The 70,919-nt window shown below is 40.0% G+C and overlaps 7 protein-coding genes across 8 annotated transcripts in view; 4 read left to right on the forward strand and 3 right to left on the reverse strand.

The window, feature by feature from the left end:
- The window catches only part of tgfb1a (transforming growth factor, beta 1a), a 10,483-nt gene extending 228 nt beyond the window's left edge, over nt 1-10,255 (forward strand). The window contains exons 1-6 of the mRNA XM_051399565.1: nt 1-1,847; nt 6,154-6,432; nt 6,562-6,799; nt 7,414-7,564; nt 8,748-8,858; nt 8,975-10,255. The exon at nt 1-1,847 is cut by the window's left edge and continues 228 nt beyond it. Of these exons, the coding sequence (XP_051255525.1) occupies nt 1,517-1,847; nt 6,154-6,432; nt 6,562-6,799; nt 7,414-7,564; nt 8,748-8,858; nt 8,975-9,022 (1,158 nt within the window). The 5' untranslated portion in view covers nt 1-1,516 and the 3' untranslated portion in view covers nt 9,023-10,255. The remainder of the gene's footprint in view (nt 1,848-6,153; nt 6,433-6,561; nt 6,800-7,413; nt 7,565-8,747; nt 8,859-8,974) is intronic.
- A 13,165-nt stretch (nt 10,256-23,420) lies between these two features.
- ppp5c (protein phosphatase 5, catalytic subunit) lies at nt 23,421-30,450 on the forward strand. Its single transcript, XM_051397704.1, has 13 exons — nt 23,421-23,530; nt 24,898-25,139; nt 25,764-25,911; nt 26,084-26,205; nt 26,285-26,350; nt 26,508-26,606; nt 26,763-26,868; nt 27,143-27,285; nt 27,783-27,870; nt 27,978-28,018; nt 28,151-28,329; nt 28,427-28,508; nt 29,259-30,450. Exons 1-13 carry the CDS (start codon nt 23,434-23,436, stop codon nt 29,319-29,321), a joined length of 1,476 nt encoding a protein of 491 aa, XP_051253664.1. The 5' UTR covers nt 23,421-23,433; the 3' UTR covers nt 29,322-30,450.
- Nucleotides 30,451-30,666: 216 nt separating this feature from the next.
- LOC127362237 (THAP domain-containing protein 5) lies at nt 30,667-34,571 on the forward strand. The gene is made up of 5 exons (XM_051397705.1): nt 30,667-30,876; nt 31,986-32,169; nt 32,552-33,363; nt 33,641-33,827; nt 34,103-34,571. Exons 1-5 carry the CDS (start codon nt 30,803-30,805, stop codon nt 34,220-34,222), a joined length of 1,377 nt encoding a protein of 458 aa, XP_051253665.1. The 5' UTR covers nt 30,667-30,802; the 3' UTR covers nt 34,223-34,571.
- Nucleotides 34,572-35,049: 478 nt separating this feature from the next.
- On the reverse strand, nt 35,050-47,160 carry gipr (gastric inhibitory polypeptide receptor). Of its 2 annotated transcripts, none has more exons than XM_051397703.1 (15): nt 47,079-47,160; nt 42,470-42,565; nt 42,217-42,313; nt 41,595-41,702; nt 41,367-41,488; nt 41,122-41,228; nt 40,714-40,861; nt 40,155-40,308; nt 39,866-39,926; nt 39,583-39,652; nt 38,957-39,045; nt 38,230-38,368; nt 38,051-38,092; nt 37,105-37,197; nt 35,050-36,656 (listed from the first exon to the last, which is right to left on the reverse strand). In XM_051397703.1, the coding sequence occupies exons 2-15, from the start codon at nt 42,518-42,520 to the stop codon at nt 36,384-36,386; spliced, it is 1,554 nt and encodes a 517-aa protein (XP_051253663.1). In that variant the 5' UTR covers nt 42,521-42,565; nt 47,079-47,160; the 3' UTR covers nt 35,050-36,383. The 2 variants fall into 2 exon arrangements, with proteins under 2 accessions (XP_051253663.1, XP_051253662.1); XM_051397702.1 differs by having other exon boundaries at nt 42,470-42,588.
- Nucleotides 47,161-57,968: 10,808 nt separating this feature from the next.
- Nucleotides 57,969-62,120, reverse strand: LOC127362683 (claudin-3-like). The gene is made up of 2 exons (XM_051398731.1): nt 61,524-62,120; nt 57,969-59,358 (listed from the first exon to the last, which is right to left on the reverse strand). The coding sequence occupies exons 1-2, from the start codon at nt 61,982-61,984 to the stop codon at nt 58,686-58,688; spliced, it is 1,134 nt and encodes a 377-aa protein (XP_051254691.1). The 5' UTR covers nt 61,985-62,120; the 3' UTR covers nt 57,969-58,685.
- Nucleotides 62,121-65,614: 3,494 nt separating this feature from the next.
- Nucleotides 65,615-70,919, reverse strand: part of LOC127361710 (claudin-4) — a 9,217-nt gene continuing 3,912 nt past the window's right edge. Inside the window, exon 2 of the mRNA XM_051396528.1 lies at nt 65,615-66,736. Coding sequence (XP_051252488.1) covers nt 65,934-66,602 — 669 coding nt within the window. The 5' untranslated portion in view covers nt 66,603-66,736 and the 3' untranslated portion in view covers nt 65,615-65,933. The remainder of the gene's footprint in view (nt 66,737-70,919) is intronic.
- Nucleotides 67,843-70,919, forward strand: part of cldnj (claudin j) — a 23,023-nt gene continuing 19,946 nt past the window's right edge. Inside the window, exon 1 of the mRNA XM_051396530.1 lies at nt 67,843-68,206. The gene's annotated coding sequence lies outside the window, so the exon portion shown is untranslated. The remainder of the gene's footprint in view (nt 68,207-70,919) is intronic.

Here is a 70,919-nt window from a genome sequence, read left to right on the forward strand (position 1 = left end):
CGATGGATGAATAGAGGGAAGAGAGGACAGAGACCAGACTGCAATCTGATTCCCAAAACAGGAACGAAAAGAGGAACTGTTGCTCCTGCTACTGCTGTCGTTACTGCTGCTGTGTCTGGATGGTACACTCATTTAAAGAGAAGGTGTGTCCAACTTTAACATTTTGGTTACATGAGGACAGTGTTTGTGATTGACAGAAGGCGATTATTGTGTATAAGAATGAAGAAACAGTTACAAAGACAGTTGATCTTTGTGTGAAGTAGGCACGAGTCGGAGGTGTTGAAAGCATTTTCTGGTGAACTGCAGCTGTACTCAGATCACATGCTGTTATTTCTAAAGAAAGAGGTAGTCAGAGCGGATAGCGATACAAGTTTATCAGATGTTTTTCTGTAGGGACGTTTATTGATGGCTTGACTGCATAAGTGACTGGAGTAAGGGATAAGTTAGTGAAAGTGAGACTTTTATATACTACATTATCTTATCTTCCCCTGCACTGTGGGTATTTGATTAGCTCCGGGCTGACTCAAAGCCCCTGAGAGTTTTATCTGGGCTGTAAAGGAAGCAAGAGGTCATCTGATCAAACTTCAAAAAACAGAAAACAGAGAAATAGGAGGGCCTCTTTTCCACTTTAAGCACAGGACGTATCATTGCTATTTTCTCTTCCTTAAACACATTTAGAGAGGGCCTATTTGACATCACATACGTGTTCAATAGCCCTGAATGATCTGGGGAGAGACCTTGTGGGACAGGAAGCTGTGTCAGCTGAAAAGATAGTAAGTAAGTTGAGCTCTTCCAACACCGCTCTTCATTTTGCTGAGTGTTATACAGCTGCCTTCACATTCGCTCGGCTGATCTCCGGGGACATGTAAAGAGAGACTGCCTGGTGAGCAAGACAGCAGTGAGCTGACACGTGGAAGTGTATACAGTATACTTGCTTCGAGTAAGACAGGATTCAAATTCAGTAGTGCAGGTGGAGGCTTGAAACCAGTTGATCTGTGAGTTCAGAGCCAGATCTGTTGAGTATTTGAGTGTTGGTGGATTATTTTTGGACTGATGGGTGCTGGAGAGGTCTTCTGAGCCTTGGGGGTGCTGGCTATGTGCATGTTTTGGCTGGACTCTGTTAGCATTTGACAGCTCAACTCTGGAATCACTTCAGTGTCTTAGACGTCATTGTGTTACCTGTGTGGCTGAGTCAGAGGCTGGCTCATCACTCGATGTCTGTCTGCCCACTGGGATTCTCTCCACCTGTTTCTATGCAAAGAAGACACAAGTGTTAGGTGGTTTTCACAGCAGCAGCGACAGCTGTGGCACCAGTAACCCTGAACTTTCAGGACTCTCCACAGTGCTTTAATTGTTCTGCTGTGTGTAAACACCTTGCGTCAGTCACACCTCTCCACGGAGTGATTCACTGTTCCCTGAGCATCCCCGGTTGGAGGCAGGCAGTGAAAGAAAAGGTGAGAGAGGATTTGCTAAGAACCAAAGAGCATAAGTAGCTGCAAACACTCCAGTTGGCACCATGAAGCTGGCGCTCTTGATGCTCATGGTTGTGTACACAGTGGGCAACGTAAGTGGTATGTCTACATGTAAGACGCTGGACCTGGAGATGGTTAAGAAAAAGCGCATTGAAGCCATTAGGAGCCAGATCCTTAGCAAACTGCGTTTGCCCAAAGAGCCTGAGCCGGATCAGGCTGGAGACGAGGAGGAGATCCCTACCCCCCTGTTGTCCCTCTACAACAGCACCAAGGAGATGCTGAAGGAGCAGCAGACTGAGGTCCAGACAGACATCTCCACAGAACAGGAGGAGGAGGAGTACTTCGCCAAGGTGCTGCACAAGTTCAACATGACCAGTGAGTACCAAATGATAGCAATACATCAGCGGTGTACTGTGCGCTTATGGACACCCATTGGCAAGAACTGAGACAATCATTGATGGTTTAACTACGTGACTGAGAATGTAAAGAAAACAGTATGACTGTTATTTATACTCCTACATTTACAGGCAAAAAGTGGTTCATTTTTCAGATCTTATATTAACAGTTATTAAAGTAGAAGGAAATCAACAGGTGCTCTTTGGATGAAACTGTACATAAATGTACCAAATACCAAAGAAAAAATCTGCAAGTGTAACCCCTATATCGGTATTACAATTATCTACATGTCTTGCAATGTTAATGAAAGTGAAAAATCATTTTGAATAAGTTCTTCCTTGGCCTATGCTACACCCTTCCACCAAGTTTCATGAAAATTGGGCCTGTAGTTTTTTCTGTAAACCAAAAACATAACCTCCATGGTGGAGGTAATAAGCTTTAAGCACTCACTGGGGTAGAAATTTAGCGGCTACAGCCCAAATTAACCAACATTTGCCCGATGGCTGGTGTCAGTTCCAATCCTGTCCATAAATTCCCTCAACATGAGTACACCTTCTGATCTCCGTCCAACATCTTCAGGCAGCTTGAGGAGTTCAGGGATCACAGGCGTTACAAGTTAGCAGCATTGTGTTGCATCTGGTATGATGCTCTGTGTTGCTTTCGTGGTATCCATGGCATTTTTACAGCTTTATTAGCATTGTTTGGCTACCCTGCATATGCTGTTTGTTCAGCCAAATGGTTTTTGGCTGTAATTGTGCAATGACTCCCAAACTATTATGATAAACAGATTTTTTTTTAAAGATTTGTTTCTTTGCTCCATTGTTCTCTGCATGCCTATACTCCTCACCCTATCAGGCAGGCATCCACACTATCCCCTCTTTTATCCACCACTTCAAAAGACAGACTTGAGTGGATGGACCATGCTCAGGAGTGTGCAGACCAAAGAGAGAACAAAGGAACTTTCAAAACGAAGGGCATGATTTTGTTCTGGTTAGATGAAAACCAAAGAACAGGAGGGAAAATTGAAAAAATTAAATGAGAGAGGACATGAATTGCACTCTTTCACCCTCACCCTGTCTCATTCTTTCTTTCATTTTCTCTCTCTCTCTCTCTCTCTCTCTCCTCTCTCTCTGTCCCTCAGGGATTGGGGGTTTCCTGTAACTTGAGTACTGGGTTCTCCCTTGCTTATCCTGTCACTTGTTCTCCATCACATCTCTTTCTCTTTCTCCCTGACCATTTAATATTTTGTTTTCATGTCTCTCTGCCAATGAGTACCCGTCTCTTGTCTGTCTGTCTCTCTCTCCCTCCCTCACGTTTCTCTCTCTGCTGGGTTTCCTGAGCTTATTATCAGAGTGTTTGCAGCATGTTTTTGACAGGGCAGCTTGGCAGGAAGGAAGGCAGGCTGATGGCCACTGAGATCTTGAGTGACTCAGGTCCGGTGCAAGCGGTGCCCATGGGGAGCATGTGTTTCCTACCTCAGTGGAATGCCAGAGAACACCCATCCACTGTCTTAACCCTCAGCACAACTCCTTAACAAACTCAACCTCCACACACTGGGAAAGGGTGAACGCCAAGTGTATGAGTGTACATGTGTAGCCTAGCAAGAAATGTTTTGCAATTATTAAAAAAAACCACACATAAGGGGTGTGGAAGGCAATCCAGCTTCTGCTCTTCTGGGAGAAGTAAAACACAGAGGACTGCTGTGTTTAAACAAAGCAATTAAAATAGAATCCAACTGGAGAACTAATTTTTTTTTATATTCATTAACAATCCTATTCGTCATTTTCAATTTGTGGTGTTTTTTATTGGACGACTCACACTTTCCTGATACCCCAAAACAGCCTGCAGGGAAGCATATTTATGTGCAAAGCATTTTAGAACTCTACGTTTTAGTCTCCATTATGGTAATTGTATTGTGGATTAGGCAAAATACCTTCAGCTAGTTAGCAGTCACATCCGTCCCATTTAACATGGTATTGGTCCAAATGTAATTCAGCTCGTTTGCGGAGGGAACTCTTTTCTCCTTTGGAAACCAGCCACTTTGTGTCATTAGGGAGTGAAATGTGTTCAGTGCTCTTGAGTAATTATTGTATTTAAGAGTATATTAAGGTGCTGCCTCCCTAGGACGAGGAAGGAGCAACAGGGGTCAGACAGTATATATAAAACAGGGTGAGTGGGGCAACAAGACATCGACGAGTGGGCTGTGCGAGGGTGGAGCCAAGTGTATGAAAGAGGCAGGTATTTAGGCTGTTGCTGGAATCTGGTTCCTCCCACTGGTAATTACATAGCTGTCTCCCTACCTGTCACAACAGCTGTCCCCGGCTTACCTGTGGATAGGCCCTGATTCAACACACAAATCCCCCCCACACCCATGTTAGTACGCAGGCCAGGGCGCTATCTTTATCTGGTCCCTATCTGGAAGATAGGGATAAAGATACACACCCATGTTAGTGAGCAGGCTAGATTGCTATCTTTATCTTTATCTGGATCTCTACCACTACCAATTTTACAAATTGTCTATATTTTGATTTTTAGAACGGTTAGGCACGGAGACGATGCAAGCTGTGTTCATTAAAAAGTAGAAGTGGATAAAGCTTTACTGTAATTATGGTACTGCATGGTACAATATGCTTCTAAGGAGAAGTGACGTAATTTCCTGTTTCGTAAACACTTCTCTTACCCTGTAACACATCTATCTCAGTTTACTCAAACTAGCTGGAGACGAAGACTTTCCGTGCTTGGTGTTGCTTGGTACATCATTGCCAGTTCACTGCTCTCAACATACTGTACACTGTTGTGACGCTCTGTGTTTCCATTCCTGCACTTACAACCAAATATTTGACTCTGCTCTGGGTGGGACCAGTAAAATGTCATCTCATTTCCCTTTACACGCCACACCAGCTCTTTTCAGTTTCAGTTTGGCTTCACTACAAGGGGGTGAAACACTACCTATGCAACGACACAGATGGTGATACTGGTAAATGATACACAAGCAGCCGTGACATGGAGGATCTTGGTACAGCCTGGATCGACTAAGCAGCTCAAGTATGCGAGACTGGGTTGTAGCTGCTGTCAAAGAGTAATTCCGGGATTTGAGAGCAGAGAATCCTGGCTTTGGCAGACTGAGGCAGAGTAGAAGTTTTGGGTCTGGGCCAGACTCGGGCTCCACTGATACACATCTCCAATTTCTCTGCACCCCCACTCACACCCTCACAACTGTGAGCTATATTCATGAGTGCATTCTTCACTTTGCTGTTTTCTTTGCATGTACCCTGTTAAAAACCCCTCCCACATCTTCTCTCACTCTCTCTTTCTACATGGTGTTTCACTCTCGATCATCTGCCTTCCTGCGCTTATCTTTGCACGTCTCCAACTTAATCCTTTGTAATGTAAAGCTGCTAGATTTATGGTGTTAAAGCCTTCAGTAGCTTGGCTCTGTTTTGTATCAGGCTCTGCATGGGGAATGTTCCTGCTGTCATGATATGGGCAGGCACAGGAATAAATGTTGTAAATATGGGCAGGGATACTGTAAGAAAACAAAACACTCTCTATGGTCAACTTTACAGCAGCTGGAATAGATGAATGTTTGGCTGCAGTTAAGATTATTGAGTAACACTTTGAATTTATTAATGTGTGTATAGACATACAACATTTATAAAAAAACTTTTCATGAGATTTATTAATTAAAATAATGAACATCTAACCATAACATTATGTAGTAAATTGCACTGTTGTATGTACACGTGTGCAAATATAATACATACGTGTATGATAATGATGAATTTTGAATATAGTGTAATGCAGGAAAACATTTGATAGCTAAAATAACCTGAACTTGTAAGTTTAAGGACCTGACTCTTTGAACCTCGTGTACATTAATTGCTCCCTTAGAGCACCCATTTGTCTCATTCTCATGTTTTATTAGTTTAAAAATCAGACGTTCTTGTGCCAAGAGATATAAAGCGTACAGTACTTACAGTGTTATAGACCGTAACTGTGGTCTGCCAACTATCAAAAACACACCAGAGCTCCACCACTGCGATGATGGTCGATTATATACTATGTGTCCCTGTTTTTTACTTTTTATAAAATTACAAATTCTATAAGACAAAGACACCCAAAAGTTCGAACTCTTAAAGGTCCTGTGTGTAATGGAGGATCTTTTAGGATAAATGGAATATTATATAAAGTTTTCTCATTAGTGTATCACCTGGAACATGTCTTCTTGTGCAAAAAAGTTTTATTAAAATATCCTAATAAGCAATTCCATTTTTACATCACACAGGAAAAAATAACTCAGATACCACCAAGAAAATCATTCAAATGTACTTCAACATCTCGGAGATACGGGCAAGTGTGGGGGATTACCGCCTGCTGACCAGTGCGGAGCTACGCATGCTCATAAAGAAAACCATGATACCTAATGAGCAGCGTGTCGAGCTGTACAGCGGTCTTGGTGACTCACCTCGCTACCTCACTTCCCGCTTTATCACTAACCAGTGGAAAGGCAAATGGCTGTCCTTTGATGTCACAGAGACCCTGCAGAACTGGCTCAAAGGGACTGGTGAGATAAAACAAGCTTTATTCAATTATCTGGTGCTACTATGACCATTTTCAAATGATATTTAACCTCACAGATAAAGTAACCAACTAGTTTCCAGTTGTTAAATGTTGAAAATTTCTGTCTTACCAGATGATGAGCAGCGTTTCCAACTTCGGCTGTTCTGTGAATGCAACCAAGTAACTGCTGGTGAGACTGTCTTCAAATTTTCCATCTCTGGGACTGACCCTGGTAGGGGAGACACAGAGACGATACAGAAGATGACACAGCAACCACCCTACATCCTGACCATGTCCATCCCTCAAAACATCAGCAGCCCAAACACCTCACGCAAAAAACGCTCCACGGAGACGAAGGATGTCTGTACAGCGTAAGCAATCCTGCACATATCACACAGTTCTTTTGTATTTTACTTCAAGCCCAAATAAGAGTTCTTAATTAGACATTTTTTAAGCTGGACTAAGCAACCTAACCCACTGGCAGTTTCAAAAGTCAGTGACAGTGAAAAACACTATTACTACTCCTGTTTAAGCCTCTTGACAAATAATTTTAATAGCTATATGGTTAATGGACAGCATTTGTGCAGTGCTGTTCGACCTTAGTAGGAGCGGGTGTCAAACCCACAACCCACTCCTTCTGGGCCTCGGCCGCACTGGAGAACTAGTTCAGTGCTGTAAGGAGACAACTTGTATTTTACCTTATTATTGTATCTTACACATTTTACACAGTTTTGATTTGTCACTATGATGTTTCTTCAGACATTTAGGTAAATAGAGTTAATCTTAAGGGTTTTTTAATCTAAGGAGTTGTCAATCTACACAGCTATACACTGGTTGGTGTGTCATCTTACATTAAAACCCTTTAGTGCAGCTAAAACTGACTAATTTTGAAAGTGAGCCTTGTACAGCAACTATGCTCCAAAAATCTCCTATGCCGTGTCATCACACACTTAAAAAAAGATGTTTCCTGTTTCTGCTCATGCAGCCAGACAGAGACCTGCTGCGTGCGGAGCTTGTACATCGACTTCAGGAAAGATCTGGGATGGAAGTGGATACATAAGCCAACGGGCTACCATGCCAACTACTGCATGGGGTCCTGCACCTACATCTGGAACGCTGAAAACAAATATTCTCAGGTATAATGCAACATCTCGCCGTACTTTGCAGTCCACACCTGACTGCATGACTGAATAAGATACAGTCATAGAAGGTTTGGCAGCTCAAAACAACGCTTTCTCACAACTTGATGGGTTGCTGAAATGATAATCAGTTAGTTGGTTGACAGAAAATTAACAATTCTTATAAATGATCAATCATTTGAGTCATTTCTTGAGAAAAAAAAGCCAAACATTCACTCATTTCTCAAACGTGAGATTAGAAAATGATTACTCTTTTAAATAATGTTATACTAAATGAATCGCCAACTACATTGATTGATTAATTGGTCTGAGCAATTGTCTAAGGAACAAAAAGTTATGACAGTCAGACAGATAGTAAGCTGAATATCTTTGGATTGTGGACAAAACTCAACGTTTGAAGACGTCCAAATAGCTGGAAAACTAATTACGTATTTCCCATCAGCCTCAGCTGTGCTTTGCATTTAGCAATAATTACTTAACTTAAAAAAATAACTTAAATGGTGAACAAGGTAAACATCATACTTGCTAAAATTCAGCATCATAGCTGGTGCCGAAATACAGTGTCTCTGAGCATTTTCATACTCTAAAACAACACTTATTGAAACTATTTACTGCACCTTAAAGCAAAACCTTTAATAAATAAATAATTAGGGAATGCTTTAAAGGTCCAGTGTGTAACATGCAATATTCATAGGTATGTTTTCATTAGGGAATAATCACATGAACATAAGAATCGTCGCCTTTTCGTTATCTACAGGCACCTTGGGTTGCCTTCCACGGACGCCACCATGTTGAACCGCCATGTTTCTACAGTAGCCCAGAATGGACCAAAAACTGCCTCTAGATAGAGCCATTTGTGTTTCGCTGCCACCGTAGTTTCTCCCTCGCGCTTGGAAAGGGAGGGTGAAACAAATCAGTTGCAATCTGTAATTACACCGCAAGATGCCTCTAAATCCTACACACTGGTTGTTTAATATACAAACATTTTAACAATAAATTTAAATGCAATCACTGTTCAAGATGCAACACTTTGTAGCTCGGTTTTAACGAAAGCACCCTCGTTACTCAAACTCATAAATCCATTGTCTTTTACAGTCGCTTTAGCACATGTAATTTCGGTGATGAAATTCTGAGCCGAGTTCTCTGTTTTCATGTCTTTCCCTCATATAATTGTTAACAGATTCTGGCCTTGTATAAGCATCACAACCCAGGAGCCTCTGCCCAGCCCTGCTGTGTTCCCCAGACACTGGAGCCACTGCCAATCCTCTACTATGTGGGCAGGCAACACAAGGTATCTATACCGCAGCCAAGTCACTTTCATTCTGAGGTGAAATGTTTACAGAACATTTTATGTGAAAGCAACACTTAACGATGATTTATCACATTACTGTTGATTTTCACTTTCAGGTGGAGCAGCTGTCCAATATGATTGTGAAGTCCTGCAAGTGTAGCTAAAAATACAGCGTGGCACACTGCTCTGCCTCTCCTCAAACACATACAGAGATGGACCACAGAGAGGAGCATGAGACGGAAATAAAGAGGACAAGAATAATGTGGACAAGGGGAACAGAATACTTCAAGTCATCAGGATCTTTGTAATCCACCTTTCCTCCATTGTCATGTTGAACGCACATCAGTCCATGGACTTCTTTATATCTATAATATTTTCTATGTGTATATACTTTTTACCTTGCAGTAGTAAAAAATATCTGTCTTGAAATGAATTAATTTATTTGTTGGAGGGACAGATGTATAAAAGTGTGTCAGTTTGACGTGGAAAAGGATTAAAATGATTTGTTATTATCAAAAAAAGGTGGATACCAAAGAACATATGGACCAAAATGACCTTGATGGAAGAACACTCTTGTTTTCACAATGATTGTCTGGGACATTTAAATTTGCCATATCATCGTGTTAAAGAGGCCACAGTTAAAGGTGCTAAATCCCAGGTATGGAAAAGTGGTTGTTGGGGTTTTCCTGGAAGACAATGCCACAGGTGTTTTTGGAGAGCGTTGCACCGTAAAGGACATCAGACAACCACAGGGACAGTCCGACCTGGGGAAACTCCCTCTGACTGAGAGGCTGAAATTGTCAGCCAACCGAGCAACGTTTCCCAGGAACCGTCCATCAGTTTTTTCTTGCTTTGTTTGTCTTTCAACCCACGTGATTTATACAATGCTTTTGTCACTATGTCTGTGTTCATAATTGAATGCCAGCTTGTCCTTATGAAGCTTCCTGTGCTGTCACAGCCGTGAGTAAAAGTTAGAGTGGTTATGAAAGTGGTGACATCATGTTTCTATCCCTCTCAGGATTCATAGCCAACTTGTTGTCTTTAGATGGTGAGGGTCAGGGGATGTGGTTGTGGTGTTGGTTTTAGGAAAGAAATTCAAAATTAAGACATAGATTTGCTGTTTGTTTTCTTAATGTTTTAAAATCACCATAGAAAATTAGATTTTCAGATTAAATTTATTGCTTTTTATTTCAGGACAGGTTTTTACTTTCATCTTAAGTGTATGGCTATTTGCACAACTCAATAATTATTTCAACGTCTATCATTTGTTTTAGGAATAAAACCAACACATTTTATTTTTTTCAGTTTACCATATTTTTATAGTGCACTTAACATTTGAAATTTGCATTTGTAAATATAAAAAAAAATACAAAAAATAAACATTGATGTTAAATTATCATGTCAGAGTGGGAGATTTTTATAATCAAAATAAAACCACACGCAATGTTTCCACTTGTCAGAGAGCTGTGTTGTGTAGGTGTGTGTGTGTATTTCCCTTTACACGTCAGCGCATGAATGTGTATTTGTGTGTTTTTAATTACGGCAAGGGGAAAGAACATTTGACAAACTGAAACACACCTAGTGTGTTGTGTTGTAAGTGTAGGGCATGTTTTGGTCTATGACGTTAAGGGTATGGTTTAGGTAAAACACCTTTGGTTAAAACTGTAACTTTGTATAAAACTGTAACTGTGTAAGTTGGATAATTAGAGCAGTCTGATTGAGTTTAAGGCTGTAGTTCAACACTGATATACAGGATATACACACCTCCTATTTCTCCTACACTGTTTTAGTGTAGGGCTACTCTTCTAGGTAAACCTCTCTCATGTAATCCTTTGCTGATGGGATATACCTCATGCAGAGAGTGCACATCATGCTTCTTTCAGCAAATTTTTATAAAACCAGGTTATGCACTTAGCAATGACTGTCCAATGTCAGGAGAGAGATCTGCCAGTGGAAAAGCATGCCATATGCCAGGTGTGTGGTCTACTTCTAGGCAAGCACAGGATGCCTGTTTACTCTGGACGAGTATGGACTGACTGAAGAAGAGCAGCAAGCCCTGCTGGGCTTCACCGAAGGCTAAGCCAACACTAGAATTCCCGGACACACAGTCCGTTATTGGCACTGCCTTTACCTGTAGGGATGCACACCATATTTTTTTTACTATCTCCTTGCACCTCGTCCATCCCCACCCCCACCCCCACCCTGCCAGCCCCACCCCTCTCCCTCAGTACTCAAGGGATTACTGGCAGCCCATGAGGCTGAATTGGAAGTGAGGAGAGCAGGTCCAGACCCGTTGGTAAGTCCCAGACTTTAGGGCAGTGACTACATGGAAAATTAAACACACATACTGTACACATGCACATGAAAACACTGAACCCACTGACACACAGCCACGGCTCAGGCACATCAACGTCAAATGCCTTACATAAGCTTTGTGCTAGTGAGTGGTATGGGGGATGCTTGTGCTGCTAACACAGTGACAGTGATCGGTGCTATCTTGTTCCAAAGCTGGTCATGTTACCTAGGGTTCCTCTGGAAAGCGCAGGAATTTTCCTCCCGTGAGCCAACACAGAGAGTGCTTGTTTGGAAAGAGCTCTCCGAAGGCAGATAAACAAAGTAAAATGAAACATGATCAACATAATTTAATCCCCTTTTATCTCACCTCTCAAAATGATTCAGACACATCTGTTGCCAGGTCTTGAGTTTTAATGGTGCCGTGGCACAATATGCACTGTTTTATCTTGGCAGGGAAAATGTAATTGGAATTTTAAAAGGTTTGTTCTTTGAGAAAACAGGATCATTACCAAAACCAAACAAGCAAGACATGAGTTTTGTTGGAGGAGACAAGATCATTAAAAGTTGTTTCTAAAATGCCTGCACATCCACCTGTTTTACTTTCCCTAAAATGACCAAACAAAGGGTATGGATGTCAAGAGGCTCATAAATCTATCATGGTGTTAATGGAACAGTCCCAGAGGGAAGTCGAACTCAAGTAGGCTTATCCTTCTAACCAATGTTCATTTCTCAGCAGCTGCTTCCTCTTGAGGCCTCAGGCTTTTTTTTCACGGGACTGAAACAAACTGCTGACACCTTCTGCCAGTGACTAAAGCACATCCCAGAAAATGCTCCATCCATAGAGAGAAAAAAAGGTGGTACAAGTGTTACACAAGAGAAACGGGTGAAGACGGATGCCTACAGCATTTCAAGGTCAAGCAGGTGTTCTTTTACCGCTAACGCAATCCACGTGCCGAGATTATACGACTGCATGAGTAACCAGAAAATTGTTCCTTTGCAATTGCACTTCATCAGAGTGGATAAGTCATTCAGTTTTGACATAATTGGCCCTTTAATTGCATCCATGTGCTGTATTTTGTTTTCTTTAATCTGTAAAAAAGGAAAGGCTCTGTTTTATGTAATGCTGCCTGAAATAGTTTCTCCTTGTGGCACTTTTACAAGTTCACAATGAAAACTGATCATGCTAAATGTAAGATGATTTGCCACACCGCTGGTCTTGAAATGCTATTTTGAGTTCTGTCTTATTACAACTATGTCTATGACATTTGCAATTATATGTCCACTGATCTTTTGCCACAACTGGTCATTAAAAGTGGAGCAGTAGAGCGGCCTGGTGTAATTCTTGTGGACTCAGACGGAGCTGACTGTGACCTTAATAACACACTGTGGTGTCCTGCTGCTGCTCAGCTCTACTTCACAATCATACAGCTGCTCAAAGCCATTGTTGTTCCAGGTGCTGAATCTGTGTGCATACACACACAAATACACACACATCAACAAACATGTCTTCCTACTTAGTTGTAAATGTTTTTTGATAAATACCCCAAAATTTATTTGAATTTTGATAGCAGGCTGTTTCATTTTAAGACTGTGTAATAATTTAACTTTTGACATATTTTGTTTCACTTTATATAAAATATTTGTGGTAGTTGTAAATTACATTTGCAAAAGTGTACTTTATATCTTAATTGCATAAACATCCTCCCATGTTTGACATATTAACATATAAATATTGATCTCAAAGATTTTTGTTTTGTGTTTGTTTGTGTGAAAGCAGCAGCAAGCTATAAGCGGTGAGTTGACAGGTCTTCCCCTCTCCACCTGTCTTCTGCCGTCCCTCTCACTTCACACCTGCAGTTTAAACCAAGATGTTTATCACAGTCTGAGTCAGCCAACCATATCTCTTGCTCCCTCTTTTATTTTCTCTCCTTTCCTCTCTCATCTTTTTGTTAACCCCTGCCAGCTCTTTGAAGAGTCCCAGACCATTTTGAGTTATCACCTGAACTAAACAAGGCAAGTGATAGGGGAAGAGAACAGATGGAGGTAAGTGAATGAATGGGGGGGAGATAGAATAAAAGACCACACAAGTCAGCTTGCTATACATTAAGCTAAAATATTTTAGAGCATATATCTACAAAATAAACTGGGGAAAAAATAACATGTTCACAAATGAGGATCTCTCATTTCCTTTTCACCAGATGGTGGCTGTGCTCTTTTGTCATGCACATAACCAGTAGCTAACATCATAGCTTAACACATGGAGGATCAAAGAGAAAGGAGAAACTCAAACCCTCTTCAAAGTGAAAACTACAAAGAGACAGTATGATAAACCATGTGAGTGTCTGAGTGTTGTTATAAAGCATACTGCGCCCTGACTCATTTGCTGGACCTCTGTAAGTAAGAAATGTTTTCTAAAAAAGGAAAGGTACCAATTACATCTCTGGACTGGCTCCTTCTCACGGTACCGCCCCTCTGTTTCCTTCCTTCTCAGAGTCTCTCTCTCTCTCTCTCTCTCTCTCTCTCTCTCTCTCTCTCTTTGTCCCTGGACACAGAGGGATCTGCCCCTATATAAACAGCTACCATCTCCCTGGGTAATAAACAGAGGAGCAGATCTGACTCTGGGGTCTGAAAAGACATCATTGGCCATATAGATACTACACCCAGAGGAGAGGCAGCCCCTAAATAGCAGTTTATTCTAACAACCACGACTAGGGAACATACCCCATGAGTGATGGTGATGGTGGGAGGAGAGGAGAACTGGTAAGGGTTGAGGGTCCCATAAGCAGCCCTATCTTGCTTCTAGTGCACTAGCATTTAGAGCCAGTATTTGGTTTGTCTTTTCTGGGCTGCTGTAGAAACACTGTGGTTCAATATGGTGGCCTCTGTGGAAGGCGACCTGTGGGTGATTTTACACTAATAAAAACATAGTTATGTGTATTCCATTGCTGCCAAAAGATCCTCCGAAATGTTACTCACTGGACCGTTATTGGAAGGTTTCTTTCAACAGCCTTTTCTGGAAAACATATTCATGGGGTTTTCTGTCCATTTTAAAAACTAAAAGCAAATCCATTATTGTACTATCCTGTAAAATCAGTATACAACAACAAACTTTTGAAATGTGCATTAATTGTTTTTTGTATAAAGTCTTTATGCTCGGATTTGTTCTCTGACTAGTCTGCTGAAACAGCTACCTGCTGCTGCTGGAAACGGGGTTGGTAAAACTAAAACAATGAGCTAAGAGAGGTTAAGGGTTGATTATTGTCAGTGGGTTTGTCACTGTGAGTGAGCTCCTTTCACCTGACATTACAGCTAAAACGATTGATAGTTTGTGCCCTCTATACAGGATGTAATAATTCTAACTACACATTTGGACAACACTAATTACACACTATGTAGTGCACTATATTGAATACTGAATGATTTTTAACACAGCCATATAGTTACAGAAGCCAATGCAACAGAGGCATCATGGGAGAGGAGGTGGGGCTTCAAGTCTGCGTAAACCCCTCAGTGAGCTTGGCTGAACTGAGGTTGTGACCCTCACCAGTGGGAGCAAACATAAGTTCAATGACACTTTATTACTCATTCCACTGCCTCCTTCGTCCACTTACACACACACACACACACACACACAACATAGACTAATGCACATGCACAGACATGCTGCACACAAGGCTGGGGGGGTGGGGGGCTGCTCACTCCAATTGAGAGAGGTGTGACTAAAGTCACAAATCACACACACTGGGGTTAAACTGACACAGTTGACAGGATAAAATATTATCTTCCCTCTCTCTCTCATACACACACACACACACACTTACACACACACTTACACACACACACACACACACACACACACAACTTACACACATACATGTACATGCACATATATTGTCTGTTTCACATAGTAACCTGACTCTTCTTACTGGATAAATGGGAGGTTAGGGAGGTGTAAGGTTTGTGAGGATAGCTTGGTAGAGGGGCTGTTTTAGATTAGTCAGCCTGATCTGCGGCCTCCTGTGTCGGTGGGGCTCTCCACTGTATTGATGGGTGTACAAGGGTTATGACAGCAGAGAGAAAAGCTCGGCAGCCTGTTCCTCCATTGCCTGCACTCAGAGGGACATTAGGTCAGCATGCCCCCACCCCTCCTTCCTCTCCCCACTGGCTCTGAATTCCCCAGTGAACAACACATTCCTCCTTCCCAGTCCCTCTGTTTATGACACGCCATCCTTTGAAGCAGCATGTGAGTGTTTGTGTACGTGTATGTGCATGGGTGCACGAATGTGTGTTTGTATGTTAGCCTTGAGCAACTGAGCCTTGGCGAATACATAAACGTTTCAGCATGACACTATCGAAGTTGGACTTTGACCATGTTGTGAGTATTCTGCAAATTAGACGCACCTGAGCAGGTATGATAAGGGCATACATCTGCATGACAGCTGTTTTTTACATCGCTGCACCGAAGGCGGAATCTAGGCCAATTGAATTACACAGAGAGAGGGAGAGTGCATGAGAGCGATGGGTGGAGGAGAAAGCTATGAGTCATCACCAAACTTGGGATGCGCTCGTTTTAAAAGGCAGAGATTGAGAGGGGCAGATTGGGTGTTGAGACGAAGAAAAACAAACGAGTGGCTTTGCTAATTAAAGCAGCCCTGAAGGAGAGGGTGGAGGTGTTAGGGAGTTGGGGGATGGCGGAGGTCAAAGCAAGCTGAGTCATTCCTTTACACCCATTTCCTGTGATCAGGGCACTTTGGGAGCGGGCAGCAGGTTGAAATTATGTGTTTGGTTTATGCAATCCTTACTAATTTCTCCTCCCATTCAATGCATTCTCACACGCAACCATATTATGCATGTACACCCATGAGAACAAATTCAAACACAAGTGCCAGTCCTTCCTTACATAGCCTATGTATATATGCACACATGCTCACACATATACATGAACGTATACCTATTTGGACAGTGGCATACACAATACAGTAGATTTTTGCCATATCTGTACTGAGTGAAAAACAAATCCTCCTGTGACCGAGCATCATCCAAGGCATCGGCCAAAAGTGACGCACACAACACTGGAAGAGACATTACAATCATATTTAGAATAAGGTTACAATTTGCAATGTTGCTGTATTTTTATGGTAACAAATCAACCCATCACACCACAAACCAACCAATACTCACGCCGCACAGCCAAGCCACAGCCAGCTGGTCAACCCCAGTTGAGATTAGGCTACATAGTTGGATGTCCCAGTCTTGCCTTATACCAACCTTCATCACTACGTAGAAATGCATATAAATCAGTCCATAGGCAACCAAGAACAGTATCAAGTACAGTATCTTTATTATTTTCCCACCACTGCTTTTGGTCATCAGTTTTGATGTTGGTCTCTGCTGACACCCCCTCCCGTCTCCATTTTAAAGTACCAAAAAACTAAATAAAACACCGCTTGGCATAGCCTACATATAAACACATGTGCACAACACACTGGGAAAAAAGGAACAGGGGTGGGCAGGTATAACAGAACCCAGACATCAAAAGGGGGCACTAATTCCAGTGAGTCTATCTTAGCATCAACACCACAGTCCAGCCCCTTGGCCCTGCTGAATCATAAAGTCAGTTTAATACACTAGATCGCTGAGAGCTCCACACACAGCACGCCTTCCCTATTGGCATCTGAGCAATCTTTGACAAAATTAATTTAGGGTGATTAGCTTTTTGCCCACAGTGATGATAAAGAAGGAGATCATAAAGTCTACTACATTCCACTGCGGTCCAGTGAGAGTTTGGAAGATGGTATCTGTGGTTGATTTTTGGTTTACACCACCTGATGAACACATGTGAATGTGCTGCTGAGAGCGGTCCTCCTTTTCTTTAAGATATACCCGCTGGTCTCTGAACTGCAAAAAGCTTCAAAGAGGCCGTCTGCTCCAGAGAGCACCTACAGTTGATGCTGCCTCCCGTGCCTGGCCACCCAAGTGTACAGGATGTGAACTAATACTTTACAGTAAGGAATCGTGCTCCCTAGAGATAAAAAAAGGCTCAGGGATGAGTCTGGAAGGCACCCAAAGGCCTGCCAGTAGTTAATGCTAACTGACAGGAAAGTCCAACAGAAAGAGCAACAGGAAGAGGAAACTCTCCCCCACAACATCCTGGATGGCCTGCGTATGTGTGAATGGATATTTTCAGACACTGCGCAGGGTTTCTGAGTCTGTATTTGTGCTTCACAGCTGGTATTGACATGGCAACGTTTTACTGTGTCATTAGTGACTTAAAAAGCATCTGTGTTCCAGTTTGTGTGTGTCCACTATTATGCAGTGGTTGGGAAAGTAATCTTGTTCTACTGACAGATATTTACAGATTGTCTTAAATACTTGTGACATGGTAGTCTGTCTGCTGCGCTGCTTGTTTGTTATTGCTGTCTCACCACATCAGATCCCAGCTATTCACTTGAGACAATTCAGCCACGCTAGGAGAGGCTGGGGTGGTTTTCTCGATAATCTGTCTCTCTTTCCACCTTGTTTGCGGAGCCCTGTGGAAGTCTTCCTTTCCTTTTAAGTCACATAGTCATCTAATGGTCAGAGTATGCGCACCCAGACATCCTGAGTCACTTATGATGCGGGTTCCTTTCTGTGGGAAAGCTTGACCATGTGTGCTGTGCTCGATCGTATATTGCTCATAAACAGTAGGAGCAGAGCCTGAGATGTAAAATAAACTAGCCGCCACAACATGTCGTCGCTACCGTTAACTAGCGTGAAAACAACCACCGCACTGCCAGATGAAAGGGCTGCAGAGGGGCACACAACTGCCTTCGCGCCACTGTCGCTTTGATAGATCATCCTCGGGCTCTTTCTTGTTTTATGAGCTCAACTGCTAGAGGGTTGTCGTCTGGCACATTAGTACAACTGCGGGATGTGGGTGTGATGCAGAGCTTGTCACTGGAGTTACCACCAGGTTAAATGAGCAAGCAAATACTGCAATGTCTAGCTCTAAGTGAGCTTCTCCACAGCCTGGAATGAGCACTGAAAAGGTGTCGTTGAGATTGAGAAAAATAAGGTGAACAGTGACAGGGTGAGCTGTCACCCTCGATGGGTTCAGTAGGATGGTTGATGTCATAGGGCGACGTAGAGCAGTGTCTGGGGTGGTCACTGTCTATAAATATCATACACGGGGTGTTCCTCCTCTCCCTTTCCTCATGCTCACACACAGTATGTACAACCTTTTCACCTCAAGCTTTTACAGCCTCTTGATTCATTGTGTCTATTGCACATCCTCCACTGTCTGCCCTGCTCTATCTATCTGCATTCCTCCCTGCAAGTTTCTTCTCTCCGACTCACATAGACATGGGTCTATTTGCTTGAATTTCTCATTTCCTGTTTGGGGTGTGTATCCGATCCCTTGTTCTCGTGCCCAGCACACATCAAACACTCATGCTGCTCAAAATGAGAAAAGGAGACAGTAAGGAAGATACACAGAACGCATATAAATTAGGGAATGATGGCAAAAAGTAGATGTGAATCAGGAGGAACATGTGAGGACAGTGGAAGAGAAAACCCTGACTGCTGACACAGACACAATGAAAGCCAAAGGAAAATGAAAAAGGAGTAACACTACTAAGTGCTTCATTATCATAATATCCACAGATATGGCCAAATAAGGCCAGACTCATGCCAAACGCTGAGTTCATTCCGCAAAATCGTTTTTCATCCTAATCTAATTTTTAAGGAATCTGGGCAGCTTTCACTTCCCAGAGCAATTTGTTTTTATTTATTCTAATTATCTGTTTAGTCGGTCATTTTCTAAATTTCCTTTAACAGGGTTGTGGTGCCAGTCGATCGGGGGGGTGCTGCTGGGTATGAGCCATAAAAAAGGAAGAAAAAGAACAACCTCCCATAGTCTGCTTCACATTTCCACCATCATAAACAGATTCCATTCAGGCTGTGTGTGGGCTTACACAGGTATGGAGCCGTGGTTTTGGTGGTTAATGGAACTACCCTTATTGTATTAGTGTAAAGAAAAAAATTTACTTGACTTGACTTGTATTAGTTTGCAAGTCTAAACTGTTTGATGGGAAAATTATTCTTAAAATGAGCCACATATGATATAAAACCAAACACTGGACAAATTTCAGACAGTCAATTGAAAAAGTTCCTTTTTGTTCTTGTTTCAGTTGCCAGAATGGTTTTCATGAATGGAAACAGTTTTTTCTTTGAGGAAAGAAGTATTAGTTTTTCCTGTTTTTTTCAAAATGTCAACAGAAACAATCAAACTGTGCCATTTTTTAATCAAACTATGCATATAGACCAGGATAACTTGTACTTAATCAATATAAGCATTGAAAATAAGTGAACTGTCATTTCAGGTTGTTATTTGTTATACTTAATAACTTTTAGTAGAGCAAGGAGCATTGGCACTGCCTTTTAACTACAGCCATCTTGAACAGCTCCATGGTTGTGTTAAATGTGTGTAAATACAAAAGTTAGAAAATAATTCTACAAAACAAACAACAAATACTTCGTCCTAACTGCAGAAATAAAATCATATCTGCTCACCGGGACTTAAACTGCAGCTGATTTCATTGCAGGCACTGAAAGTAACAAGATTACTTTATACTTAAAGCAGCCCTGAAGAAATGTAAACAGTCCCTCAACAAAATATAAACACAATTGCTTTCTATACCCTCCTCCAGTCCCCACCCCTAACTACCCTGGCTACAAGTCCAAGAAACACAGGAGAAAACAGAAGCGGTTTTAATGTGGAAAGGTAAAGCCAACAGAAGACTTTTTTCAGGCAGGTATGCACCACGTTTATTTTCCAAATACATGAAATTTCCAACTCCTCACTCCCCTGTAGCGCAAATAACTTGAGTGAACATGCAATGTGTCATTTCAGGATGTTGATTTACACACTGACTGATGGCCACACTGAACAACAGGAGGTTCCACTTGGACTTTACAATGCTGACGTATAATCTGAGCAATCCCTGCAATTCGTAGATGACTCAAAAAGACTATCAGCAAAAAAAATAATCCTTTGGTTTACAGAGGAACCAAATCTCTAAACCAAGCAAAAGCAAGATAGAGGGAAATACAAAATAGGAGGAAGGGTGGAGCTCAAGAGGATGGGTTTTTTTCCCCAAATGTATCTTTAATTTTGCTTGAAGTCCTTTGCCCTGCCCACTAGAAAAACATATGGTTCAAATAAGTGCGACCCCCCACAGACCCCCTGAAGTCATGCTCTCATTAGTGAATTATTTGGACTGGAGTGGAGCAGAGAAGGGGAAACGAGACTTTTTCAGCTTCTACAAAGTACTGGCAAAGTCTGACATGACGGTTAAAGGGGTGGCGTAAACACTCACTATGCTGTGGTCTTACATGCTACAGGATAATAAATAGTAAGAATGTAATGATCAGGCCCATGTAACATATACTCCACTCACTCTGAGGGCCTCATCATTCATTGGCTCGCGACCCTGGAATGTCACTCACATTCCTCCTGACCTTCATCTGTCTCTTTTCTCTGGTTGCTCGTATATCTCGCTCCTCCATTTGTGTTTGTTTTAACTTTCTCAGGACCCCTGAAAAGCCCGTGCTCATGCATCGTACACCCAAGAGGACAGCAATTTCCCTCCTCCGTCCTCCGAGCGAGCCAGATTTTCTCTACCTCTCTCCCTCCCACACTGTCTCTCCCACTCACTGTCTGCGTTTATTCTCATGTGGGGCTGAGGCTGTAACGTCGTCAGCTCGTTCTCAGTCAATCTCGTAGTGGGCTTTTTTTTTTATTTTTTCCCTCCCTCGAGGCACTACTAGTAAAACCATCACAGAACTAGACACGTTGAGAGAAAAAGACGACTCATAGATTATCTCGCAAAGAGAAAGTGAAGTCACATTCTAGAGTTAGTAAGCGTTCGGCAGGGGTCATGGTGAGTCACCCAACTGTTTGGCCTCTTACTCTTCACTGCGGGATGTCGCCTGTGAGTCAGAGCAGCAGACTGGACTGGGCCGTATCCTCTGTGTCACAAGCTGCTATTGAACGTCTCTTATTGTGCTGAACTTCTAACCCTAACCATCTAAAACCCAAACATACCAAATCACAAACCTACATCTCAAATGGTTGACTTTTCCTTTCTGGTACACAAGACAGATGTCCCTCTTCTGACTCCACTGACCCACGGTGTAGAGTTTCTGGCAAAGAAAAGGTGTTTCAGCTTGGATGTGTTTTTGTTTAAGGTTGCGTGATGTTTTTGCCAACCAGTTATTTGAGGCTGGGGTGCGTCAGATACCATGTGTGAGTGAGTAAAGTTGTGGAGATGTGCACCTGTGCCATGTTTGTCCCCTTATTGCCACAACTGTGGTCACCCCGAGGCGGGCATTGCTGCGTTCAGATGGCAGGGAACTTCCACTGTGACATCCTCAAGCCTGGAAGCATCTGGAAGAAGACCAAAAGCAATTGGGACTGAGGCTGTTGTGTTAAAGGAACCTGCATATTAATTAGTTTGGAATATTATTGCAGTTCAGCCAGAGAGGTATTGACTTAAGGACAAGCTATTGCTCTAAATTAAGGTAATTATTCCAGACAAGCCCAGGAAAACTTGCTCCCACATGAATCATTTACCTAATCTTTACTTAATGACTCTACAGTAACACATTACTCACAATCAACATATTTCTGGTGAACCTCACATGAATGTAGTTCATCAACAGTCTTATGGTTGCCTACTAATTTCATGAGTAGCCTAGTTCATAGGTGTTTCAGTGAAGGGCTACACTGACCCCTGCTGGTTACTAAACCAAACTAAAAATGGTAATATTATTGACATTTTACCTTTTATCTGGCTGGGAAATGTCATTGTCATTGCCTCGGTCCCATTTGTATCCACCCACACACACACACACACACACACACACACACACAAACTAATGGGACACCAAGGAGTTATTATTAGACATGGAAACAATCAATACGGAAAACCCTCCCAAAGACACGCAGTCTCCTTGGCAGGCATAAAAACATCAACACAAACTGCACGTATGAATGAACCACGGCAGGCTGGTTTAACCTGAATCTGTGTATTGTAGTTTTGCATTAAGCTTAATTATACAGACCAAATTATTTATAGTTTCCTCTCTTGTGTTTGTACTAATAGTTGGTCTGTTTTCACTACAGTGCATGTTGTATTTTTCAGGTCATAAAGTAAAGTCTGTTAAAGGTTAAACGTTAAAGAAATAGTACTTATATAGGCTACAATATCTAACACGATATATAGGATATAAATGAATGTAAAGGTATATAGTAAAAGTAAAAATAAAAATTTCAATATATTTATAAAAATAACCTAAGAGATAATAAAATAATATGTATGTATACACAATAAATGTCCTAAAGGCAGAAAATTATTCTAGTTTTTTCCATAAATTTAGACGTAAAATAACTAACTTTAGTTGTACTTTTTGTATTATTTAAGCTCACATTAAAAACATGTAAATAGACATATAATAGGAGAAGATAATAAGATAATAAGTAAGTACAAAAAGTAAATAAACTAAACATAATAAACTTTAAAATTAAAATATTCTAAAGGCAGAAATTTTTTTTTCTCCATAAATTTAGACGTAAAATAATCTAACTTTAGTCGTAATTTTTTGTATTATTTAAGCTCACATTAAAAACATGTAAATAGACATATAATAAGAGCCTAATAGATAATAAGATAATAAGTAAGTACACAAAGTAAATGTAAATCTAAACATAATAAACTTTAAAATTAAAATATTCTAAAGGCAGAAATTTTTTTTCTCCATAAATTTAGACGTAAAATAATCTAACTTTAGTCGTAATTTTTTGTATTATTTAAGCTCACATTAAAAACATGTAAATAGACATATAATAAGATAATAAGTAAGAACAAAAAACATAATAAACTTTAAAATTAAAATATTCTAAAGGCAGAATTTTTTTCTCCATAAATTTAGACGTAAAATAATCTAACTTTAGTTGTACTTTTTTGTATTATTTAAGCTCACATTAAAAACATGTAAATAGACATATAATAAGAGCCTAATAGATAATAAGATAATAAGTAAGAACAAAAAACATAATAAACTTTAAAATTAAAATATTCTAAAGGCAGAAAATTACAGTTTTTTCCCCCATAAATTTAGACGTAAAATAATCTAACTTTAGTCGTAATTTTTTGTATCATTTAAGCTCACATTAAAAAAATAATAATAAATTAATTAATTAATAAAAAAATACTTTGCGACCTTTGCGACGGTCCAGTCAATGGCGCACGACTCGGAAACCGGCAGCGAGAAGAAGATGGCGGAGGGAGGCAACGATGCGGAGCTACTGAAGGAGAAGGCGAATAAGTACTTTAAAGGTAAACTCACACACCTGTCACGTCGGTTGCTTTTTCACCAGAAGCTCACAACAGACAAACAGAGTGACCACTAAAAGAAAAACAACAACAACAACAACAACAACAAAGCTCCAGCGTGAGCCGGCGGCTAACGATTTACGCTAAGCTAACGAGCGTGCTAACCGTAAAACCCCATTCATTGGATTAGGCTAACGCTAGCTCGCTGGCTAGCTCATTAACGGTTAACCCTCATGCCGTCACGCGTGTCACAGTCGTATCCAGATTTTATACCTCTCTTTTTTTTGGGGGGGGGGTTTAACCCTCATAGCCACCTTGTGTGTATGTGTGTGTATTATTTATGTGTGTGTGTTTTTTTTTTAGATGCAACTAGAATTTTCTTGTGAGTCAGGAAACGCGTGTGAGCAGCCGGCCACCCCTAAATGTTCCCACTCTGTGTCCCTCTTTGTAGCTGTCTTTACTCTGTGGTTGCATTTTAAAAAATTAGACAGACTTGGCTCGTTTTATTTTGAAAGGGAGCTACGTTTTGCATGCAAGAGATTGTTCAGTTTTGACAGATAAGGAGGAGAATCGCTCGCTAAAGTCCAGTTGTGTGTGGTTGCCTCTCTGTAATCTGGTTGCTTGTTAGTGCAGGTACATTTCTTGCTATAATACTCCTAGAGGATTTTTTTTTTTTTTTTTTACTGACATCGTGTTATTGAGTGCACCACCCTGATGAGTCAGAGCAGATGTATGGGAAAGGTTTGCTCTTCGTCTGATGTATACTGCATTAAATATAAATAAGTAAGCAACAAGCACATGGATAGATATTTACTCATAATAACTCATAATCAATTGTGTCACCTTTAGGATAGAGATATTATATTGTCAAACTTACTGTGGCACTAAGGTGTTCCTTACTTATTGGTAATAATACATAAACTGTAAAACATCATTTATTTTATTATCTACGGGTCTTGTTTTGTATATTTTTAGTGTGTTGTGGGTTGATTTTAACTTATGTAAAGTGTCTTTGAGTATCACAAAAAACACTCTTTAAATAAAATGTATTAGTATAATTTTACGTCTATAAACGGTGTGTTATTTGTAACTGATTGTCCCTTCAAGTAGACCTTAGTGGATAGAAACAAGCATTAAAAATTCATTTCAAACACTGACATTTTACTGAGATTGATACGGTAACATGAGCCTAAATGCCCTCATAATTGTTTCAGCACTGTCATTTTATTTTGGTGTTATTGTCCAGCTGTGCTATCAGCCCAATAGGAAATGAATACAAGATATGTACAGCTTGCAGTCCGTCTGACATTTCCATAGGAACTTTGTAGAACCACCAACTTTCCAGTGAAGATGTGACGTTTGTTTTTCAGACAAAGACTATGAAAATGCAATCAAGTACTACTCAGAGGCCCTGGAGCTCAATTCATCCAATGCCATCTACTACAGCAACCGAAGCCTGGCATACCTACGCACAGAGTGCTATGGGTATGCCCTGGCTGATGCTACGAAGGCCCTGGAGATAGACAAAAACTACATTAAGGGATATTACCGCCGTGCCACCTCCAACATGGCACTGGGCAAGTTTAAGGCTGCACTTAAGGACTACGAGACGGTAAGAAATGTGGCATCTTTGGCTCTTAGTAGCTGCACACTTTGATTTTCTCAAAAGAAAGCAGTCGGTCGCCAATTCCATCTGTTGATCTGTCACCACGAGTTAGGCTCTGTTGCCTTAACAGCCTGGAATAGGGATCATCCTTTAATCCAGTCATGATGCCAGTCAGATCCAGTGTGAAGGCACTCATACCACAGCTAATTTGGTGCCTGTTGTTGTTCGTGCTGTTCTCATAATAAGCAATATAAATATACCAAGGCTGTGGCAACAAAGACCTCTAAAGCTCCGCCATTGTCATAGCAATTTATTGCACAAACTTGACTAAGCACCATGACAACAGAAAATGAGAGTTAATCCTTATGAAGCCATGAGAGGATGGAGCTAGACTTATCTATGTATTTATAGATGTGTATTGAAATGCATATGGGCATAACAGTGACTGACAGGTGTGTTAAATGTTGTCAATTCACAGTACCACTCATCCAGTATAACCCTTAATATACTTTTATTACCATTTACATCCTGTACTTGACTCTGCGTCAATTTCCCCGTGTCTGCCTTTGATGCCAGTTGATGATTAACCAGTGTGCTTAAGTCTTGTCATTTCCTTGTTCTGATGAATAGGTAGTGAGGGTTCGACCAAATGACAAGGACGCAAGGATGAAGTATCAGGAATGTAACAAGATCGTGAAACAGAAGGCTTTTGAAAGAGCCATTGCCAGCGATGAGATAAAAAAATCTGTTGTTGACTCTCTGGACATTGAAAACATGAGTAAGTCTCCTCTGTTATTGGACAAATATAAAAAAAATATATATATCTCTATTCATAATGTGCATAATGTGAATAAAACATTGTAAAACAGAAACTAATGATAAAGAAATACACTGGTGAGAACCATTTGATTCTCTACCCTACTTGAAATTAAAAGGATCTTGTTTTGCAGCGATTGAGGATGACTACGACGGCCCCAAACTCGAAGATGGGAAAGTCACATTGACGTTCATGAAGGAGATGATGGACTGGTTCAAAGACCAGAAGAAACTGCACAGAAAGTGTGCTTATCAGGTACAACATGTCCGTTCATATCAAATACAGTCACTGAAGGAAACCTGTACGTGCAATTAAACTGTTTTTCTATTTTCAGATTTTGGTGCAAGTTAAAGATGTTCTTTCGAAACTACCAAGTCTTGTTGAAATCACATTAAAAGAGGTGAGGACTTTGCTGTTATACAATGAGTGCAACAGTAGGATTGTTTTTGACAAGTCCATAATAGGACTACAGGGGTTAAAGTATAAGATGATATTTTTTCGTGGTTGCTTTCTGCAGTTTGTTGATGTTTTTAAGACTCTATTTCTCTTTTCCACAGGCAGAAAAAATAACAATTTGTGGTGACACCCATGGGCAATACTACGATCTCCTCAACATCTTCAAGTTGAACGGCTTACCCTCAGAGACCAACCCTTATGTATCCTTTCTTTTTTCCAGACAGCCACCTCAGCTTTTTAATATGTGTTCACTGCATTCGTCTTCTTTGTTTCTACTATTCTGTGTCTAAAAAGAAAACAACCAAAAGCCTCACATCCAGAACTTGTGCGTCATAATGCTTAACCACAGAATTCAGCTGTTCAACGGTGACTTTGTGGATCGCGGCTCTTTCTCTCTCGAGGTCATTCTTACCCTCTTCGGCTTCAAGCTGCTCTACCCTGACAACTTCCACTTGCTTAGGGGTGAGAGCGCTCAGCTCACATTGTGCCTGTGCATGAGTCTATTGATGCATGTCTAGTATCTGCAGATGTGTGCTCTAACATGTACGATTAATGTGTCACACTTAAGACATTGTGATTGCGAGTGTGTTGTCATAAAGTTCACAACACTGAAATTCATTTGTTTGCCTTTTTCAGCTAAAATTTTCATTTGGTTTCTTGTGATATATTAAAGACTTTGTGTTAAGGTAATAAAGTTGTTTAAATAAGATCGTTTAACCAAGATTTTTACCTGCAGGTAACCATGAGACAGACAACATGAACCAGATGTATGGATTTGAAGGGGAGGTTAAAGCCAAGTACACAGCCCAGATGTTCCAGCTGTTCAGCGAGGTCTTCCAGTGGCTGCCTCTTGCACAGTGTATCAACAGCAAAGTACTGGTAAGCAGTGGCATTGTGTGCTCACAGCAGTCACGTGGTGATGCAACTTATTTTGTTGTTGTTTACCAGGTCCTGTCTTAGATACCAAAATTCTGTTTTTAGAGAAGATTTTGGTATAGAGTAGAACTTGGAAAAGGGTTTGGTGTAGTAAAGATACAAGACTAACAAGAATTATCTTTGCATGTCTGTTTATTTGGAAAAATACATTTTAGGGGAGATAAAAATAGTAGACCCCCACAAACTCTTCATTTACAGTCAATGCGTTTTCTCTAAGAGACCTTTACCATGCACTTATGATAGATTATTCAAATTATTTTAAAATATAGTGACTGTTAGTAAAGAGGGTGTGTGGGTTTACTTTTTGTATAATGGACGAGCAGCCATCATTTACCGCAATCATTCTGATGACTTTTGTTCTTATTAATGATTTACGCAACCCTTAATAATGCTCTGGTTTGCTATATTGTACACAGTCCTAATAAGATTCTCCATCTCAGGTAATGCACGGTGGACTGTTCAGTGAAGATGGTGTCACATTGGAAGACCTCAGGAAGATTGAAAGGAACAGACAGCCTCCAGACTCAGGTAGGGTCAGACTCCAACTGCATCATCGGTATAAAACTGGCTCTAAGAAAACGATTTCTAGAAAGAAAAACGGGTACATTTCAACACCTTCCTCCGCTTTTTCACAGGTCCCATGTGTGACCTCCTCTGGTCAGATCCCCAGCCTCAGGTCAGTTCCCATCCATTCAATGCCTCATTTGGTCTATTTGGTCGGGAGTAGTCGCTGATTTTTGTTAGAGCAACATTCAGTCCACTTTTATTTTGAAGTAAGAATTAATTTATCTCTCTCTCTGTTGTACAGAATGGCCGGTCAGTCAGCAAGCGAGGAGTGAGTTGCCAGTTTGGGCCAGATGTGACAGAGCGCTTCCTGGACCAGAACAAGCTGGACTACATTGTGCGTAGTCATGAGGTCAAAGCTGAGGGCTACGAGGTCACTCACTCAGGGAAGTGCATCACCGTGTTCTCAGCACCCAACTACTGGTACGTCGCCGTGCTGGCAGGTTAAGAGTGTTTGAGTCAGCTGTTACTAAGACTGTTCATTTTAACTGTTGTGTGTTTGTATTCTGCCATCCTCCAGTGATCAGATGGGAAACAAAGGAGCTTATATCCACCTCAGGGGATCAGACCTCAAGCCAGAATTTCACCAGTTCACTGCTGTGGTCAGTATCCTGTACTCTAAATCGTTATATTTGTTAGGATTGTCATCATGTGTCGTCTCGCCCATTTGGTTGTGGTAATAATTCACTGAAAAGCTCCATTGTACAGATGTTGATCATAGGATTAGCTCTGTGCACAATGTTACAGTGACATCTACTGGAGCATCAGGTGTAAACTGGTCCTGTTCAGCCCAACTGTCTAAACTGCTTATTTATAAGTAAAATTAAGTAAAAAGTCAACCAACCAACTGGGCTGAAGACAAAAACGACTAAGATATCTACTAAAAACAAACACAGATTGGACTAGTAGTTGGTAGGGCTGCACAAATAATCAAAATATTATTTAAATTGCAATATAAACAAGTGCAATGTGTAATAAAACAGCTTTATAATAAAGTACTGTAGTTCTGGAGAGATGCTCTGGCCTACAAATGTTCTCCAGATGTAACATAAATATTATAAATATATTTTTGTTTGGTACAGACCTCAACAAATGTCACATCATCATGATTTTAATAGTTTTATTTTCAATAGCAGTGGAAGTTGGGATTTCCGAGTGAAATTTCAAGTAATTGTAATCGAAACAATCACAATAAGATCTTTCTTTTTTTTTTTTACCATATTGTGCATTTCGGTAAGTTAACTTTGCATCAGGCTATTAATGATTCATTTGGAAGCCCAGCTAGAACAGCTTTTAAAACAACTTGCTGTAGCTTGATTTAATATTTGTCTTCCTCTCATTCTTCTCCACAGCCTCATCCGAATGTCAAACCCATGGCATATGCCAACACGCTAATGCAGTTGGGGATGATGTAGAGGCCACGCAAATCTGTCTGTGACACTGACGACCTCCCATCTGACCTGAACCATCCCAGCCACCACACTCCCTCCAGTGCTCGGACATGCTCTCGTTCATGCTTAGCCTAAGGGATCCCTCTCCCCGACAAACTTCCGCTAGTTGTACGCAGAAAGCACGTGGTGTAGTTCCGATGGGAAGAGATCACTTAACACCAGCCCGGTTCAGAGCTGGGTATGTTCTTTCATGTTATCGGTTAAAACTGGAAAAAAAAAAAAAAATCTCCATTTGCATTGTCCATTTACCTGCTCATATGTTCCATCACTGGGTAAAGAAACCAACTCTTGAGAATTTCAGTCGTAAATATCGGAAATACTCGGCAGATGGGGTCAAATAGCTGGTATGTACCAAAGATCTGTAACGAAAAACGATTGTTCAGTTTTTACAAGGAGCATCTTGTGACTGAAACCTAGTATTGTACTGTTGGCCTGTGTACACAGCTTAGAGCATTGTAAACTGGGTAAAGAGCAGCGTGTCTGTCAGTGTTTCTCAAAACCATCCTATAGTATGTCCATTTTTATTTTACAGGAATACAAACAATACGAGTACATGTATAATACCAGTCCAAAAAACAAAAACAAAAAAAAAACAGAAAAAGAAAGGTTGATTGTCTCTGGGTACACTCTTAAAGGTGCTGTTTGCCATTAGTGGTGTATTTAGTTGGTTCAGTCACGTAGCTGGTAACATTTATTTTGCACTGCTTCCGCTTGAGGAAGATACTGCTGCTCTCCATGTTTTCATCCTTTACCGTTGTTGTGCCACTCACCCGGCAGCTCCCGCACAGTCTCCTCTCCAAACACTGATGGCACTCTAGTCTCCAATACGTGTTCGATTACCGGTGACTTATTAACCCCCCCCTCCCTCCTCCTCCCCAATATGTGGATTTCTTCAGTACACAATGTCCAAAATGCAATCCTGTCTTGAAACGCACAGCTGCATTGTCCAGTGGCCCTCAACTTTTTAGATAAAAGAAAATACACTGATGACGTGTATGTATATATATATACTGTATCATTTAAAGATTCCGTGTAATGTTTGGAGAAAAATATTGAATAAAAAAAAAATCCAGTCCAGTGATTTTAGAAACAAGCTGGTATCTTTATTGATGTGTGTGTCTTTCTGTGGTCGGGGACTTTAAAGCTGTAGGATGAATAAAGAAATAAATAAAGAAAATTATAACTAATTATATATAATTACGATAGAAAGAAAGAAGGGCTACTTCCTTTATTTATTTATTTATTTATTTATTTATTTATTTATAAAAGGAGGCAGTCGCATAGGTTTAACGTCACCAGCCTCAACAGCTGATCTTTTCGTCGACTAAAAAGCGCCGCGACTTGACAACACAGCACGAGTTTCACCTTGTTGTGAGCCCACTTGGACACGAAGCTCAAAGAGCCCAAACAACAACAACAACAACAACAACCACCACCGACCTGAGATGCCAAAATACTGCTCGGTGCCGAACTGTAAGAATGACTCCGGAAGCGGCAGCGACAGGAAAAGCTTCTACAAGTAAGATTGTTTTTAAATGTTTGTAATGGCTGCTCGGTTACTGCTGGATCTATTTCTTATTATTACCGTGGAGACACAGAGTCCTCTTCCATGATCAGTTAACACCGGAGAGTTATACCGACTGAGATTTTAAAAAAAATAAAAAATAAATAAAATGTTTTTCGTCTTTCTTGTTTCGACCTTTGAGATCTTTTTATTGATTGAATCGTGATTTGATTTTGACAGTTTTCCTGCTAATAAAATTCACTTTAAGATTAATTTTGTGTGTTAAATTAATTTAATTTAATAGTAAGAAGCAGTGCAGTAGGACACAATATGACCGCACTCGTAATGATTTTATTTTGAAAGTTTTACATTCAAACTAAAAACAATAATTTTTTTTTTTTTTTTACAATAAATATACAAAGTGCCTTATATGGCCAAAACCAGGATTAAAAAATAAGGCAAAATAAAGTCAGAGAAATAAAATCACACCAGAGTGAGGTAGAATTAAAAGAATAAAAGACCCTGTCAGTAAAATAAGTACCAACAATAAAGCAGATAAAACATGTATTTGTTTTATTCTACCTTTATTTAACCAGATAAGAACTAATTCTCATTTACAGTGATGATGTGTGCGAAGAGGCAGCAGCAGTTCAACAATGTAGGTTGGGAGCTAAACTTTAAAGTGCTTTAAATACGTGACCAGTAAATAAAACATTACTCACAGAGACCAGAAGAACCTGTTTACAATATAAAGCAGTGACTGAAAAGAGATGAGTCCACAGAGTCAGTCAGTTACCTGATACGCTCTGATTTTCAGCCTCGGCAGGCAGTTTTCTTTTTTATGTTTTCAGGCTTTGACTTTACTGTCAAATCACTGAAACAAGCACGTTGTAAATTGTGTTGTGGCCACTGTAATTTCTCCTACACACACACACACACACACACACAATCTGCTCTCAATCCCAGGTCATCCAATACACACATGAGCTGTGTCCAGTTAGATACGATGTGCAACTTTGCCTCTAGATGCCACTTAATCCTACACACTGGTCCTTTTAAACATTTGCCAATATTTCACTCGATGGAGCCCAGGTGTAACCAGTGTCGAACATATTGTATTCTAGGTTCCCGCTACAGGACCCGGTCCGGCTGCAGCAGTGGCTGAGGAACATGGGACGTGAGAGCTGGACTCCCTCTCGACACCAGTATATTTGCCACGAACATTTTGCCCCTTCGTGTTTCAAGGTGCGATGGGGCATCCGTTACCTGGAGAGCGATGCTGTGCCCACACTCTTCCAGGAGGCGGAGGTAAGAATCTTGCACAGTCTTACTCTGGAATATTTGGGCTGCACAATATTGCCAATTTCTATTTATGCTGAATACAGAAATCTTGAAGATGCTGCTGTACATGAACACAGATTTCCTTTTCAGGAAGTTGGATTTTGTTCTTTAACATTTGTACCATGTTAGTTTCATTTATTCCTCTCAGCAACACAAAAAATGTATTCAGGATAAAACAAATTATTGAAAATTCTTGTATTAAATATGTACTTTTCACTTGGCGCTTACACAAACAGACTTTCCATCCTTTGGCCAATTCAGATGAGACTTCTGAAGTCAGTAGGAATAATTAATAATTGTAAACACTGTCATGTTTCTTCTGATAAACACACTCTTGCTTCTTTTCCAGAAACGGAAAGCCACGGATCACAGTGAGAAGAAGCCAAAACGGCTTCGATCTGATAGTAATGAAAGTGTCGCAGTGTCGGATGACAAGCAGGCGGCTGTTGATGCTGTAGAAACGGAAAGTACGTTCCACACGGTGCACCTGTACGAGATCACTGTCGACCCATCGCAGCCCGGAGAAACCAGCCTGGTGGAGGCGACTGATGTTGGAGGATCTGACTGTTCTCTCCAGACAGACCTGAACCCGTCAGTGGACAGATTCGAAACAGGAGGAAATTTCCCTTTAACGTTATTCCAGACAGTAAATGATCTAAGTAACAGTGGCGAGAACACGGAGGTGGTAGTGATGTCCGAATGCCCTGCTGGTGAAGGGCAAGATGAGCTTGTGAATGGAATCACTGCAGCCATTTTAACTCAGGGCCACGGGCTGGTGATGAGGGACTCCACACTTGGCTGTATGGATGAGACTGTGGCCTCTCTCCGTGTTGAAGATGTGACTTGTACCACAGAAGGGTTCTCAGAAGACCACGAAGGCCATGAAACTCAAGTCATCGCCTACTTTGAGGCGATACCCAACGTTTTCCCCAGTGAAACCTCCACCCACTTCACCTTCTCCCCGGATACAGTGCTGTCGTCCGCTCTGAGCTCCAAACCCATCACATCCACTCTGCCCATCGTGTCCAAACACGTGCCACCTTCACCCACCTCCCTGGTACTTACTATGGAGAGACTGGACACAGACGAGGGAGAGGGAGACGACGGCCTATCGGAGGAGGACGGGACAGAACGGCAGGATCACCAGCTGGAGGAGCACTGGTGAGTACTGACTCTCTAACTAACATTGTCCGTATTTTCACTCAGGGAAAGATTTGAGAAAGAAGAATTGAGAAAGGCCAAAGGTGCTGATCACAAGGTTTAGAGTTAAAAATGGGACGACTTAAGTTTGCAGTCTTAAGATATAGCTTATATGCAACAAACAGCGACATTAGACCATTTAAATTACTACTAAAGAGCACTTCAGTAGTCCTGCTTTCCTATACTCTCTTTTTGTATTACAGCTTTTATAATCTCTTTCCATTCTTTACCGTAACAGCTACCATAAGAACAGCTTGAGTAAGGAGCAGCTGGAGGCGATTGTGGCTGAGCTGCAGAAGAAGGTGAAAGTGCTGCAGCAGCGACATCGCCGACACCTGGAGAAACTCCTGGGACTGGAGAACACAGTCAGCCAGCTGAGGCAAAGCAACATGCTGAATGAAGAGCGACTACAGCTGCTTGAGAGGGTGAAGTTATTTACATGAAATAAATCCAGATTTATTTAAAAGTAAAACTCCTAATTGCTATACTCAAGTTTCTTGTTCCTGTAGGTGTATTTTAATATTTAATGGTGAGATATTGAACTCTCCATTAATCTTACTACGCACCAATCAGCTCAGAGATGACAAGGGGAAGTTGTTAAACATTTGTATAATCAACTATGTGTTTTACATTTGTTCTTTTATATATTTTGCTTGTGAAAATGTCAAATGTTTACCTTTTGTTGTCTCCTCTCTCTCAGGCTTACATACAGACCAGTGCAGGAGTATCAGACGCTGGTGAGACTGTGACTATCATCTATGAAGAGAACGATGCTGCATACTTGTATACGCCACTGAACAATGCGGACGAAAAGCTGTGAGGCCCGACTGACTGCGAACCTGTTTGTCTGTCTGCTGCCCACTGTGCCATAAAGAGACGGGGCTAATACTGTTGAAAACAAAATGCTACCTAACTTTTTTTTTTTTCTCCTTTCACTTTTCTTTTAACAAAATGAGATCTGTCTATAATATGTGGCCATGTGTCTGTTGTTAGATCTACTGTGAGCTTTGCACAAATATGGATGAATAAATTGGGACAATGTTGAATGTGTTTTTTATGGGTTTCCCCCCTGTACCCCTCCCTCCCTTCAACCACTTTTTGTTTGACTTATAAAGTATTTTTGTAAGTGATAATGTACATGTCAAATTAAAAAAATAACTTCCAAATAACTTTTTGGGTTTGGGCTTCATCTCTATAGTCATTTAAGTTATTAAAAGAAACCAAAACCAATTAATTACAGTCACAGAGAGTTTGATTTAACCATTGCTGACAGTTTGACATTTTCTTTTTCAGTAGCCACAACAAAGGAAATGAGTCAGTGTTCACACCCTGTTTAGTGGCAGTGAATACATCACCGCTTGCAGGTTGGGTTCATTAAAGTTCAAAGTATTTCCAAGTAACACTCTGTATGTTGCTTCACAGTGACTGGATTTTCTGTTTGCTCAAGGGTTGTGTCAAACAATTCAGTGTTCAGTGCATTCATGTTGGTACAATAGGCTTTCTCCACCTATAGGTAATGAAAATGTGAAAGAACACAGTTCAAGTTGTACAGTTCTTGTGAATATTTTTCTCTGCAGTGAAAGTTTTATTCAGGAAATCTAATTAATCTAAAATGGAAAAGAAAAAGGCCCATAGTTGTACAGGAAGGAAGGTGATACTAATCAAATCTCAGGTTTATTAAGTTATTTGGACAACTTAAGTCAATGTTCAAGATTTTATTTTACTTCACTCAGTTAACCTGCTTCTTGGCTCGACAGTGGGTGCTATTCTGAGGATGGTGTGCTCTCCCTCTCCACTAGATGGCAGGAGAGGCGGCTTTTTCATCTGGATACTCTGAAAATGAGGGGATTTTATACAGATCAAAAAGCACAGATATACATTTAAGAAAAGACCTCCTTTCTTGAAAGTTGTACTGGCTGTTTTAAGGTATCTCCCTGAACATCAATAGGAAAAGAGGCTATCAGGTCAATCATCTTTAGCGTGTGTGAACAGACTGTCAGGAGGCAACAGTTTAAGTAAAGAGGAGCTTCTTCTGTCTTATAGATTAACATTACCATTTGCCTCTCGTAACTAAAATAGGGATTTAATACTGTTGGAATCCATTAAGATTCATTAGGTTTTGAATGGTTTGTGTAACTCATCTCTGGAATAAGACTGTTGGACAGTGATTGTTGTTGTCTTATCAGGACTAGGTTTTTACAGAATACACAAATTCACAAAAGTCATTAGTCATTGAAAAGATGAAGATGAAATTCAGCCAAAAACAGCTACAACAGAAAACAAATATCTAAAAGTGTACAGTGGGGAGTGGAATAAGATGAATGTTTCCCGTGGGCAGATAAGACTGTGGATATGCAGGTACCTAAGATGAGAGAATGGAGATTTGGTGGTAGTATTCATTTTCTCTCTGATTTTATCTACTTTTTTTTTTTTAAATCAAATATGAATGGCACATTTCCATCGTTTGACACAAAACAATTTAAGAGGTAGAAAAAGAAATAAACCCATTTTGAATATCCATGCAAATAAAATGAGAGGAAGAGTGTTGGCTTCTGATTTACACTGAAGGACATGAGCCTTTGAGTTCAAATGATCCTTAAACGGAAAGTCTTTTTTCATTCTTTCCCTTTGACAGAGGGGTCAGAGATCAGGGTCAGCTACACCTGGAAATGCTTGATAGTCACTTGATGAGATACTCAGTACCCTGAACCTCCAGCTGATGGACTGTCTCCACACACCTTCTTCTTGTATGATCTCATCAACTTCTGGCACTGAAGAAAATGTGAATCCATTCATCTATTTCTTAAACCACTTCAACAATACAAGACTGTCTTTAAATCTAAATAAAATGTTTTCTGAATAATCATAACACAATCATAACAATGGATGATACATTGTAAATCCCTGGACAGTTAGTCTAATCGCCTTGAATGCACTAATCACTGATATTTCCTTCTTTAGCTGAAAGACACTTTGAATGTTTAGCAGTAGCTTTCACAAAACTTCTCCTCATTTCCTCCTCCTCCTCCGCAATCCTGTCTATGAGCAGAGATAAAGCAGCAGGTCCTCAGCTGTCTGGCTCCCAGCTGGTCCTGGTGGTGGGTGCAGGGCTGAGGAAGGGGGAGCTGATTGTGAAGAGGAGCAGAGGGGTGGGGCAGGGAGGAGAGACGGCTGTCCTCTTGGCAATGGGTGAGCGGCAGACAGGGACATTGTGGATGGTGGCACTGGCTAGATGGTGGTATGCTTGTACCAACCTGCACAATGATTTATACATGACTATTTAGTTGTTGTTTTTTCAATAAATTAAGTGTAAAAAACCAAAAATTTTCATTGTCTTGACTCCCCTATATTCACTTATTTATCAATGTTACATCTATTAAAACACATATTCACTTTAATAGCATATATAATAATATAAAAATGTTGAATCACTAAAGCAACACCTACCTAAAAGCTACAGAAAACAATTGTGTGGGACATAAATCACTTGCACCCATTGTGTAAAGCTACAGGAAAAAGGCTTGCACATACATTTGAGTAAAGATGATCAGAGGTTAAGTGTATTTGAAACACACATTGGTAATATAAGCATAGTTTTTATGTTTAAAGTCTGTTTAACCTGGATACACAAGGCCTGTAACAAACAGTTTGTATACATTTACAACATGTACAGATTATGACTGCTGCAGCATCGGTGCTCACCTGTGGCGTGTTGCTGCCAGTGTTTCTCAGGTCATCCAGGTCAGTCATCCCCAGCTTCCACCTCTGCCACTTCTTCTTTATCTCTGCCTGCACCTGCAAGAAAAGGATGAGTTACAGTGAGAGAAGGCAGAGAGAAGAGAGTAGCGTTATAATAATTAGTAAATGTATCAACAGGGGATCCATGAGAACTTCAACACATGTAGGAAGAGGCTAGACATTATTACAGCACTGTTATTATTTTCTAAATGTGAATAACCAGTAACATAAAACATCTCAGTTAGTGGTGAAATGAGTCCATAAGTTCATCAGAAAACGTACATATATCAAGGCAAAAGGTCTCTTTAAAATGCAAACATGTTAAAGCATCAAGACGCCTTTAAACTAAGAGAAATGTGCGCTGAGTTGCTAAAAAAATACAAAACATTTTCTATAGTTGTGTCACTTCTGTAGAACACATTTATAAGTTCTATCAAATCTTAAAAGTCATTCTTCAACTTTAATCTCATTTATTTGTTTCTCCATAAGATCTCAATGATTAATGATTATATGGAGGTCTCAGCTTGGATTTACTACATCAGTGCTACGTCTGAGGGCTACACTTAACTGGCAAATGTCAGATTTGTTGGTCTTAAATCCTTATACATAATACACAGATTTTAATGCCATTTTTCTAATGGCTACATTTGGTAGCTTTCAAGTGTTATTATTGCTCACATACTGTAGCATTGGGAGAATCATTATCCATGTCCTGCATGGACACACTCCTACAATTTATCTGTTGGACTCTAAGACCATGAGAGGCACCAAATGTCCCTCATTTACCTTTGTTATTTCACAGGTATTTTATGTCAAGCCTCTGTGCTCCTGCTGCACAGTGCCTGCATGTTTACACTCACTTAGTGCACGCACACACACACACACACCCTCACACAGACATAACACTTACCTCGTTGTTGACAAAACAGTAGAGGATGGCTACAAGTAAACCCTGTGAAGAGGGGAAATGACTCAAACAAAGCCTACAAATACCATGAAATGTGGTTTGTGATGTTGCTTTTATCCAGAAAAAGAATTCTGGGTGCAGATATCTTTAGCCCAGGTGGGTATACAATGTCCTGACTGTACCTGAAACGAGTTGAGGAAGAGCTGTAAAAAGAGATTGATGTTACGGAGAACGCCATCCGTGTGCTCCTCTGTCAACACTGCAAAGACCACTTCATGGATCCCCAGTAGAGGGATTAGGGTCAAGGTGGATTTAGCCAGTCTGGAGAGAAAGACACAAAACAGAATACTACTATAGATGTAAAAAATACATAAATACAGTGATGGAGGGTTGCCTTTAGATCTGGTATCTATTCTGTGTTTTGGTCAAAGACACTTCAGCAGCGTAGAAGCTCTGCTTTGTTAAGGACAATCTCCCTACACAAACCCAGCTGCTCACAAGCTCTGACCAGGGATGAACTAGAAAAGTAAATGCTTTACTTTCCTCCAACAGAGCATTGTGGGAGATAGTAACTCTGCCTGATGGAAATTATTCTAGTAACTCCGTGTGTGTCTTCTGATGGTTGCTGGCTTTATATGTTTAGTGTATATTTTACGTATTCATGTTTAAATGTACTGCATGTGTTGTGTTGTCTTTATAATAGCTGTAGGTGAGCTTCCCCTTGAAGGGACAGTGAAGTAGAGTGAAGTAATATAGCCCAGATTTCCCCTGCCCGCAAAATGCCATATGAACTGAAATAATTTAACCATTAGCATTAAATACTTTCTTGCCCACTGAAAATACCATTTTCCTTGAGTGGGGTGATGTGTTTGTAGGGGAGTTTACAACACTCATGTCTAGGGGTCTTACCTGAATTTGTAGTCGGTGTATCTCATCTGATGGGCTTTCAGTTTGGATATAAGAATATGGATAATGCGGATAAAGATGAAGAAGTTTATCTGAAGAGATAAAATAAGGAAAATGATCATGAGCATTGTTAAGTGAAAGTCTACAGCTCATAATGGTGATCTATAAACAGTCCAGGCTGGAAACTACTACGAGTGAATTTTAATCACTGACTAACAAAGTCTAATGTAACCACATTTCCTTTCATATGTGTGTGTGTTGTTTGTGTGTATGTGCGTTCACGGTTGAATAATTTGAATGACACAAGAAGAGCTGCAGGTCGTGTACATGTACTGTATATGTGTGGTATCTGCACCATGACAGCTAGCAACCCCCAACACTTCCTGAAGACTGCGAGCAGGCATGATGTGAGAAAGGAAGTCAACACAATGTAAATAGGATGATAAACATCACATAGGGACACGATGTACAGATCACATGAACAGCAGCCAACCTGGAGCTCACGTGTTTCTGTTCTGTGTTGTCTCCATTGATATCGATCGGAGAGTTTAATAGGCTCTGAAACATCCTGGAACTGCCATTTACACTGAGTGTTTCTATTTCTATGTGAATGCCTGTGTGTACGTTACCAGAATGGCGAGCAGGATGGGAGTACGGATTATGAACCAATACACCCTGTTCTCATTTATCTCCCAACACCTACAAGCACAAACACATCGAAAAGTAAGCAATGATACACAATAAGGTATCCTGAAAAACAAATATACCGGATGAAATGAAGAAGGAAAAGACACAGATGACGTGGTTTTCTTACGTTTTTAAAAGAGTAAAATCGAATTCACATCTGTGGAACAAGTGCGATGGACACTGTTGGCACAAAATGTATTGAAGAAGTAAAAATAAGTGACTTACCTTGTGTTTTCAAACAGGTAACGTACAATAATCCAAGGAACCACAAATAACACTGGGGTGCCTGACACAAAACAGACATACATATGTAAGTACAGAGAAAGTTCACAATACAGCATCATACCAATTTAATCAATTTATATATATATATTTATAATTATACATGCTGATTCATGATTCTTTTTTTCGTTTCTTTTCTATTTCAGCTGTGTTGTGTGTGACTATTTCTGTATAATTGTGTGTGTGTGTGTGTGTGTGTGTGTGTGTGTTGTGTGTGTGTGTGTGTGTGTACCCCAGCCTATGAGGAGGTATCCACAGAAGTAGCAGCTGTCAGAGAATACCACCAGCAGGTTGTGTAGGTACAGGCCTTCCACCAACAGCCAGTAGTAGTTGGCTCCCACACAGTACTGCATCAGCACCTGAGCCACGTGGCAGCCAGACAATGTCTATTGTTTGTGTGTGTGTGTAGAGGAAGACATAATAAGGTTGTGAGAGGTTATAAGTAACACACTTTTTGTTTGTTAATGCTCTGCTTGAGATCAACCATTTGTAAATCTTAGTAAAGTTTCTGTGACTTTACCAGGTCAAAACTGAAATTTCAAGTCAAGCCTTTAGGGAGTCAAGTAAATAAATCGAGTGAAGCCCGAGTTTCTTTTTGATAAAAGTCTGACTTGAATTCACAATTTTGATATTAACTATGACTTTCTGAATTAGTGTCAGTATAATTATTTGACAAACTTGGAATGTAAAGTTAGCTAGAATCTTAATAATCACTTAGTATTATCAGACTATCAGCCGACTTGCACAACTGATGATCCCTCTCTCTTTATTCTGTGTGCGTGTGTCCCAACCTGATTACTGAATACTGTAGAGAGAACCCTGTTGATCTCAGGAGTGTCTCTGCTCAGAAGAGCATCTCTGGTCAGGATGGAAACAGCTCGCAGAATGAACGATGCAAACAGGTTGCTGTGGATGTAGTTTCTGGTACAGTGCAACTTCCTGCAGATATCACACATGCCACAGTTATGTTAAGCATATCAGAAGAATGTTTGAAATATGTGACACACAGTGGGTGACATTTTAACACGCCCTTTCTTTTATTTGATTATGGGGGTCAGTGAAAAATAGTAGATAGTAGATTAAAAATCATTTTCTAAATAAATTTACAACATGTAAACAGTACAACTAAAGACCCCAAAACAGGCAAAATAATTAGAAAATCCCAACGCAGAAAACAGACTGTAGAGGTGTGGGCTCACCTGAAGAAGAGCAGAATAATCAGAGCCAGAGAAAGACTGGCCAGACTAACACAGTAACCCACTGTGTACATGACTCTGAAGTGGGCTAAGATCATCATCTGTTTCTCCTGTGCAAAATGCAACCAAAATGCAAGAGTGAGTTATATTGTAATGTTAAGTTGATTTTGTTTTATGTTTCCCTCCCTTCTCAATAGTGTGTGTGTGTGTGTGTGTGTGTGTGTGTGTGTGTGTGTGTGTGTGTGTACCTGAGCTGCCTGTTTGCTGGTGTCCTCGTTACACTGAGAATGGTCCCTCCAGGTGCGGCTGGAGTTACTGGTGGTCCACTGACCATTAGGACCACACTCCCGCAACACAAAGCCATTACGCACTACACAAACACACAGCAGAGGCAGCAGAGGCTGAAACACACATCCTTGGTCACATACAATAGTGCGCACAAAGTGAGAATATTGTGCGTGTAGGGGCATTCCTACCTTGGTTGTACCAGGGCAGGTACCAGGGGCATGGCACCTTGACTGTAGAGTTTGGTTTTCCATCTGACCAGCAAGCGTACATGTCAAATGTACGACCACAAAACACTCCTGAGGAGAGTAGAGGAGGGGAGAGGAGGGGGCACAGAGTCTGTACACATTCATTATACATTAGAGACAACAAGGGTGTAATCATGTAATCAGAGTTTTTAAAATGTAGTTAAAGTGTTCAAAATTACATTGAATACAATACAGTGAATGTGTATTATACAGAGTGGGTGTGGGTGATTGTTTTCATTTATTAAAAAATAGTATACACACTATATAACAATGGACTATATATAGTGCCTTTCTAATCTTCCCGGCACGCTACATGTCACATTCACCCACACAAACACATTGATACACTGATGGCAGAGGCTGCGATGCACGGTGCCAACAGCTCATCCAAAACTCACACACACTCACACTGCATTGAGAGCAATATGGGGTCCAGTATTTTGCCCAAAGACACAATTTAATATGCCGAGGAAGGAGCCAGGGATCGAACCGCAAACCTTCTGATTAAAGATCGATCCACCTCCCGAACCACAGCCTCTCCCACGTGCATGTTTGTTTGTGTTACCTTTGGGTGTTGGTTCTGTACTCATCCGGAGCAGACATTCATTCCTGTAGCGGTTCCATTCCTCCACCATATCTTTCATTGTCCTCCCCGACACACACTGCACACACACACACACACACACACACACACACACACACACACACAACCAAACAAACTTGAAGTTAATATCAGTCAACACTTTATTTGGATTTATTGGAATTTGCACTTTGATTATTGATGATTTGTCAGTAAAATGTCACTCTCTGACACATACCAGAGTCCTGTAGAGGAGGAAGATGATAAGGAATGTGTCAGAGGCCTTCATCTCTCAGAGGTGTGCCACGGTGGCTGCTGGGAGATCATCTCAGAGCTTTGGAAGACACCAAAGGGTCACTAAGAGATCATCAGGAGGTCATCAGAGACAAAGTAGAGAAAAAGGTTGCATAATCATCATCATCAATCATCAATCATTCATCAGTCCCTCTTCCACTCGTTACCATAACACCAGGGAATACAGATAACAGTTTGAGCTAAGTTAAGATTTTAAAATCAGCCATTTAATATTTAGTTTACATCCCATAAATGTTGTTTGAGAAAGTACATAAGGAATACATAAAACCACAACTGATAATTCAATTACTCGCTCAATACAAACTGCTGGATTGAATTCTGGGCTAGGAAGCCGTAGAAGGCTGTAAATGTAATTATTAAGGAATTAAAACCACAAATTTGTTCACTGCAAAAACAGTCTCACAAGTAATCTTAGCGTCAATTATCAGAGATAATTATATAATGATTTAATGAACTCAACATTACTTAAACTGTCCTCTTATGATTGTTGGATATAAGTGCTTTTTAGTGCTTGTGGTGTGGAAATCAGGAATAAGGCAATCTCTGCCAAAAACTGACCCAATGAGATCATAGCTCATTATTCAACTGTAAATGTGTGTGGAGGATTGTCTATCTGTATCTCAATCTGTAGATGTTTGCTGAGTTTCGTGAATAAGCAACATCACTTGTAACTGTGTTTTACACTTTAAGGTTGCAGTTCATGACATTGCTGTACTGAAAAGACTTCCTCTCTGTGTATCTTGTGAGTCTGATTAGTCTGTGAACTTCCCAGCCCTCAAAGCACATAGAGGAAGGAACATGAAAGACTGCGGAGTAATCCTGTCTCTAATCCTGTCAGTACTGGTGGGTCGCTAATGTAACTGACCAGGAAGTTTGTGGGCTGGCATGTGACAAGTTAAGTCTGCAGTGGCGAGAGGAAGGAGAGGATGGAGCACCAGAGAAGAAGAAAATTAGAAAGGAAAAAGACTTCATTACTCAAAAAAGAGGATTCAGGAGATAAAAGAGTGTGAGATGTAAGATATTAACAGATCAATAATGGATTAATCTTAATCATAGCAAGCCTTAAACAATGAGTCACTGAATCATGTAATGAATTATGTCGTATGTCTTGCTAAGCAAATATTCTCATTCTAGTGTACAAACAGAGACGACACAGGGGATTGGTGATGTCTGACAGACATTAAAGATCATATTTTGACAACTTGGAGCAGTGTTGTGTCTCGTAACTGTACTGAAAACGTCTCACTAACTTTGAACATTGTTATAGCCAGTTTGGAAATGAACTGCAGGTCCTAACTTCTTAAGGGAAAACACACATTATTATTTTGTTATCAGTTGTCATGGATTCAGAGCTTACCTCTCAGCAAGTGTTTTCACATGTTCAAAAATGTTTAAAAAATCTCAATGTAAAGTTAGATTTTTCTAAATATTTTTTAGAAAACGGAAACTGTGTGTGAAGACTTTATACTGCATGCAAATACCTTATTTCTGAAAAGAGATAAAAATACCTTTCTTTTTAAAATAAAAATATTATTTTTGTGAATGTATCATCTAATTATCTGGTGTGGAATGAACTGGAAAGTGCACATTAACAACCAAGCAATTTGTAAGACAGTGTGCAATCACTACACCTCAACGTTTGACATTTGTAGCAATAGGTTGACTGAGACAGGCAGAAAAGAAAAGGGAGAGGGGTGCAGAGCGGTAAATGAGTAGCGAGAAGAGCGGCTGGTCTGCCAGCTGGCAGATAAGAACAGTACAGTGAACCACATTACAGTGTATTCTGCAGTTCTGCCTAGAGCACTATGTACAGTACCAGGAACACAAACTCATATAGAAAGAAGGATTTCATAAAGAAGGCAGATGCAATAAACTACTGTGTCTTGTGTGATTCAAAGCCACAATATTTTATTCAAAGTTCCACATGAATTTCCTTCCCTCTCTTTGTATGAGCGCTTCACTTTTAAAAGTAGTAATGCTTTTATTTGAGTTTCTCCCATGTGTGAGTAGGGGGGTGATTCAGTACTCTATACCGGCATGGACAGCCAAGAATCTAATAATAATACAGAGCATGAGAACTGATTCTGCAAGTCAATAATAGTGTCTAACATGACCCAATAAAACAGTTTTAAGTTATAAAAAGAGAAGCATGTGACAGTATTATTCAGATTCAATATTTCTGCACTGACATGTATATTATTATTATGCAAAAAAGTTCATTATATATGAAGCGCTAACTCATAAAAGAGACATGGTGGGAGAGAGAGAGAGAGAGAGAGAGAGAGAGAGAGAGAGAAGTCCTAAAGTGTCAATTAAGATTATATATTATATTCTATAATCCATGAGGAAGAGCAGAAGCAGCAGATTGGATTTTCTCTGCACTACACCCACGACTGTGTCGCTGACCTGTGTGCAGTTGTTGCAAAATGTTTCTGAAACTCAACTCTGAACATACTGCTGTCTTCATGGAGACTTGTGGCGATAATCAGCCCTTTCCACAGAATGAGCTTCTTCCCATATGTTAATGAGGTCAAAACAATTTCCTTTTAAATGAGACAACGCCTACTACAGCAGCCAACAATGTAAAAATAAGGTGGGGAGGGGATGTGTGTCACAGGAGGAGAAAGGAAATAGTGATTGTTGAAGGACAGCACAATTTTCACTTGTCTGATGATAAACTGATCAAAAATGATTCACTTGACTGACAGAGTGAACAACATGGGTGATATTTTAGAAACCAGTGAACACAGACTAGATATCACAGCCAGACTGTGGTGACAAGGAGACATCCTTTGTGTGGCCTTTTAGTAGAACACATATCCATGCCTTGGTCAAATAGGCTTATCTATAATGTGTCGTATAGACGTATACGTCCAGCAGCAACAACTGTAGTTTGAAATAAAGACAAGCGCAATCGGGGAGCAGCAACAGCCACCACGGTTTAAGAGAAAGGCACCAGCTATAGAAACCAACCAACCAAAAGAAAAGAACATCACAGAGATGCTCCCAGTGTTTGAATGATCTGAAATCAGGGAGAGCCACATCCCCACACCCGCAACGTTGAGAACATTTGCTTTCTACGCCAACGTCTGCATGGAAATACTACAAGTTTTTGAGGCACGACCCCGATCGTGCCTCCAGCTGTTCCTTGTGTTTCCCCAGTGTTTTCCCTGTTCTTCCCCTCTGTCTCCTCTTTCCCTGTTTGTCTGTGTGTATGTGTTGTGGCTGTGGCTTCCTCTCCAGGCACCTGGTTCATCTCTCAACTGTTCACAATCTGCTCATCAGTGATCAGACACTTATTCATTTAGTTTATTTAGCTGTATTTTTGCAGGGTCTCAGAAATGGGTGAATTCTGCTTGAGTGTTATTAATCCATCTTAAAAAATATTTCATAGTGCTGGTAATTCAGTTAAAGGGACATGTATGCACAGAACAGAACAGGTGCACACACACACACACACACACACACACACACACACACACACACACACACACACAAATACACACTTGAAAGTGTTTCAGACATGACAGGAGTCAGTTTAGGCTGCATACACAAATATATAGACATACAGTATACACACACACACACACACACACACACACACACACACACACACACACACACACATTTAGCCCAATTAGTCTGGATGAACTTTATGCCAACATGAAGTTTATGTAACAATAGTTGCAGGATGGTTGTATGTATGTGTGTGTGTGTGTGTGTGTGTGTGTGTGTGTGTGTGTGTGTGTGTGTGTTGTAACCAGCTTTCCCAGACACTTAAGCCATGCCTGTGTTTCACCACACCACAGAGCTGAATGTGATAATTCACAACAGTTGTATAGCTCTGTAATTAGCACCCACTTTACACTGATGCTGTGGCTTTCTTGTTTGTTTTTCACTCTCTCTTTTTGCTTTCTTGTTCTTTTTCTTTAAGTCTACACCCACAGTTTCCCTTGGGTGAAACTACAACAAATACATAAAAATATACAAAATAAAGTCAAATTTAGTGATGGATGGAATAGTAATAAGAGCACATGGTGATGGTAACATACCTTTATTTATTAATTGATTATTAAAATGGTCATTAAGTGTTTTTTTCCCTTTCTAATTCCCCATCCCTCAATTGGAAGTAAGAGGTTCAGGGCTCAGTGTATTACTCAGTCTCAACTGTGAGTCCAACATCACAGTGAAAGAGAAGTTTAAAGGGTATGTTGTTATATCATTATCCTCTAAAAATAAGCCGTGTTGTCAGTAGAGGTTTTGTTTACTTGTTAACATTTGTTTGAGTCTTTGTCTTTTGGTTATTGTCACTTCCATGCAATCTGCCGGGCAATTACCATGCTTACATAACCAGCACCGACCACCATTATCATGCTATAACAAACAATTACAATGAACGATTCCCAATTAATTCCGACAGAAATAAACATACCAAACGCTGCAAAAGTCTGCACAATGATCAGTTAAACAAAACACAATGCAAAGGCCGAGTGATGAGAACGTAACAGGAAAAGAAGAAACGTGGATCTCACCTCTGGAAATGTCATATTTTTCAAGTCTGCAACCAACCCCAGCTGTGCAGGACGGGAAATAGACACGTCCGGGTCTCTCAACTGTTGTACCGAAGGAAATCACATAATGCGATCATTGAACACACACTCTCTCTCTCTCTCTCTCTCTCTCTCTCTGTCTCTCTCCCCCTCTCTCTCCCTTCTCTCTCTCTTTCAATTTAATTGGCTTTATTGGCATGACGTTTTAAATCAAATATGTTGAGCAAAAGCAAATAGTCTGGCATAGAATATAAACATTACTTAAACAATTCAATGACATAAATACTAAAAATACAGTGAAATAAAAGAAAAGGCTCCTTTTTTCTAAAGGATGGTGTTTAGGTTTCCCAAAGCACTTATCCTAAATGAGTGGGCTAAGTACTGCTGAGGCCAAAGATCACATCTAAGCAGCATTTGCCTGAGGTTATGAATAAACCTGGATTTAGACCTGGGATATTTATTGCACGTTAGAAAAGAAAGGAAACAGAGGGCCAGTTGCTTCCCAGAGCTTTGAGAACTCCAACATACATATGGGCAGAAATGAGAGTCATGATAATAACTGATTGTGGCCATTGTGTTTAGAAGGCTTAAGAAATAAACTGTGAGATGAAAAATTAATGACAAGTCATTTTCTGGATTAAAATAATTTGATTACATGTCAGAAAGTGCGTACACATGGTGAATATAGACCATCATGTGGCCTAATTTAGCTAGATGTTCTGAGTCTCAATGCCCTTTTTAAGTCCACATTCAAGAAGTGACCAGAAACCAGCTAAATCCCACAGATTCAGGGTTGATACATTGAGAAGGAGTTACTCTTACAGATTGAATATATTCTGTTTAATGTGCAGTTATTAATTCAATTCAATTCAATTTTATTTGTATAGCGCCGATTCATAACAGAAGTTATCTCAGGACACTTTTCAAATGTAGCAGGTCTAGACAAAACTCTGTATAGCATTATTTACAGAGACCCAACAGTACCACCATGAGCAAGAACTTGGTCGACGGGGGCAAGGAAAAACTGTCTTTTTAAAAGGCAGAAACCTAGGACAGACCCTTCGGCTCGAGGTGGGTGGTCGTCTGCCTTAATTTTGACTTAGACTTTACAATATGTGTCTGATTTGTTACAAACATCAAACCGAACGTATTTCTATTGTTCTGTTGTTTATGACGTTTGTCTGTTTTTTAAATAAATCAGATTATTGTCATGTCAATGCTATCTATCAGCCAATTTGTGAGGAATGAGAACCTGTTGTTGGTGCATTGTTGTGTAAAATCAAGTTACATCTACAGTAGTTGTATGTTGTTACAGACCCCATCACTTCTGTAGCAACATCTTCACACCAGAAAACAGATCAAAAAAACTTTCTCTGAACGACTATCTTTGACAACTTCAGGATAAACATGGGTCAGTCACACCCTGTTCCTGTCAATACACTCCAACCAGAGCTGAAGATGAGATGTTCAAGTGTTTTTATATGAAGTGGACTCTAAGGGTGTGTCCCAGTTCCATAGACCAATGTACAGTGTGGACATAGTGTCTCTTAATTTACATTATCAGTACTCACTGCTATTATTATTACACTTGTGTCTGTCACATACTGTAGCATACATTTACTTCTATCTATATTATCATATATTGTATTACTTATCTACATACTTAGACTCTTATAATATTTCTATTTTATATGTATATACCTATATATACATGTTACATATACATATGTTCTATTCTACATATATTGTGTAAGATATTGTAATATATTTGCACCAATGCACCAAGGCAAATTCATTGTATGTGTAAAAACTTACTTGGCAATAAACCCAATTCTGATTTTGATGTGTTTTCTTCGACTTTCAAATCCCAATCATATTAATTAGACCCTTCCACACCTTTTCCAACATCCAGTTGAGCCCTTTCATTTAACTTTTCTTATTTTTGTCCTGACAGTTGCTTTTATAATGCAATGAGCTCAAGGCATTTATACAAAAGTGCTACTTTTATTGGTTAAATTTTACCAGCAAACAATAACACTTTCATTACCAATAATTAGTATAAAACTTGTGTGCAGGACTTGCCAAATAAGAGATGTGACTGATGTTATATGTTATGTAGGTGATGTTATAATGGCTGCATTTAAGTGCTCCTGCCTGCCCCTTGCATTTCACACGCTTCCTAACAAACACACTTAAATTGAGGGGAGCCATAATTAATGCTTTTGGTTACACATTTTCTTTTCCTACTGTGACATGTCAAAAGTCGGCTGTGAAAAAGGTTTATTGAGACACAGTGCATACAAGCAGCTACCAGTGTGGCTGCCATTCTTCACCTCATTCGTTACAACATTTATCCTACAGCACCTCATATTGTACCGCTCAATCTCTTCATAACCGTTTGTTCCTTCAGTGATAGATTTCATCTGTATGTTCTAACAGTCTAGAGAAAATGTGGGAATATGTGAGAAAGCTATGGAAAGGATGAGTTTATGTGTGTGTTGACTCCTTCCTTAGGGCAGTTTGTAGTGTGTTGTACCAAGAATCCTGTGTTTCTTTTCGGTGACTTTTTTGTCTTATAATGACAGTGATTAATTATTGTCATTAGATATCACTCATACACAAACTGAGGCCATTGATTTTAATTAGAAGGAGGCATAGGATGCTTCCTATCCTAAACAAAATGATGATTGGTGAGCACTTACTCCCTGTAGTGGAAGAAGGGAACGTCACACTAAGTCCCTATGCAAACAAATAAATGTGACAAATACTTCATCACCTCGAAATCAACACACAGTCCCATCCCATCTTCTTCAAATCACTCTTTCTTCCCTGATATTGGCCACCAGACAATAGAGAAATATGATGTGAAAATGACTGTGCATCAAGGTTATTAATTATATCCTTATCCTTATTATATTAATTCCTGTGAGTTATGTTTCCCTGCCTCTGGAGGTCATATATATATATATATATATATATATATATATATATATATATATATATATATATATATATATGTTTTTATGTTTATTTGAAAACATAATATAGTTATTTTAAATAAAATAGCTTTCAATTGGTATTTTAAATGATTCTCCCTTTAACTTAGATATATTCAGAAATCAAACTTATGATAACTTACAGCTTTAAAGCAAAATGTTTAGAATATAAAACATACATATACTCACATTTTAAATCAAGCAATAATGTAAAAATAGGGAATATATGCTCCTACAGTAACTTAAAAGTAATGAATGAGGCAGTGAGGCAAAACATGTGAGTGAATTTGAGTAAAAACAGCTCCAATTGGTTTCGTTAGTGATGCATGACAGAGATACAAAGGTGTGCCTCATGAAAAGAGATTATAGGTGGGTATAGAAACTGAACCTGAAACAACAGGGAGGTGCTCCTATGTTTAAACATTTGAGTTGTTGCTACAGCTACACAGGTATATTGAACAATTCTTATCTCTGCAAATCACATGTGCTGATCACAGAACCGATGAAGTCCCTGAGCTACAGTTTATATGAATTTCAGTTTATATGAGTGCTTTGAATAATTTCTCATATTTCTGTTTGACATCCTCTCTTCTCCAGACACACACACACACTGACACCATCATGTCATTAAACTTTGTATCGACAGATGAAAGTGATGAAAGAAAATGACAAAAGAAGATGATGGGATTTTAATGCTCCTTCATCAGTCGTGTGTTTATCTTTTTTACATCCTTGCACTCTAGGGGGGTTGGATTGTATGGGATGCCAAAGCAATGAAGACTAAATATAGCCCTATTATGGTGAAAGAAATCCCGTTATTAAAAGGTATGAATATCATGTCCTGAAGTTACTTTTTGTCCATAGCTTATCAAATAATTATGATGTTCTTTGAATAAGTAGCTTATTAATTAATTAATAAAACCATGAAAATGTACCAGGTCAGGTCTCTTCTTGTTAGAGGCCCACTGTGTAACATTTTAGGAAGATCTATTGGTAGAAATGTAATATAATATTCATAGGTATGTCATGGAGCAGGTCTTCTTGTACGGAGTCCGCAGACAAACCAAACACTGGCTCTTGTCAGGGAGTTTTTCCTGACTATTCTTTCATATTAGGACATTTTGGCTTGTTTGATGGGACTTTTAACTTGGCAATGTGCTTGTTAAAAAGACACTGATGTATTGTCACCACACCAAGATGCACAACAACACATGTGATGTCCTATATTAAAACTCTTCAAACAACATCAGGTCACTTTATATGTGTCACATTATTTTATATCTTCGTCATCAAACCAAATCTATAGCCAGCAAAACAATGATCCTTTTTAAAACTTATTTCAGTTCACTCAGAAGCAGGAGAGGCAGATTTATTCTCTTCCATTTCCAGGTAAAATAATTTGCAATGAATCGTTCTTGGCACAAATGTGCTGCTCTTAATGAAAAAATGGCTGGTGAAATATTATCTCAGTATGCGTTTATATCACTACAGAGGCCACTTTTCTCCAAATGAACAGGAAGTACAACCACAGTCATTAGAACATGTTTGTTAACATAATTATAAAAGTTATCACTTTACTCTGATTATTGTTTGGGGGTTTATAATGATTTGATTGGATTTTTCCAAAGTCACAGTTACACAGATCTAATTGTGATCTACAGTAATCATGCTGGTATTCTCCCTAAAGTCTATCTATAAGTAAAAGCTGTAAGATTTGTAAAATACTTCATTGTGTAATGTCCATAGTGTGCAGTAGATTACAGTTAAATCCCACATTGAAATGTAAGTACATTTTCATGTTTTGAGTCATAGTGCATGGAATGAAAGTACAAGACATTAAAAAAGACTTATTGTTCTATTGTGTGTTTTTGCCATAAACCTGGAAAACACACACGACCAACACACACACACACACACACACACACACACACACACACACACACACACACACACACACACACACACACATTTCATGCTCAATTTTAATTGCTTAACTAATGGCATTATGTATTTTAGTTTAGCGGGTTCCATAATGCTGAGCATAAACTCTTTAAAAGCCATATCAACAGTCCAGATCTATTCTGTCTAGTACACATTATTGATGAATGAATGAACTTTTAAAAAGAAGCATTTCATTGTCTCTGATAGTTGATTTCATATATTCACTTTCAATATACACACTTGCACCATTTAAATCGTTAAAAAAAGGTTCTCGAAGTTTAGTCATCAGTTATTTACCCAGGAGTAGCAGCATTTAAAACATAATCTAAAACAGCTAATGTAGTATTATCTCTCCCCTTTACTCTTTCTTCTTTCCAGCCACTTGAGGGCAGCAGAATATTCTTCTCTGATTGTTTAATTGAGCAAAACACTCTTACAGTGCCATATTGTTACAGATTCCTTTTATCCCACTCCGCTCTTTTGTTGCAATAATTTTAGAAATTAGGAGGAATATTATATTTGTTTACTCATATTTCTCCTCAAAATTGAAATTTGTTTCGATTATTATGATAATTGTTTAAATGTTTATTCTCTAACACAGGTGGATAACTAATAATTAGTTTCAAAACAACAGAGGATCAGAGACATTAAGACATAGATAAAATGCATAAACTAAAGACTACTGTGGGTTATTTTGTGAGTTTAGTTGTCATACCGGGGTTGTGAAGATCTGAGTAAGTGAGGTGGTGCAGCTCTGGAAAGGAGACAAGAAATAATCAGATTGATTTAGGGTTGAGCTTTCCAAGGTTTGTGTGGCCTGTTGACAAACTGAGACAATGCTTTACTGACATTTTAGTTCTGTCTTTCCAGTTGAGTACTATTGTTTTTCTTGACCACAGTTCATGCTATTAAGATGAAAGTTCAGAGATGTTGTGGGATTGTAAATTAGGAGAGATTGCCTAAAAGAGAAATGGAGGGGGAGCTTTTGTCACGGCTCAGGAAACACAGGATTGGACCCAAATGCAAGACAACAGCAGGCAGCAGGCTGACTTAATACTGATGCAGCTTATACAGAGGTACAGGCAGGCAGAGAGACAGGTAACAGCCAGGGAGACGGATAGAGGTCCAGGTAAAGCAAAAGTGAAAAAACAAAAAGGCAACACAGGGACAAAGCAAGCAGGGTGAACTGACACTGAAACAAGGGAACGTACACAGGTGAGGGGGGAAGATAACTAGACACAGGTGAAAATAATCAGGGCAGGGAAAACTGGGGAAGAATCAGACAAAGACAGGAAGTGAAGTTAAATAAGACACACAAGGAATGGTGAGTATTACAAAATAAAATAAATAAATGACTAAACTAAACCCGAAAACCAGCTTTCCCATGACCTCCGACCAAAACCACCCAACTGGTGAGCCAGAATGCGTGGAAGTGGTTGTCTAATGCAGTGGGACAGTGTGCATGTATCGCTGTCTGTGAAGCCCATATGATACATTTAGTGACCAGTGATGTGTAGGACCTTGTACTAAGTTAGGCTGGTTTAATTTTTGAGACATTTTTGCGTATGGTTTGCCAATAGATGTCAGATTGATGTATACTGAGGTCAGATGTCCATTTGTCTCTTAGTAATGAGACCATAAAATAGTTAAAGAGAGTATAAATCTATAAATCTGTGATCATATATTTTTTTAATGACCTCCATCTGACAAAGTGTTTGATGTTTGCACTGTTTGTCTTTTTTTGTGTGATAGCCCAACATCAATCTCTTTTTTTAAGTGCCTTGCTTAACTCTTCTCAGACAGTAGCTGTTCAGTGAGCGAAGGATGGTTCTCAGTTTACCCTCCCACCTCTGTTTTACCATGTGTATTGTAGTAGTGTTTCTTTTTGAACCAGCGACTGTTATGTGGCTACTGTCCCCCCAAACTGACTTTGACCTGATTAATTCTACTGTAAGAAAAGTGAAAGTGAGGGTGAGCGTTTCTTATCACTGCTCAGTTGGAAGACACACAGCTGGAATGTAAGGGAGGGATGTGTTCTTTTCATTGGACTGGTAACTTATCAGCAGGTACGTTAGCTCATATCTTCCTCACCAATGAGCTAATAGGTTGATGTTCCACCAAAAAACACACACGGATGCTACAAAATACACACGCACGCACACGTACAGGCACACACACACACACACACACACACACTTGCATATTGCCAGTACAACCTGACCTAAATAACCCTGTGCCTCACACTGTGTACCTCTCTGCACAACCATCCTCCCTTCACTTCTTCTCAACATCCGAGTAAAGACAAACCGCAGCATTATTTATAATACCTTCAGAGATTTAATGGGGTTTATCCAGTTCAGCTGCCACATCCTGATCTTGAACAGTGAAACAAAAACACCAGTCAGTAGAACAAATGCACAGACTGATGATCTGATCTCTATATATCTAGACCTTTACAGTATTCTTTAAATAGGATGTGGGAATAGGATATACATATAAAAAATATATATTTATAATACAAAATAATACTAATTCCGCATTGCCAGTCACTGATGGTGGGGAAACTGAGTTTATTAATCCTGGGATGAATTAATTTATGGGCTGACACTGATGTTTCTGTGTGTACTTCAAAATAGCACTGTTTGTTTTCAGCCCTAAGCTTCCTGGTGGAAAAGTCCAGGATAGGCTTACATGGAATGTAAAAGTTTGGAATTTGTTGTATGGTTTGTTGATCTGATTTGTTGAAGTTTGCCTGCGATAGGTGGCGATAGGGCGATGTTTCCTCTAATCACCTGCCAGGTAGTTTTTTGAAAAGACACAGTTTTTTCCAAACAGTTTCTAACAATACATCCCAGGTAGTTCTGTGTAATAAAACCATTCGTTGCAGTCAGGTTAACAAACGATGTCAGGGTTTTAGGAACAACAACAACCTCCTGATAGGTTTTCATACAGAAGACTGTGACCCTGTGGTTCTTCAGTCGACTGTGGTAGAAAATGGTTCTTGTGAGAATGTTTTCTTATATCAGGACGAACAGAACAACCTATATCGTTCTGTAACTTTGATTCGGAGAGAAGCATTCTCGTTGAATCAAATCCTTTTGTTGTGGTTTAGATTTCTTGCTGTTGTAGGTAAGAAACCTCAGCCAGTTTCCATTCCCACTGAGTGGACACAGTGAGCCTGTGTTATTTTTAGGGAGGGAGAGGGGGGGGTTGCTTTCTCTTTTTGACTTCAGGTGCCAGGCAACCTCTCTGCCCTTCACATTCCCCAGTTTCGGTCATGTGACCAGAGTTTGGCCAGAGCCAGCAGAGCATGACCAGTAAGACTCACAGAATGCCTTTTTTCTTTCCTATCTTCTTTCTTTTTTTTTTTTTTTTTTACAGTCAGCCAGGTTTAGGTATTTGATGAGATTCAGTTTCACCATAGCCTCAGGAGCTTTTGGTTTACTAGATTGCTGTTTGCTTACTTTTGTTGGTTTCAAAACCTCACTCTCTCCCTCTTAAACTCACATTTGAAACATTTCAAATAGTGTGTTTCAAAAAGTGTTTCAGTTGATATGCTGCCATTTAGAAACAGGAAACTGTGTAATTCTGGATGGCTGTGAAGTATACCTAATAATCAATGATTAGCTTAACAATGACCAAACATGCCTGAGGGTCTTAGACAATTCACTGGAACAGCACGGGAATTGCTGCTCACTGGTAAACACGAGCTTCCATCATGATGCTCTGTCACGCCTCTGTGTGGAAGACCTCAATGTATTTGCTGTTCAGTTATGTTTTGGTTAGAGTTACAGTATATGTAATCTCTACAACACTTGTAGAGATTTTAAAATGTGGAGTAGTGTTGCAGTTTGTTTAATTTCCATATAGAAATTGAGAAAACAGTCAATTTTAATCAGCAAATAAATACTGTTGCCTAAATTAGTAGTTCTCAGCCTTTTCTTTTACTAAGTGAACCCCTGAATTAGAGACATTTTATGGATATTTTATATTGTATTCAATGCATAACAATAACAGTGTAGAACAACTGTACAAATAGTGAACACAATAACTTCAGGGAGTTTGTGTAAAACAAGCAATTTAAATGAATTATTAGAAGATTATTTCCTGTGAATATTGCAACAGAGCTACGTTTTCTCTATTATGTATTTTTTTAAAGTCATTTTTAACAATCATACATACCTAATAGACGTCTTTTCTTCTGACAAATTCAGTGTTTTCTTCTCCCTGAAACTTGGCCATTGTTCTATTAGTTCTTTGATTGTTTTAACTTTGTACTCTTCTAATGCAGGACAAGACTATTTATCAAAGCGTGAGTTCAGATCTTCAAAGTTGAAATCTTAAATAATAATTTAAACTTTAAAATGAACTATTTAATTTGTTGTCTTCCCAGAAATTAACGACATGCTGAGATATATGCCTTGGCAATCCCTAGTAGGGTTCCTCAAAAAAGCCCTAAAATGAAAACTTATTGAATGCTTATCAGAATTATAACAAGCTCTAATCTGTATCATGACCAGATGTCAAGCTGTTCCTTGTCCTTTGTGAGAGGCGACATTGATATGGAGGTAAAAGGCAACTGTTAGGAAGTAATGGGATACAGCCAAAGGGACCTCTCCCATATTTACTATGAGATGTTCATTAAATTTTCAAGTCGCTTCCTTTGTCAGGTGTGACTGCATGTGTTTTTGAAATAGACTGAAAGGCTTGACTCATGTCTGTCATGGAAACTCTGTCTGATTGGTCTTTTTAATGTGCCAGAGTCTAGATAACAACGTGCTGCTTTGCTGTATCTCATCATTACACTAAGATCACAGAGATAGCATATTAAACAAGACAGTGGAAGACTGATGGGAAGTGAGATATATCCGTAAGCTTCTAGTTGGGACGATCAAGGCTGGTTCACTGGACGACTTTGAGCAAAGAATTTGGTGCATGAGGCATTTCTAATTTCACTAGTTCAGAGGCCGGCAGTAGAAGTTTGTGATGATACCGGGCAGCTCCCATAAATGAATGTGTGTAATAGTGTAAGTATGTGGCAGGGTGTTGGAAAGCCAAGCATCCAATGATAACTAAAGTCTAAAGGGTAAAAAACGAATAAATCATGTAACCTGTCTGGAAAGACTCCACTCCTCTGTGCTCACACTTCTCACCTCTGCCCGGTAACTGATCCAGTGGCTAATTGTTTAGAGCGTGTGTGGTTAAGTTGCCAGTTGCTGGTAACGTAGCCCTCGGTATTGAATGTCAGGGTACTCTTACGAAGGCACCTGGATAGAACGGACGGCGTCATTTTTGGTACCGGCTTAATGTCTCATGCTCGAGTGAATATGCTGTTACAAAATCTTAAATGGAGCATGATCTTAATGATCTCCTCCAGTTATGTATAACTACATATACAAATAGTCTTCTTGGAACAATAACAATGTGTGTCTGATATGTTTTTTCCACAAAAAAAAAGCATAATTTACCCATTAAGATCCTTAAAAAGTCATCTAGTCCTTCCTACTGCTAGAATCTATAAATATGCAAATTTAGTTCATTTCTAAACCTGCTGGACACAATATGTCTCCTACTTCACTATAAAGTCTATTCTCAGTGTATGTGCACTGGTGGCTTCAAGTTTCTACATCACACTTGTATAAGTTGCATACTGGATCAGGATTGACTTCCAAACTATTTGTTAAATCATGCTCCTTGACCCCGCCCCTTAAAATCAAAAAGATTGTCAGTGAGCACAGAGAAACTTTCCACTTTCCAAAGACGAATGTGAAAACATCCTTCTAGTGTCAAACTCTGCAAATACATCATTCTGCACAGTGAAGCTCAAACATCCAACTGGAACAAGAAGAAAAACATATTTTTGGAGGGGGACTTTAAAGCATAAGCAAATTAAAAGGTAATTTATTTTTTGAATGAAACACAATAAGACATACAGTATATTAAAAAACACGTCACGTTTATTAAAAAATAACACTTGTGAGATACATGTACTGCAGTTGTATATAATACACAGAGATAATTTCTTGTAATGGATGAATCCAGGTGCTTTTGTGCTGCCTCAGTGCACATTTCATCCTCCCCCCTTTACCACAATGAGCCAAAAGCTGCGTTGAATACAGTTATCATCTGTCTTGACTGTTAGGCCTACAGGTGAATAATGATACTCTTACTACTGTATTTACAACACATAATCTTGTTGATAACCCTGTTTTACCATTTAACACATCCAATTCTTGAATTTTGCATGCAGTGGTGCCTCGTTATAAAGGTGACACATGAAGCAGTCATGGTGGTTTGTATAAAAAAATTCAGTGGTAAACATTAAGAAGCCAGTACTGTATAAAAAGTATATAAGTGTACACTGATGAAAACATTTAGCATGTTGACTTTTAATATGACAGCGCATAATTGTTTGCTTTTCATTTTGAAACATGTTTTAAAGAAATGTCTGCTCATCCTGTCCTTTGCATGCTTTTTCAGCCTCTGAAAGACAGAGTCTAATTCAGAGATATGTTACATAAAGGGCAAAAATCAAACACATCCTTCATTACGGAGTCTCCTTATTTCCTTGAGCTCTTTTCTTCAGTACACCCCGTTTGATGTGGAGAGCAGGTTTGAGATTCAATAAGGTCTTTTCCTCTTTGACCTTCATTCATACATAGTCTTTCCTTTCTAGCCCTGGGCCACCTGCAGACCGTGGGGCAGAGTAAGCCATTCGTGAAGGGTTGTATCTGGTCTCACGTGGCGGGCAGGAGCAGCAGAGAAGTGCACCACCAAGAATTAGTAGGGCAGCAGCAGCCCAGCCGATGTACAGTGAAGCCCCCAGCTCCCTCCGCTGAGCGTCAGTAAGTAAAGGGTTGTAGAAGTCCCTGATTATGGTGTTGGCCGACCAGGAGACAGGAATGAGTTGCATGACCCCAGAAACAATGAAGAAAATCCCAGAGATGATCATCACCTTGGACTTGGATGCCTCATCGTCAATGCAGTTGGTGCATTTGGCCCCGGCGATTGCGATGAGCACAGCGAGGATGGCTAACAGGGCGGAGATGACGGTGAGGGCACGGGCAGCTTGGAGGTCTTGGGAGAGGGAGAGCATGGAGTCGTAGACCTTACACTGCATCTGGCCCGTGCTCTGGACCACGCAAGTCATCCACAGGCCCTCCCAGATGATCTGAGCCGTCACGATGTTACTGCCGATGAAGGCTGTCACCCTCCACATCGGGAGGGCGCACGCCACAATGGAAATAATCCATCCCAAAATGCATAGGGAGATGCCTATCAACTCCAACCCTATAGACATACTGAAAAGTCTTCCTCTTCTGCTGCTGAATATGTGTCACACCTGAGAGGAGATCACAGAAAAAGGGGAAGAGTCAAACAAAGACCCAACTACTAATTAACTTAATTTCAGGCCTTGCATCTGTGAGTGTGTGATGATCTGTTGCCTCGACTTCACCAGTATCCTTTATAAGGCAGATCAGGTGGAGGGGAGGAGTCCTTCAAGGAGCTTACATCACCAAAAGGGGAGGAAGGACCTGGACACACTGCTATCGGCTTACATGGCCAGCTTCACAATGGGCCTCGCCACAAAGAGGCCTTTTCAGCTGAAAGGGCACGCAAATTTTGCATATGTTGTTATAACCAAAGTAACACTTCTCAGGTGGATTAGGGCTTATTGTATGATTGAAAATAAGGGTATCCAGTTTTATGTTCAGCTGTTCTACAAGAAAAAGTTGATTGATATATTTGTTTTTTATCTTTATCGGCTATATCAAGTTATAAATGGAATCTGCCTTTTCAGAATCTGTGTATTTACAGTTTATTAGAAAGCAATACATTTAATTATTACTGAAATACTCTTGTTTCAGTTTTAAATAACTTATATATCACTTCTTCATAATCAGCCCAGGCTTGTTTATGCAGGACCTCTGTTCCTCAGTAACAGCCTCCTAACCTTTTTATTGTCACTGTGTAGTAAAAAACCTCCCATCTCCAAAATGCCAGTGCTTCAGGATGTTAAAAAAAAACCCTATCTTGCTTTCAGCTTAACTGCAGTTTATTTTTTTTTAAATCAAGAACAGAGGATTTGAAAAGTTGTCATAAGACCATGGATAGAGGAACTTTGTTAAACTTTACAGGAGTACGAACGTCTTCAGTTTAAGGATCACTTCGAGTTGGAGTTATGAGGCTTTCACCTGACAACAGTGTTATGTTTGATGGGCCTTAATGACTCTGTCTGTCTACAGAATGCCCTTGAAATTCTTCTGGGCTGGGACTGTCTCCCTAGAAATGCCCCCACCCCCGTGGCATTCTGTAACCCAATGTTGACAGCCCGCCCAGTCTCCCCCTGTGACATGAAACAGGTCCATTGTTTAGGAGAGCAGTTCAGATAGTTGAGTGTGGGGAAGCTGACAAAGTAGCGGTTCTTGTTATCATAGAACCAACAGACATATGGGAGACAGCCAGGTGGATAGGTGGTGTGATAGAGACTCCCAGTCGTCAACCTAATGACTGGGTATGCAGGGTGCATGGAATCAGACATTTTCTTTGCACCTGTTGATGTGAAGATCAAACATCTTACTGAATCTATTTTTGAATGTGTTGAATTTCACAATGGGTGTCAGTTTTGTGAAGTATAGCCGAATGTGCGACTGACCATGACATGACAAGAAAATAGGCCCAAAAAACGTATTGATTATTGTATTGTATTTTATATGATTTCCCTCATACTTTCAGCCTCGATAATAACAATGAAAAAGAAAATCTGAAAAAGTTTGAAAGACCAAAACAACTTAAGTTAAAAAACGTACTTTTAATCACAATAAAGTAACATGTCAGACATCAAAACATTTCAGATGAACTGATTTACAAAATGGATAATAACAATCTGCATTGTGTGGCTTTATGACAGGCTGAACAAACTGAAAGTTCTTTATAAAACAGACACAACGATAACAGTAAAAAAAAAAGGTACAATACAGATTCACTTATTCTCCAAATTTGCATCACACATTATACTTATTGTTTTCAGAAAGTATAAAATACAGGGCACACCACATCACTAACATATAGTTGTTAGCCTCAGTACTTCCAACAGCTCAAAGTCACGCACAAAAAATTGACAAAGGAAAACCAGTTTGGTGTAAGCTCTGTTGAAAAAAAGCTTACATTACATGGTGGAATGAATATCAGAGTTTTCCCCATCTCAACATAAAGATAGATGTGTATAAGTTATTTAAAAAATTACTGTCTTTTCCATGATGGAGAAGGCGTGAGAAAAGAGCAGGTGCGAGTTCAGACGTAGTCCCTCCTATCGTGGACACTTGGGGCGGTCGACCTGGTTTGGCCGTACATTATCTTTGATGGAGGCCCGTACCTTTTCTCAGGTTGCGGGGGGCAACTGGAGCAAAGGATACCCCCTCCAATGAGAAGAAATGCGGCTGCAGCCCAGCCCAGGTACAGAGCTGCACCAATCTCCCTCTTCTGTGACTCGGGTATAACTGGATTGTAGAACTCCATGATAATAGTATGGGCAGACCACGACACAGGAATCAGCTGGGTTAGAGACGCTAGGATGAAGGCCACCCCAGCAGCTATCATCACCCGAGCCTTGGCTAACTCTTCCTCCACACAGTTGGTGCATTTTGCCCCCATCATGGCCACCAGAAGTCCCAAAATGCCCACCAAAATCGAAATGATGGTGAGGGCACGGGCGGCCTGAAGATCTGCACTTAGAGCCAACATGGAGTCGTGGATTTTACACTGCATCTGACCAGTGCTCTGGACCACGCAGTTCATCCAGATGCCTTCCCAGGTGATCTGGGCTGTGACAATGTTCATCCCAATGAAAGCTGACACTCTCCACATGGGCAAGGCACAGGATACAATGGCTAGGATCCATCCCAGGACAGCTAGGGTCACTCCAAGTATCTCCAGTCCCACTGAAGGCATGTCTGAACTCTGTGTAAGTCAAAGTGCACAGAAGTCTTCTCTATCTCAGAAGTAGCTTGAATGAGTCTTCTCCTGTGAGCTGATGGCTCATATAAGCAGCAAATTTCTTTAGAGCAGAAGGTGGAGTCACTTGGTTATTGGCCAGGGAAGAGTTCAAATCACCTTCTGTCCCACCTTGTTTGAATGACCAAAAGCCCAGCCTTGGCATGTAAATGGCCTCAGATTAATCATTCAACTTCCTCTGTCCCGGTAGCTCTCCCACCTGTTTGGGTGAGGGGAGAGTAAACAGAGGGTGTGTATCCCAGGTCTGGAGTAGTTAAAGGATAACAGACATGGTAAAGATCAGTGGATGAATGATTGAAAGTGGAAGGCACCATATCAGCTCCTGCAGGTTTCTCATTGTAATGCTGTTTGACAGGTGTTTAGAAATCTGAATTGAATCCAAACAAAAATATTCCATCATTTTCTGTTTTGTGTTGTTGAACAACGTTGTGAATCATATTTTACTTCAATTATATATATTTTGTTTGAAGCTGAGGCAGAGAGAAAGATATGTTGGAAGTGGTGGGAAGGGGTTTAAGTGGGAGTGCTCTTAATATCTGAAGAGTGTTTGTATCTGTCTGGGGAGAGCCTCTGTAGCCTTCCAACAAATTTGATAAAACCATCATCCCAAGTTCTATGGAAAGCCTGACTTCCATTTACTGTAGCCATCATCTCTTATGATAGGAAATTAAATGTTTTTAGCTGTGGGTGTTTCTAGAGAAATTTCAAGTATATCAGTGTTATCAACAATTTTGTCATACAGAAGATAAAACCAGGACCTTGCTTGGGAGAATTAATCAATCCTGGGTTCAAAATACTGACTGAAGACAAGTGCAAATATTGCAGTAAGTGGGTAAGGAGTTATAGAAAAGCTATTTCAAAATATGAGAGAGAGACAACACCCACAATCCTTAACAATGCCTGACAGAGTCATTTAGCGAGCAAACTGTTCTGACACACAGTCCTTAAATAGAAGCTGTTCCCAGAAAACAGATTTTCAAATATCAGAAAAGATGTTGGGATGTGTGCACTATGTGAAGCTAAAAACAACTTTTCCTCACTCCCTAGCATGGGAAGTTAATAACTGAGACCACATGCGGGAACTGCAATGCAAACAACACAAACGAGGGGGGGCTCAGTATGCATGTGGAAGGCACAGGACTCTAATGACAATCATTTATGAATATCCTATGCATGTCTCTCAAGACATAGACATGTTTGTAATGATGATTCTCAGGACAAGTCATATAAAGAGAAAGCGAGCAAGTGTTTTGGAAGCTGAAACAATTGTCTGTGTACGTGTGCACAAGGGTGGGGGGTCTTATCAGTGTCCTTGTTCTGAAGGTCACAGTTCATCAGGAGTTTCAACCTTAGTTTAACTTTTGCGTGTGCCACAAAAAAAGACCCACACCTCCAGTAATTTTACCAGATTCCTTTATTATACACTGCACTGAATCTGCACAGCTCCTTTGTCAATCTGTACAGTTTACAAAAAAGAAAGACATTGTTAAGAAAAAGAGGCAACGTGATGTGGTGACTGTAGTCAAAAGCATTACAATGCTTTTAAACACAGGAGTATTTGATGATTGTGCAAAAAGCCAACATTATGTCACAAGTTTCTGATGGTTACTTGAGACCAAGAAGGAAACATTGGTGTTTCTGGAGAAATTTCAAGTATATCAGCGTTATCAACAATTTTGTCATAGAGAAACTAAAACCAGGACCTTGTTTTGGTGAATTAATAAATACTGGGTTCAAAATACTGATTAAAGACGAGTGCAAATATTGCAGTAAGTAGGTGAAGAGTTATGAAAATCTATTTCAGACATTTTTGAGAGAGACAACACCCACAATCCTTCCAGTAACAATGCCTGACAGATTTTTTTAGTGAGCAAGTATTCTGACACACACTCCTTAAATAGAAGTCGTTCCCATTATTCCTCTCCACACAAAAGAGATTTTCAAATATCAGAACAAAACCTAAATTAATTTCATGTAGAAACCACAAGATGATGAAATGTTAAATAACAATGTTGGGATGTGTGCACTATGAGAAGCTAGAAACTTTTCCTAGCTCCCTAGCATGGGAAGTTAATAACTCAGACCACATGCAGGAACTGCCATGCAAACAACAGGGGGGGGGCTCAGTATGCATGTGGAAGGCACACGGGACTCTGATGACAATCATTTATGAATATCCTATGCATGTCTCTCAAGACAAAGACGTGTGTAATAATTGTAATTGTAACAATTGTCTGTGTACGTTTGCACAAGGGTGGTGGTGGTGGTGGGGGGGGTCTTATCATTGTCCTTGTTCTGAAGGTCACAGTTCATCAGGAGTTTCAGCCTCAGTTTAACTTTTGCGTGTGCCACAAAAAAAGACGCAAACCTCCAGTAATTTTACCAGTTTCCCCTCATCATACACTGCACTGAATCTGCACAGAACCTTTGTTGATTTGTACAGGTTACAAAAAAGAAAGACATTGTAAAGAAAATGAGGCAACGTGATGTGGTGACTGTAGTGACAAGCATTACAATGCTTTTAAACACAGGAGTATTTGATGATTGTGCAAAAAGCCAACATTATGTCACAAGTTTCTGATGGTTAATTGAGGCCATGAAGTGATGTGCTCATATTTGTACACATCGTACTTCAGACAGTACTTCATACAGAGTTCCGTATTTCAGCAACACTACCATTGTTTGTTTGCATTTTGTTTCACTCCTATGAAGTGGGAGCTGGTGCTCTTATGGTAGACAATGCATTTTGTCTTTATCTCTAACTCAGCTGTTGCACTCCCCATTAACACATGACTGCACAGCTTGGCTCAGTAATACAATCCTCCCAGCACGGTCTGTGGACATTCAAAGTGAGTGTTCAGGATATCTAGAAGGTTAGCCTTTAGATCATTAACCTCATTGCTGAAGCCACAACAAGTTAAGAAAGCAAGAAATATTTTCAACCTGTATCTTTGTTTCTTGTTCTTCACGTTGTTGGTGACCCTAAATGCAGCAGGCCCACTGTCTACCTGCTGATGTGTTACCAAGTTTCTACAACAAATGATGTACTCGGTTTTGTTTTGCCATTTAGATATTTGAACATTTCCAGTGACTCTTTGAGCATGGAAATTTATTCTGGTGAATCCCACCTGAGGAGGAAGGTAAACAGTTGCAAACCACCTGATCAATAGAGTCTTTGTGGCTTAGTTTGGACTCGGTTACAGTGCGGGTTACATCCCCTCGCAGATGGAGACTTTTATCTCTTACTCAGTTTCGCTCTCACAAATGGCAGGCTACAATGGAAGGGGAGCATAAGGTGCTCTTCTGGAACAAGCCACCCATTGTTTATTTTCTCCATTTACGTGGAAATAAAATACCTCATTTTGACGTACCAGTATGGTTCTTATTGGTCAGACTCTCTACAGCTGGCATCCGCCTCTGTTTCTGCAAACCAAAAGAATGTATGCAGGCATAGTTATTATGTTACACTTAATTAAAGCATCAGTCTCAGACTCTGTAGCATTAAAATGATCTCCACCGTAAAGAATGCCTAAAAATGAGTAAAATTCTTAAAGATGTTTCGTTTTTTTATTGATAATTTTGTAAAAACCCTTGTTTTAATCAGAAATAATATACATAGAGACATTCTATACATTTAAGATCAGACATCATCTTATTTCTTAGAAAAAAGCCAAAATCTAGAGTTAAATGTATTAATATTTGAAATAAAATATTAAAAGCAACATATGATGTCCACCACTACAGAAAAAGTGTCCTTACAAAAACACATAATGAGATATGCATCAGTGATTCATACTTAATGTCCAAGCCCAAGATGCTGCAGTAACATCCAAAAATATGCTAACACTTGTCATCGTATCTTCATCTGCGCCTACATGTCACATGTTCATACATAGTCTCTTCTGGTGTATCCATTAACTGACATGGTTTTGACAGGTGAGTAGTTCATCCGGGGAGGCGCGGAGCCTCCACTACTCTGCGCTGTAGCTGCTATGGGTGGGCAGGAGCAACAGAGCAGGGCTCCCCCTAGGATGAGCAAGCAGGAGGCTGCCCAGCCAAAGTACAGAGCATTACCAAACTCTCTCTTCCCCGTCTCCTCCAACAGTGGGTCGTAAAAGCCTATGACGATGGCATGCGCTGTCCAGGACACAGCCACCAGCAACAGCAGTCCGGCTATAACAAAGGTTACTCCAGCAGCCACCACGAGCCGTGGTTTACTACTCACATCCCGACTACAGTTGGTGCACTTGGCGCCAGCCACTGACAGACCAATGCCCACAATGCACAGTACCATTGAGACAATGACCAAGGCACGAGCTGCTTGAAGGTCCACTGGCAGCCCCAGCATGGAGTCATGCACCCTGCAGTGCATCTGGCCTGTGCTCTGCACCGAACAGTTCATCCACAACCCCTCCCAGATTACCTGGGAGATGACAATGTTCTGACCGATGAAGGCAGCCACCCGCCACATGGGCAGGCCGCAGGCCACCATTACCCCCAGCCAGCCGGCCACAGCCAGGATCATCCCAAGGATCTCCAAGCCTGCAGAGTACATATTTGGAGTTGGGGATGAAGAAGGAGTTGAACAAGACTCTCTTCCAGGGATAGAAGGCCCTCTGTGTCCGCAGGCACAACCCTCCTGAGATGAAGGCGATATCGGATCTCGCTGGCTCAAAGTCCTGCGTAAGACTTTTAGTGAGAGAGAAAGTGAGAGGGAGAAACAGATTCTACCTTCTTTATACAGCTTAGACGACTGAAGGTGGAGTCTGCTTAAGGTGGCATCATGTTTACCTTCAAACTACACTTGCAAATGGGGGTACTTCAATATTTCTTACTAAATTGTGTTCAGCTGGAATTGGAGTCATAAATGAAAACCAAAGAAAAATTATTTCTGAAAACATATTTTGTCCCTGTAGACTCTTAGATAACAATAAACATATTGAATACATATGGATTCTGAAAGATGGTGTTATCTTAAATCCAAACCACTTTTACACAGAAGCAACTTCCAGCAATCATTTATGTACTGATTATACTATACTATGTAAAGATGCTTTTACCTGTGTTCCTTTTAAGTCTTTTGAATTTAAAAAAGAGTACGTATCGGTGTATGTGACATGTGACAACCTTGAAGAAAAACGCTGAATCACCATCTGAATGAGATCTCCGTGCAAGAAAAAAAGAGCAACAATGACAGGCCTTGTTTTTTGTTGGTCAGCTACATAATCCCTCTTGGGAGAAAAAACACACACACTGGGTTTTAGTTAACAGGCCTTATTGTTAGTGGGCATGTTTGAGGTATTTTCCTTAAAATGGACTTTCTCTGGTTGTATATCTAAATAAACTAAAAATGCACTGAGAATGTCAGCCTGCTAGATCATGACTTAAGCCGAAAATAGTCTTTTGAATCACCACTGCAGACGTCAAGCCTTAAATACATGGTAGCTCTTCATAATGGTAGCTCGGCTGCAGAACTAATCCCTTCGGTATATACCCTGTTTGTGTATGATCATTTTTGGGAACGTCAAAGGACAGAGAGCACATTTAGTTTTGGGCTAAAAGATTCTACTGAACAAAAACCTTAAATTACAGTGATTTCATTCTAATTATATCTGTAGAGAGGTGTGTAGTATCTGAAGGCTTATCTTAAGGCTTATAAAGTTAAATTACATTTTGGTATAAATTCAAATTATATTTTGTTACCATATGTAGCGTTAGAAGTTCATGAGGTTCAATGACATCATTCTTACTATGGAATGTTTTAGGGGCCTCTCAATGGCATCTGACCTCTACTTTGAAAACCCCCATCTCCCCTTATTACCTTACATATTTGGATTGGATCCAGATGTTTCTTTCCATTTTTGGAGTAAACAACAGGCCTATATAAACCTATGTTCGATGCAAAATAGACAGAGTTGTTCATTTGGCTGGATGCTCTCCAAGCTCCTTGATGCTTGTATTGATGCTGAACTTTTTGTAAATAACCTTTATATATACAATCAAGACGGTGTCAGCGGACTTCTCTTCAACACATCTTCACATCATCACTACTCAATATACAACAAGAATTTGGCGTCACGAACTCCGGACATGCTGTGACCTGCTGCCTCGCTGACGACTTCAACGTACTGACTCCCGCATCAAATGCCGGCAAATAGGGTGATCATTTACTCACAAATTTGGGCGCTGGTTCGTTCGTTGAGGTTGTGTGTGTGTGCTGTCTGGTCACACCGTGAAGGACCTGGTTTGTGTGTGCCATGCTGTGTTGATGTTTGGGGAGAGATTCCGTTCTAAATTGTGTTGCGTTGTAGACGCCGCAACAGGGGGGAGTGTGAGTGTAATTAGGGAAGATAGAAAAATAGGATAAGATATAAGGTAAAGGATAAGGAATAGATGTAGAATAGCCTAATTAGTAACGAGAAGGTGAGCTAAAGAACTATGCAAGATTAATGGAGACTGGGCCCTCAACTCCTTAACGGTAAGACACGTGTAAATTAGACACTGCGTGAAAGTAGGCTTTAAGGAATAGTCAAATTGGATTAAAGGAAAAAGAGAGTGACAACCCTGGGCCCAGGGAAATTTGGCTTAAATAAAATAAGGAAATGTAAAAGGCCCTGAAATATCCAGCTGGTTTAAAAATGAATAAGCACATAGCCCTGTACAGCATTCATGAAATACTGTACAGCAGCTGTTCTGTCTTTATGTGAGTCAACAGCACCCTTTTATCATGATGCATGCTAAATTAATCAAAGAATACCTCAACGGGTGGTAATATCTTCTAAATATGTTGTTGTTTAAAGACAACAGGGCTGTTGAGGTTGGCTGACAGACGAGCTCTGTATGATTACAGGCTTTCTTCTAATTAACAGAGGTCACCTGGGGTCAGTGGTCAGGATGAGTATCTCTGGTATCTTGTGGTTTATGCCCTCTGCAGACACACACTCCCATCCTCCCACACACACACACACACACACACACACACACACACACACACACACACACACACACACACACACACACACTTGACAGGAACCTGAGAGAATCTGCTCCATTTAAATGGCAAATCACATTATTGTGAGTGTATTTGGTTTACTTCAGTAAAAAGAATAAGCTTTTTTTCCCAATCAAAAGCATGTGTCTGAATTTCTCCCATCAGCTTGGATATTTGTTTAACTTTAAAGACATTTCTCCAGGTATCTATTGAGTCCTAAATACCAAAGAGAGGGCTGCAAGTCACTCGATGTCCATTAAACGCACCATAATGAAGATTTCCTTTGATAACAATCCCATTCAGTTATAACCAGGAGCAAAAAAACACCCTGCAAAATCCAAGAACACAGTTTTAAGAAATGCTGTTGAATGTATTTATTATATATAAAAAAGATGCTATGGTGAAGAAGTGGAAGGAGAAAGTTAAAACATCTGAGAGATCAGAAACAGGCCATACGATCTCTGCACTTTGAGATAGACATGGGAGACTTAACACGTTCCTTTCAAGAGACTGTAACTGTTCATGTGCATTGTACTGTATGTGTATGTTGTTACAGACAGGGGGAGCCACACTGCATTCAGTCTGTGTTGTGTTTGTCTGATTTTGCAGGTTTGCACCTGTCTGTTTAACTACACTAACGGTGTAGTGCATGTGTGCATTTCTGATATGTTTTACTGTTTACATACACAAGTCTGCAGCATCTTTTAAATCTTTTCTGAAAACATACTTTTATCAGAGATTTTACAGGAGTTTTTTTAATGGTCTTGTTTTCTATTTCTATGTGTTTTTATATATTGCTGGATTGTTTTTATGAGCTTATGAGATAAAGATTATAATGTCTCGCCTTGTACATGTGAAGCACCGTGTAAAAGGGTTTGAAAAGTGCTCTATAAGATGCTTAAAGGGGTGGAGTTTAATATATGGCAGCTTCTGATGCCTTTCTAAACTGTATTTATCCCACAACTATTGTCTCGACCAAGAGCCTAACACACACAATATTAAAATATAAGTCAAATGTACCTTTCTCCCTTTGGTTTTAATTTGCACCTGTCAGCCGTCCCTGTACGGGGAGTGCTCAATATTAGGGAGTTCCTACTTCCAAGAAAAAACATTTCTGTCTCTTGGAACGCCTCACAGCCAGTGTTCAGAACACAGTGCAACTCTGTGGATTGCCAGATAAAGTCAGATAAAACCAGATACGGCTTGATAACAACAGACATGACTGACTATTGCATCCTCCACCACATTAACCTTTAGCAACGGCTAGCTAAGCAACACCCTGGTAACAGGTTTGAATGAAAAAACAAGGTGAAAAATACCCTGCTATACAACACAATACCATAACTGACCCGAAACAGCTCCATTCTGGCAGTGAAGTTACCGCTCATCATTATGAAACATACAATAAAAAGGTATTGTGTGGTTGCTCTGTAATAGTATGCAGAGCAGCAACACAGATTCAGCCTGAAGCCAGACATTTGGGTGTTGCTATGGACAATCCATTACTTTAGTTTCAAAAACTCACCGATAACATCACACCAACAGTCCCGTTAGTATGGGTTAGACGTTATCTTACTCAATCTGTTGCTGAGAAAATTATCAGTCAGTTAACTTTCGCAAAATTTTTAACTTGAAGACATCTGTCAGCACAAACCATACTATTACAAAATGCTGACTTTTAACAAAAACGTGTAAAATATGTATCTTTGCTTTCGGCTTTGTGTGGATCTGACTTTAAAATGTTATGATTAACTTTCAAGGTTTGGATTTGCACCTTGATACAGCTGAGCTTTGTGTACTAAAGTGCCTTTTTTTATGAAGCATTAAATTTACCTACAATAAAATGTGGGGAGGGGGGCCTTTAGTTTTTTTTAATCAAAT

Source organism: Dicentrarchus labrax, unplaced genomic scaffold, assembly GCF_905237075.1.
Source record: "Dicentrarchus labrax unplaced genomic scaffold, dlabrax2021, whole genome shotgun sequence".
Taxonomy (NCBI): Eukaryota; Metazoa; Chordata; class Actinopteri; family Moronidae; genus Dicentrarchus; species Dicentrarchus labrax.

Excerpts from the sequence above, each read along its gene's own strand:
- LOC127362237 (XM_051397705.1), top strand. The coding sequence starts at position 30,803 with ATGCCAAAATACTGCTCGGTGCCGAACTGTAAGAATGACTCCGGAAGC. Across the intron at positions 30,877-31,985 it reads GACAGGAAAAGCTTCTACAA|GTTCCCGCTACAGGACCCGG; the intron begins GTAAGATTGTTT and ends ATTGTATTCTAG. Across the intron at positions 32,170-32,551 it reads CACTCTTCCAGGAGGCGGAG|AAACGGAAAGCCACGGATCA; the intron begins GTAAGAATCTTG and ends CTTCTTTTCCAG.
- LOC127362683 (XM_051398731.1), bottom strand. The coding sequence starts at position 61,984 with ATGCCTTCAGTGGGACTGGAGATACTTGGAGTGACCCTAGCTGTCCTG. Across the intron at positions 59,359-61,523 it reads TACAATCCAGTTATACCCGA|CAGCAGAAGAGGAAGACTTT; the intron begins GTCACAGAAGAG and ends ACACATATTCAG.
- ppp5c (XM_051397704.1), top strand. The coding sequence starts at position 23,434 with ATGGCGCACGACTCGGAAACCGGCAGCGAGAAGAAGATGGCGGAGGGA. Across the intron at positions 26,206-26,284 it reads ACAGAAAGTGTGCTTATCAG|ATTTTGGTGCAAGTTAAAGA; the intron begins GTACAACATGTC and ends TTCTATTTTCAG. Across the intron at positions 26,607-26,762 it reads CCTCAGAGACCAACCCTTAT|CTGTTCAACGGTGACTTTGT; the intron begins GTATCCTTTCTT and ends CACAGAATTCAG.
- gipr (XM_051397703.1), bottom strand. The coding sequence starts at position 42,520 with ATGAAGGCCTCTGACACATTCCTTATCATCTTCCTCCTCTACAGGACT. Across the intron at positions 42,314-42,469 it reads TCCTCCTCTACAGGACTCTG|TGTGTGTCGGGGAGGACAAT; the intron begins GTATGTGTCAGA and ends GTGTGTGTGCAG. Across the intron at positions 40,862-41,121 it reads ATTATTCTGCTCTTCTTCAG|GAAGTTGCACTGTACCAGAA; the intron begins GTGAGCCCACAC and ends TGATATCTGCAG.